The sequence below is a fragment of the Daucus carota genome, chromosome 6 (assembly GCF_001625215.2).
Source record: "Daucus carota subsp. sativus chromosome 6, DH1 v3.0, whole genome shotgun sequence".
Taxonomy (NCBI): Eukaryota; Viridiplantae; Streptophyta; class Magnoliopsida; order Apiales; family Apiaceae; genus Daucus; species Daucus carota.
In genome coordinates, this window is record NC_030386.2 from 23047331 (window position 1) to 23119419 (window position 72089).

General features: G+C 34.0%; 8 protein-coding genes and 1 long non-coding RNA gene across 14 annotated transcripts in view; 4 read left to right on the plus strand and 5 right to left on the minus strand.

The window, feature by feature from the left end:
- Positions 1-3697: 3697 nt before the first annotated feature.
- LOC108192851 (dicarboxylate transporter 2.1, chloroplastic) lies at positions 3698-8093 on the plus strand. Its single transcript, XM_017359354.2, has 4 exons — positions 3698-4691; positions 5591-5904; positions 7001-7449; positions 7778-8093. The coding sequence occupies exons 1-4, from the start codon at positions 3903-3905 to the stop codon at positions 7891-7893; spliced, it is 1668 nt and encodes a 555-aa protein (XP_017214843.1). The 5' UTR covers positions 3698-3902; the 3' UTR covers positions 7894-8093.
- Positions 8094-9440: 1347 nt separating this feature from the next.
- On the minus strand, positions 9441-19015 carry LOC108225712 (probable DNA helicase MCM9). Of its 2 annotated transcripts, XM_017400641.2 has the most exons (20): positions 18722-19015; positions 18314-18416; positions 17791-17890; positions 17551-17689; positions 16406-16472; positions 15914-16088; positions 15689-15788; positions 14150-14247; positions 14004-14069; positions 13759-13851; positions 13214-13330; positions 12678-12750; positions 12011-12077; positions 11635-11716; positions 11279-11400; positions 11140-11204; positions 10845-10954; positions 10683-10730; positions 10425-10577; positions 9441-9777 (listed from the first exon to the last, which is right to left on the minus strand). In XM_017400641.2, exons 1-20 carry the CDS (start codon positions 18832-18834, stop codon positions 9716-9718), a joined length of 1953 nt encoding a protein of 650 aa, XP_017256130.1. In that variant the 5' UTR covers positions 18835-19015; the 3' UTR covers positions 9441-9715. The 2 variants fall into 2 exon arrangements, with proteins under 2 accessions (XP_017256130.1, XP_017256131.1); XM_017400642.2 differs by lacking the exon at positions 9441-9777 and having other exon boundaries at positions 10437-10577; positions 10845-10961.
- A 722-nt stretch (positions 19016-19737) lies between these two features.
- Positions 19738-23343, minus strand: LOC108227860 (14-3-3-like protein B). The gene is made up of 4 exons (XM_017403225.2): positions 22743-23343; positions 21266-21388; positions 20186-20302; positions 19738-20085 (listed from the first exon to the last, which is right to left on the minus strand). Exons 1-4 carry the CDS (start codon positions 23217-23219, stop codon positions 20017-20019), a joined length of 786 nt encoding a protein of 261 aa, XP_017258714.1. The 5' UTR covers positions 23220-23343; the 3' UTR covers positions 19738-20016.
- Positions 23344-24876: 1533 nt separating this feature from the next.
- On the minus strand, positions 24877-30085 carry LOC135147115 (uncharacterized). 5 transcript variants are annotated; one of them, XR_010284607.1, is made up of 9 exons: positions 29699-30085; positions 29388-29620; positions 29236-29294; positions 29109-29152; positions 28491-28703; positions 28109-28283; positions 27619-27922; positions 26123-26245; positions 24877-25183 (listed from the first exon to the last, which is right to left on the minus strand). It is a non-coding gene; the product is annotated as an uncharacterized LOC135147115 (long non-coding RNA). The 5 variants fall into 5 exon arrangements; XR_010284609.1 differs by having other exon boundaries at positions 24878-25183; positions 29388-29564; XR_010284608.1 differs by having other exon boundaries at positions 24878-25183; positions 29388-29606.
- Positions 30086-30502: 417 nt separating this feature from the next.
- On the plus strand, positions 30503-30967 carry LOC135147251 (uncharacterized). Its single transcript, XM_064080141.1, has one exon. The coding sequence runs from the start codon at positions 30503-30505 to the stop codon at positions 30965-30967; it is 465 nt and encodes a 154-aa protein (XP_063936211.1).
- A 3629-nt stretch (positions 30968-34596) lies between these two features.
- On the minus strand, positions 34597-35775 carry LOC108224384 (protein EXORDIUM-like 2). The gene has a single exon (XM_017398974.2). The coding sequence runs from the start codon at positions 35742-35744 to the stop codon at positions 34809-34811; it is 936 nt and encodes a 311-aa protein (XP_017254463.1). The 5' UTR covers positions 35745-35775; the 3' UTR covers positions 34597-34808.
- Positions 35776-51001: 15226 nt separating this feature from the next.
- Positions 51002-52199, minus strand: LOC108224615 (protein EXORDIUM-like 2). Its single transcript, XM_017399289.2, has one exon. The coding sequence runs from the start codon at positions 52133-52135 to the stop codon at positions 51218-51220; it is 918 nt and encodes a 305-aa protein (XP_017254778.1). The 5' UTR covers positions 52136-52199; the 3' UTR covers positions 51002-51217.
- An 11946-nt stretch (positions 52200-64145) lies between these two features.
- Positions 64146-66218, plus strand: LOC108225436 (UDP-glycosyltransferase 85A8). The gene is made up of 2 exons (XM_017400292.2): positions 64146-64700; positions 65096-66218. The coding sequence occupies exons 1-2, from the start codon at positions 64193-64195 to the stop codon at positions 66013-66015; spliced, it is 1428 nt and encodes a 475-aa protein (XP_017255781.1). The 5' UTR covers positions 64146-64192; the 3' UTR covers positions 66016-66218.
- A 5056-nt stretch (positions 66219-71274) lies between these two features.
- Positions 71275-72089, plus strand: part of LOC108224565 (UDP-glycosyltransferase 85A8) — a 2680-nt gene continuing 1865 nt past the window's right edge. The window contains exon 1 of the mRNA XM_017399228.2: positions 71275-71901. Coding sequence (XP_017254717.1) covers positions 71388-71901 — 514 coding nt within the window. The 5' untranslated portion in view covers positions 71275-71387. The remainder of the gene's footprint in view (positions 71902-72089) is intronic.

Genomic DNA, 72089 nt, shown 5'->3' on the forward strand with positions numbered 1-72089 from the left:
AAGATGTACTTCAGTCGGAATCATGCCAAATCCCTGTCAATCGGGTTAAATGAATGGAAAAACCACACTGATGATCCTAACCAAATTACACAAATTGAACACGAAATTTAAAATTTTATATTAAATTCTATATATACATTTTTAATTATCGATGATTAACTAGTTCAAACATATTAACTGGTATTATATTATCTTGTTTATTAAATTTAATATTTGTAACAATTTATTTATTATAAATATTATTATTGTTAAAATATATTATCCTACATTATAAATTATAATTTTTTATATTATTAATTAAATCGTGTACTTAGGTCGTGTCTTTGAATAAGTTCAAATAAAATAGTGAATTATTATGTATCATTGTATAATATATTTTTCATGTCATCCACTTAAAATGTTTTTGTTTTAAACTTACTCAAAATGCTTTTGATTGTCGTGTATAATTTTTTTTTTCATTTTTGATAAAATTGCACTTGCCCGCAACGAGATACCACAATACTCCGAGAAGTTTTTTTCATTCAAAACATTTATCATGTAACCGAAAGACATGAAAATGCCTCCGAAAGTTTTTAATATCCAAAAAGAAAAACGTCTCAACTTGTAAGATCACGCTACCTGAAACAAAAACAATTCATTAATAACGATATTTATTTTTTTGTCATAAAACGGTTTGGAAGAAATTCCGTAAAAACAGAGTTTCCTCATCTAACCGAAAGTATGTAAATATTCCAGATGCTTAGATAACATATATAGCCTTTCAAGTCAAAAGAGAGAATTTTAATTAATTTCGAGGTCAATTACTAACAGATAATTTTAATTATTTTTTACGATTTTTACTTTTTGCTGATTGATATGCATGAAGGCAAGAATCTTTATCATCGTTGTGTGTGTTAAAAAATAATTTTAAAATATAACACATAGATATTGACATTTTTTGCATGTGAAGTTCTGCTGCTGAACCCTAACTAATATTAGAAATATGATAAAGGTTCTATGGGTTTTCAATGGTTTCCTCTTGAACATGACCCTAAAAAGTTAATATAAATATAATCATAAGAACAAGTTATTTATGTTACAGTAGTGTTAAGTTATAGCAATGTTAAGTGTACAAAACTACAAATAAGCCAAGAACTGATTTAAAACCAAAAATTATTTGATATTCTTTTTTACCGACTTGATATTTCAAAAAAAAAAAAAAAAAAAAACCAATTTTATAAAAATTACTCATAAGACACGAGTCACCCATGAATCACTTTTGTTGTTCCTATTATATTTTTAATAATTTACGGGTCATTAATAAATCAGCTGGCTTTCAAAAAAGAAGTTTGAACATTGACCCGATACAATAATGGGCTTCCACTTACCAGTACAAAAAAAGCCCCAGTGCCTAAACCTTGAGTTTTAAAAAGCAACTAACCAGAGGTTCTCTACTCAACAAATAATAACGTATCATATGTAGCACTAGGGGTGGCAATGGTTTCGTTTCGTATACTTTCGTTTCGTGTATTTTCGTGTTTCGTGTACTCGAAGGTGAAACCCGTATCCACCCGTTATTAGTTTCGTGTACCTAATTTGAAACCCGTATCCGTTTCGAATCGTTTCGTGTATATTTCGTGTACTTTTCGTGTATATTATATATAAAAATATTAATATATTTTTTAATCAAAAAATGGATTTAATATTTATTTTCCTTTATAAATTTATTAAATGTGAATGATATATATTATACTTGTATACAATTCTTTATAAATTTGTTAATGTATATATCCACACATACATATAAATATATACTTTATACTCAATTATATATTTAATATATCATTACATATATATAATAAATATAATCTACAAATATTTCGTGTACTTTCGTGTATTTCGTGTATCCCAAATGAAAACCCATATCCGACACGAAATCTATCGTGTAATTTCGTGTTTGTGTACTTTCGTGTTTCGTGTATCGAAAATCAAAATCCGTATCCATTTTTTTCGTGTAGTTTCGTTTCGTGTTAGCGTGTTACGTGTCAAATTGCCAGGCCTATGTAGCACAGTCTAACGGTGTAAATGAGTCGAGTCAAGCCGAACTCTAGAGTGCTCGTGTATCGTTTGTTAAAAAATTAAAGAATTCGAATTCGAGCTCGATCTTGGATCGAGCCAAATATATTGTTTGAGGATCGACCCATTAAGGAATGACTATGTTCATGAATGGCTCGCGAACCGCTCACGAGCTTTTATTCACGAACTGCTCATTAACTTACGCCCACGAACATGTCTCACGAATTTTTGCTCACCAACCACTCATTAATTTTGTTCACGAGTTTGTTTAACAAACTTTGCCAACAAACTAGCTTATGCTCATAGATTTATTTACGAGCTTGTTTGTTATTTAACTTAATTAAAAAAATAAATTAAAATTCTAACAATATTTTATTTTATTCTCTAAGGAATCATTTTCCATAATAAACCATGGTCACTAGCTAGTTCACGAACTACGCTCACGAGCCAAGTTCACGAACTCATAATTCGAATTTGTTCACGAACTATCCAGTCGAACTCTACTGTGCTCAAGTTCAGCTCGTCTATGAAACGAACCTTAAAATTGTGCTAAAGATCAACTCGTGTATGAATCGAACCGAGTTCGAATTGAGCTTTTTTCGAACCGAACACCAAACGATTATCGAGCGTATCAACTCATTTACCGCCCTCAGCACATATTGATTTTATAGGCTCGTATAAACTAAAGTAGTTTACTTATAGGCCCGTGATAACTCGTATAATAAAAATATCACAATTATATACCGTATGTGGAAGCACCTTAAACAAATATCAGTCGGAATCATGCCAAATCGCTGTAAATCGGGTTAAATGAACGGAAAAACCACACTGATGATCCTAACCAAATTACACAAATTGAACACGAAATTTAAAATTTTATATTAAATTATATATATACATTTTAAATATTGATGATTAATTAGTTCAAACATATTAACTGGGATTATATTATCATGTTTATAAAATTTAATATTCATAACAAATTATTTATTATAAATATTATTATTATTAAAATATATTATCCTACATTATAAATTATAACTTTTTATATTGTTAATTATATCATGTACTTACGATCGTGTCTTTGAATAAGTTCAAATAAAATAGTGAATTATTATGTATCTTTGTATAATATATTTTTCATGTGATCCACTTAAAATGTTTTTGTTTTAAACTTACTCAAAATGCTTTTGATTGTTGTGTATAAAATTTCCTTTTTTTTTCTTTTTTGACAGAATTGCACGCAACGACATGTCACAATACTCCGAGTTTCCTTCATCCAGAAAACTTATTATCTAACCGAAATACTTGAAAATGCCACCGGAAATTTAAACAATAATACTTAATGTCCGAAAATAGAAACATCACAACTTGTAAGATCACGCTACTCGAAATAAAAAAATCCATTAATAACAAGAAAAATAATTTATTTTTTTTCTTTGTCATAAAACGATTGTATTATATCAAGATTGGAAGTTACAAAATCCGTAAGAATAGAGTTTCCTCATTTAAGAAGGTATATAATTTAACCGAAAGTATGTAAATACTCCGGATACTTATATAACATAGCCTTTCGAATTAGAATGAGAGAATATTAATTAATTTCAGGTCAATTAATAACAGAGAATTTTAATTATTTTTTATGGTTTTTACTTTTTGCTGATTGATAATGATATGCATGAAGGCAAGAATCTTTATCATCAGGACTCACTCACTGGCACTACAAAACAAACAATTAGCATGTGTCCAAAACAAACAAAACACCTCCCTCCATTGTAGTTTCCGCTTCTTCTTCTCCTCTAAATCACCCACACAAAACCATCATTTTCTCATCCCCCTCCACAACAATGGAAAGCTTAGCACTTTTCACTTCAACAATCCCATCCTTCTCCACCTCTCGCTTCTCTCATCACCTCAAATCTCCCCCACTCTCTTCTCTCCACCTCAAACCCATCTCTCCCCTCAGATCACCAATTCATCAAAACCCATCTTTTCTCTTCAATCCTCACTCAAAACCCATCAAAACCCACAAGCCAATTCAACCCATTTCATCATCTTCAACACCAATCCCAATCCCAGTCACAGACTCAAAACCCCAAGGTGCAAAGCTCATTCCTTTGTTTTTCTCAGTTGCAGTTGGCCTAATTATCAGATTCTTGGTTCCAAGGCCCATTGATGTGACCCCACAAGCTTGGCAATTGCTTTCAATCTTTATTTCTACAATTGCTGGTCTTGTGTTGAGTCCTTTACCTGTTGGTGCTTGGGCTTTTTTGGGTCTTACAACTGCAATTATTACAAAGACTCTAACTTTTTCAACTGCATTTGGGGCTTTTACTAATGAAGTTATTTGGTTGATTGTCATTTCTTTCTTTTTTGCCCGGGGCTTTGTTAAGACTGGATTAGGTGATAGAATTGCTACTTATTTTGTGAAATGGTTAGGGAAAAGTACATTGGGTTTGTCTTATGGATTGACTTTGAGTGAAGCTTTGATTGCTCCAGCAATGCCTAGTACTACTGCAAGAGCTGGAGGGGTTTTCTTGCCTATTATTAAGTCGTTGTCGTTGTCCGCCGGGAGTAAGCCTAATGATCCTTCCTCGAAAAAGCTTGGGGCTTTTCTTGTGCAATCTCAGTTTCAGGTAAAAGAAGCATTCAACTAGTTGCAGGAATTTACTTTTTTGTGATTGGTTTCTATAGTTTGTACATATTTTTTGGTATAAATGTATATTGTGACCTTTGTTTTTTGCTTTTTTAAAATATTAGGATGTCATGTACCTCAGTGTAATGTGTGTTGCATATTCATCACCCCAAAAGACCATACCCCTTTTGTTTCATGAAGGGCCATCATTAGTCTCCTCTCCCCTTCTAAATTTTTCTACCTATCACCCCATTTGTATCCCTTTTGCTCAGAATAAATAGCCACAAATTCCTACTCCCATACTATTGATGGAGAGTAAGAAAATTCTGGTGATTTACCTATAGCAATTTTGTCCAGCACAGAATAGAATCATAAGTGACGGACTGTATAAAAACCGAAAAATATGTTGGTGATAATAAGTTTTGCTTCTGAGAATGTTCAGCTGAATTGACAATGACATCATAATTTAATAATGCTAATATTATCCAAACAAAATTACAAACATTTTGGTGAGCCCTCAATGTACAGAAGTGACGATCAAAATTTGACAATTTGTCATGAAATAAACCATATCAAATGGTTAATTGTAGTTCTTTAATCGTGTATCTTCTGGTTGGATGGACTTAAAATTAAGTTTAAAGGGAGATGTGCTCACATCTTTTAGTCATTTATTTTTAATTGTAACATGTATTGTTGTATTATATATTGTAGTTTCCTATATTATTTGACCATCCTTATGAAGCTATTATTACTCTTGTTTTTTAACTGAGCAGTTGGCTCTTTAGGATGAAAGCAATATAAGATGATGCACAGTTATAGACTAACCTTTTATTTGATCATAATCCCTTTATCAGCTAATATCTTTATGACTTATGGGTTGCTCTTTCTGATGGATGACAGTCCGCTGGTAACTCTAGTGCACTTTTCCTGACTGCTGCAGCTCAAAACCTGTTGTGTCTCAAGCTAGCTGAGGAACTAGGGGTCATAATTTCAAATCCATGGGTTTCTTGGTTCAAGGCTGCCTCTTTACCTGCATTTGTATCTCTTCTAGCCACGCCATTCATATTGTACAAACTTTATCCTCCTGAAACGAAAGATACACCCGAGGCCCCGGCTATGGCTGCTGCGAAGCTTGAGCTCATGGGTCCGGTCACCAAAAATGAATGGACGATGATTGGTACAATGCTTCTCGCGGTCTCTCTGTGGATTTGTGGGTATGTAATATATCCTCTAAAATTTAAATCAATCTAGTCTGATAAGTCTTGTAACAATTAGCTCTGGGTAATCGTTATGTTGGCATAAATACCTCTTGTTGCATAAATTAGCCGTGCATCGAAGCTTTATACAACCACTTGTGTCCTGCTGGCATACATCTGACTTGAAGTACTATGTGATGGTGCGAAATTTGGACAAGACCATGTTCAAAAACATGTGCATCTTCTATGCTTCTACATTGATATTAATGATCCTCCACATTGAGCTCTAAGTAAAGCCGCCTTCTATATTGTGCAAGCTCTTGAACATAGGTTGAGTTCATATATTATCTAGATGTTAAGGGCCTTTTGCAAGATTAAAAATCAGAGTTAATGAGGAAATATAAATCAAGCTGAAATGTCCTCAACGTATGGCGGGAGGAAAAGGAAGTAGCTTTACGGCCTTATCTTTACATTTCAAGCCCCCATATAATATTGCCAAGTTACTTAGTGTCTGTTAACTGCCTTCTGTAATGTGCTTAACAAAGCAGAGGAGCAGTTCTTTAATAGTGTGATCCGGGAAGCATAGTGAAGTAACTCGTTTAGCATTTTGCGCTTTTGGGTCTAGTGGTTAGGTTTAAATAATTATCTTTCTGTATAACTATTTTATGTCCAAACAGCTTAGTCCTTCCAAAATTGTTGTGGAATAATTACCAATAATATACACAAGGCCTTCACTCTAATACAATTCATCTACAAAAAAGAAATGATTTTGTGTGATTATATCCATGCTTATCATATCACACATAGATTTTAGTTATCAAATGTAGTGTTAAAACATTTAGCCAATAGCAAAATTGTCTATTGCATTAAGTTGGCCACTAGCTCGCAAACATTTTAATTGTGTGTGATAGGCTATAGTACTTTACCGCATTGAACTTCAGTTGAATTAATGTTAGAAAATCATAGATTTGTATATTAACATCTCTCTCTGTGTGTTTTAATTCTCGATTTATGTACCTTACTGCTCTTGGGTTTGAAGTTGAGTTGGTTTAATTTAATGTTATGGGTATGTAGTATAATGCACTGCTTTGATTGTTGTTAATTGTTATTGCAGAGATGCTCTTGGTATACCGAGCGTTGTTGCTGCTATGCTTGGCTTGTCAATACTACTGTTGTTGGGTGTGCTTGATTGGGATGACTGTTTAAGTGAAAAATCAGCCTGGGATACTTTAGCTTGGTTTGCAGTTCTTGTGGGTATGGCAGGCCAACTAACAAGCCTTGGTATTGTATCTTGGATGTCTAACAGTGTGGCCAAAGCTCTACAGTCTCTCTCTTTGAGCTGGCCAGCTGCATTCGGTGTTCTTCAGGCATCTTATTTCCTTATTCACTACTTATTTGCAAGTCAAACTGGTCATGTTGGAGCTCTTTACTCTGCATTTTTTGCCATGCACTTGGCATCCGGGGTGCCGGGTGTGCTAGCTGCACTTGCTTTAGCTTATAACACTAACCTATTTGGTGCTATAACACATTATAGCAGTGGGCAGGCTGCTGTGTACTTTGGAGGTATGTTTACTCCCTTGCCATTATTTTTACAACAATGATTGAGTGAATTATATGACATCATTCCTCATCACATATAGTCTTCATTTATCCTCTTCTATCTATCAATATTCAATAACAATATTTGCACTTCGTTTGTCACATGGTTAGAACATAGAATAAGTGACTAAGTTTGAAAGTAAAATTATCTCCTGTTTAACCTTCAGTTCAATCTTAGAGGCAAGTAGTCATGCACTTTTTTTCACAAGGCATAAGATTTTAATCAATATATTGATAAATACGTGCATCTTGTATTAGTACTGACAAGTCTTTCATTTATTCTTATCATCAGCTGGATATGTAGACCTTCCGGATGTATTTAAAATGGGATTCGTAATGGCGCTTGTTAATGCTGTGATATGGGGAGTTGTTGGGACAGTGTGGTGGAAGTTCTTGGGCCTATACTGATTTTTCTGTTCTGTACAAGTTGTAAGTAGATTTTGTCTTTATGTAGTTATGCTCTTCGCATGGTAGAATGGTTGAGCATGCCAGCATCTTGTTTCTATAAAAACCCTGACATTTTTGCTTGCCATTCAGTTGAAGCAATTTTCAGCATTACAGTGTAAAATCGCCTCATTAGTATTTAAATTGAATATGGTTATAACCAATTTTGTGCTCAAAATCATTGAATAAATTTGAATTCTGAATTTTGATTTGAATAGTTGGTATTTAAAAATGTATTTCTTCCTCACGATGCGAGGAGTTTAACGTTACTACCAGGATGTCATGGAGGTTAATGCAGTATATCAAGAACATCAAGGGACCGTATTGACACAACAAGACATCAAAGATTTTGATTGTCTGTATTGGAAGTTGTAACTTGTAAGTTTGACGAACTAATGTTTTGTCTGCTGATTCTTTTATAGATCGTTTATAGATCTTATATACAACTTTTGTGAAATTTTATTAATTACCAGGGAGTTGTTGAGCGATGGTTCATGAACTCTAGGAATTTGTGGAAGTTGGAAGGAACCATCTGTGATGGACAACCGAATCTTAAATTATGAACCTTTTTGTTTTTGACAAATGCCTTCTATAGTAGGAGTACAATGAATATTCCTGTCTGGATATTTTGAACAGACTCTGATTTTAGCTAAGACCCTGTTTTTGTTGCAAAAATATATCCTAGTCCGCATCTTTAGGTTTGGTTGGTGTTAACAAATTTGGAAGAAATGGTATAAAATTTTGAACCAAATTATAATTGATTGTTCAAAAATTTCATTGCTTCTCTTCATTTCTTGCATCTTAAATTAGAATGTACATTCCTTCTTCATTCAATATGTTCTCAAATCTCCTCATAATAATTTTGCCGTTATTCATTTTTTTTCCTTCCCTCGTATTAATAGTTTCTTTTATGAGCTCAATTACATTTTGTTGCGTTCTCCCGGACCAAAAAGACTAAGATTTATAATTCTTCAGGCCTACATTAGAATAATAAGATGTAACTTGTGAATTCATACCCAAGTGTCATCGGAGACACAAGTCTACAATCTTTTGTGCCTGCCGAAGGAGAATGAACAAATTTGCTATCCCAAAAGAGCTTCTAAGCTCAAATACAAGGAATGTGATATGAAATACAGCTTCAATGATATCTTAGCGATTCACTAATCAACAATATCTTAGCTAGTGAATCGTTGGCCCATCCTCAAATTCACCAGTCATCCTATATTTTTAGGTAATCATTAGTCCTATTTCATTGTTTAGAATAAAAAATTCATTTTCCTTCTTTTCTACACTCTTGGACCTCACTATTTTATATTTACTACATTTTTCTATCCACTATTTTCTCTTTCCTAATTTAAATATATTATTATAATAAAAATGAATATAAGGAATTTTGTTGTGATTGACATACAATTTAATGATCCTATATCAGTGGGATCTTTTATTTTATAATATATGAAAAAAAAATGCACTATGACACTGTTGGAAAGGTAGCTAAAGAAAATTTGGAACAATCCTGCCAAAAACAACTCTTTTCATTCAGTAGTGTTATATTACATGGAAGTTCTCAAAATATACCAGAGCCAACTTGAATATCTATTACCCTGTCACAGACTAATTAAGCAACATTAAAAAAAATCTGATTAACCTGGTAGCTCAATTTACAGCCTTGACAAGATATAGCGGCCGAGTCAAAAATTCAAATATTTAGTAATATAAACATATTACTTGGTGATGTTCCTGCAAAGAGTCTCTGGTACCTATCCTTCTTGCAGCAAGTATTATGTCAGTCTGACTCTTCTTCCCCGCAAGCCAGCTTTTTAAGGATCGTCCTTTCTTGCTTGACATCTATGTGAATTTCGTCAAGGATTAGTAACATCCAATTCAAAGGCTACTTATATTTTGCACTTCATATGTGCAAAATAAGTGTTTGCATTAAAATACTACTGACCTATATATAACATAGTGCTAGACAAACTTAAAACCAAATTGTATATGGACCGCTGGCCACCCTTACGTTCACTGAAACTATATGGATGTATATATGACCTGTAATGACCATTTGATGGACATTGGACCTTTTTAACGATTTGAAGGTAAAAGAATAGAATGCATGAAGAATTTGCCAGTTTTAGCAACAATATAGAACAAAAAAACACATTATAACGATGTGACGCAACAAATAAAACAAAAAAAAAATTGCATCTTGTCTTGTTTTATATGGCATACAAATGCTCACAAATCCCTTTTCTTAATGGTGTTTCTGGGTAACACATTCAGGGAATGTTTTGCAACTAAACATAATTTTTTTCAGTGTAACACATAAGAAATGGGTTACCAAAAAAGCCCCCACTGAATTTTAGTGGACCAACTTTTGTACGTTTGCCACTTTAGGCCCTTGCACCTTATTGCGTGCTATTTTGGTCATTTAACCTCATGTGACATGCATGCATGTATTCAAATTTCAAGCAGAGGAAGATGGGCAAAAAGGATACATTCCTGATCAGGGTTTTCAGTAAAATTAGAGTGCAGCGCATTTCCAACACTATCAACTATAGCAGAGGTAGTCATGGACGATTCAATGCACAAGATGGCTGTAATGGCATCCTGCTGAATGACTTCATTCCTGAACATCAGCCTTGCATGTGCTGAAGCATTAATGTGCTTGCGAATTAATAATTAGTCATATTGAAAATGCAAAGATTTTACTGATGGAATGATATTGTAGATAGTGTTGATTATAATCTACTAACCTTGAGCCAGTCTTATCAAACTTTCAAGCATCCGCACAGTTGTCCTTGCTGCGTTGAAGATATTATATTGTAAATTTCGGACAAACAAGCATTGGAAGTACAAGATCTAGACAAACTATTTGCAGCTGCATCATCAGAAACAAGATGTTCAAATGGTTAAACCTGCATTTTGAGCTGCTGATTTTCTTTGGAGCTGATAATAGCTCGAGATTACTTTTTCGGCCTCCTTTGTAAGAACTGGCTTGAAAGAAGCTTTTACATAGTGAAGATACCTGCCAGCTGAAGAAATAAATACTTGCTTGAAAAATGTTTTTAACTACAAAAAAGCTAATGCAGCTTATGCAAGCAGAGTTAAACTCCATGATTACTTGCATCATAGCAGCAGTTTGTTAGGACATCAAAAATTGTCAAATTCATCTATTTGAGATGATATTAAAAAAAAAAATGAGAATCTCACCTTCTAAGCATCGTAAGCGTCCAAATACCTTGGAGATTTTCGTCAGAACCTTTTTCTGCAACAGCCTGCATATTGGTTACAATAAATCATCATTTAGGACTTCAAAGCTGATAGAATCAAGTTTAAAAATAATTGGCACCTCTGCAAGAATGTGAGATGAAACAATTGCATCCCATTCTGGATTCTTCGTGTCTAGTAGGACTAGAACTATATCAAATCTGCTAATCAAGGGTCCAGATAGTGTGGTGTTGACAGAGAGTGCTGAGTTGCGTTGATGAAGAAGATGTGTTAGCCAGAAAATTGCTTAAAGTATTCCTGGATATATAAATAAGTATCTCCCACTGACTACAATATAAAGTTATTGAGTTAATTAGCTAATACATTAAAGGTTGCTGTTACCTACATAACTTAAGTAATTTCAACATATTCATATCAAGGATATCAACTTTTAAAGGTTCATAAAATAAAACATAAAAACAATTCTGTAAATATTACATAGTTCAGGATCATAATGTCCCTTGGGATTTGTTGCACCAAATACAATTGTCCGTGTACTGAGAGTAGTTACAAGACCAGCCTGAAATTGAGAATGTCATTCATATAAATAAGGAATACATTTTCTACATCTTAAAGAAACTTAGGAACTAAATAAACAAGCACTTAAACAAAGACTTTATCCTTTCTTAATACTGAGATAACACCGTATATCAGTAAATTATTGCCTGTACTTGTATACGACCGTACATTTGAAATATCAGCATATTTTCTAAAACTAAATGCACCCTGAAAGAAAATCTTATTCCATACATTGAAGCAAACTTTATCCAGTTTACAAAAATGTTACATCAATATAGGAAATACTTAAGCGCACCTTTGCAACACTAATGGTCTGCTGCTCCATTGCCTCGTGTATAGTTGCCCTGTCATGTTCCCTCATACTGCCAAAAGGAGAATTGTATTAGTTTGACTTTAAATTTTCCTCTTTTAGAGACTAATGAACGGTGGGCAGCGGCAAAGGAGCATGGAATTGGAATCTTCTCTCTTCACGTCTCCATTGCCAGCCCATTATCTTTCGCACTCCACTCAAATCACAGTCCAAAGGGAGTCGAACAATACCAGATTGTTAATCATTAAAAACATTACCGGAACACTGACACCTGTTGGGCCAACTAGATTGTTCGAATTAGAATATTATATAGTGACAACTAAAATTTGGCATAAGCTCACCAGATTTTATATTTGGTTATTAGTTTGATATAACATTGTCTTCACAGTAACTACTTGAAGTGGTTAGGAACCCTAATACATGATGTGCTTTATTTCTAGTGCATCTATCAACCCCAATTTCATATACATAATATTAATTGTATACATCTCATTGAAACATAACAGACAGATATCCTAAGCAGAAGGGGTGTATAGCTAATCAACTATTAACCCGCCCCCACTCTAGCAATTGCAAGCACTCCCAAAACTGTACTTAATGATTAGTCAGAAGGAAAGGTAAAGGGTGGTTAAGATTTTGAATACAGTGGTACCTATCAAATTCATCTATGCAGCAAAGTCCACCATCAGCTAACACCAGGGCCCCAGCTTCGAGCATCCATTCTCCTAATAACAATAATAATATTTAGGGGAAGTACATAAACATGGCTCTATGGATGACCATAATTAGTGGAAGGAAAAGAAAACCCTATAGTATCTAAAGATCATAGGAACCTTAAATTCATTTATTTTCTATTTTGTGTCCACCAAAAAGTGATGCTGCATGTAATATATTTGAGATACCTAATCTTCGACAATGATAGAAATAATTTTGTCCACTAGCCATTACCAAGCATAAACCTATTAGAGGAGCATAGATCCATAGAGACCCACAGTTTCATTCATAAAATTGCAACACAAGTAGCAACTCTGAGGAGAAACTTGTCTTTACATTATAGCACCTTATAAAGTTATATAAATATATAATCTGGCTCAATTTCACAGCATAATCAAGTCGAAATAGAATCAACTTGCACCTCTTATCTTGCTCAAAGTTGTAGCATAAAGATCAGGTCAAAATATTATGTACCTGCATCTTTAACAGCTGTAACAGTCAATCCAGCACTAGTGCTCCCCAAGCCAGTCGTAATAACAGATCTATTGCTCAATTTAGCTGCAAATTTCAAGAACTGGGACTTCCCTGTACCTGAAATCAGCATTAATATTTATATCCATTTCCTAAAATATTTGACTGGACACACGGTCACTGTTAGACCTCTGTAAGAAAATCAGAGTATAATCTTTCTACAATTTATTGTTTCAATGTAATATGTAAATATTAATCATAAGCCTAAAACTACAGCAGACTAGATTGATGTCATTAAACTTGGGGAATAGTTGGAGTCAAAGGTATTTGACTCTAGACATTACATAGGTGATATAACTACCGATAGAAATCAATAAATACAGCTGTTACTAGAAAATCTTACCTTAATCTTTTCTTAGTGATTGCCATATAAAAAGCAAAGAAAAATTAATATTGTTTTCATCTCTACGGCCTTAACACTTACAGTTGTGACCTATACCATAGGTAGCAAAAGAAGAATGTTATATAAACTAAGACCCAAGAACTACCTGGATCACCAACTAGTAGCAAATGAGACTCTCCTCGGACTTTTGTACCGGATGCATCAACATGCTGCACGCCTCCAATAAGTGTCAGTGCAACTAGATTGATAGAAATTTTGTATATTTAGCATACCAGATGTAATAAACATAAAGAAAGATAAAACACAACTTTGAAGCAACAAAAATCTCAAATAGTCCCATCAAAACATTTCAAAATTAACATAAAAGAGAATTAATGTTAACCAAGTTACCTGCAAGTTTTACTGTAAAGAGTCCAAAAATTTGTGGGCATATAGCTTTCAAAATTGCATTTCTTCCTGGCAAGGTAAATTCACAATATTAACGATGGAAGTAAATATAAAGAAGTTTTACACATCAAATAGAATATTTTTTTTACCTTTTAGAGGGGTATCTCGAAACTCCGACCAGAACTTCTTAAATTCCATAATAGTATCATCTGGGATATTTACATCGGACTTCAGCTCATTTGTTCTTCTGAAATGAGAATATAGCAGGAGTAAAGTCATGATCATAATCAATTGCTCATATGACACATGGCAGGTAAAACCATTCTCCCCAATTAGGAGTCAAGATCTGCTTGGATCTCATTAGTTGAACACTTTCAAATTGAGTTCAATAAGAACAATCACCATATACATAAGCCTCTTTAATGTATTGATGTTCTCAATTTTACATAGCCTTTGTACTTTTATACATGAATTTTTAGATTTGTCAATACAACTATTATCAACAAAGATTCTAGAAAGACAAGAAATTATCTTCCTCTGCTTGCTAATCTCAACCAAAACAGGACTTATCTGTCTCCACTGAAACCTATTAGAGCTCCTATTGACCTGCCTACACATCTCTTCTCACTCTTGACCCAATTACTTCTATCCTAGCAATTGCACTTCAGAAAAAAAAAACTGTACTCTTAGGTACCATGTCTTGCTGGTCAACTAAAAGCACAGATTCTTTTCTTATAACATGCAATTGCTGGAATCCTTTCCAAACCCCTTGTTTCATCTTTAAGGTCTTAATAGTCATATAGTTTGAACATATTTGATATAACACATTTGATATTACACACATAGATGTCATCAGTAATATGAAAATAGCTTTGATTTTAGGCACCTCTCAGACAGGACTCATACTATCCAGACACTTATTTATCAACACTACTCAATAAAGGAATCAATTTTCTCCTTCACACATCAGTTTCGGAACATGGAGCAGTCTACCCAGAGATTGCTGAAACCTAAGCTCTGATAGCTATGTTACCCGGACTCTTCATTTTGTCTCGAGTACCCGTGTCGGACACTCGACACTCGGACATGGGTATGGACACTCCGACACTTATTTTAAGCCAAAAACATGTAGAATTTTCAAATTATTGCCGAGTCCGACACTCCGACACGTATCCATGTTGGACACTTTTAGCCGAGTCCCGGTAACTTAGTCTGATAGTACTTTTTGCACCTTAACTCTGACATCATTATGTTGTCTGATTTGGATCAAGCCCACACATATTTTTTTTTGGCACCTTTCAGAAGGCCTCATAGCAATGAGTACAATAGACACTTTCTGACTAGTATATGACCCTTCCACAACCGATGTGGGGTAAAAAACAACATGCTACAAGCCTAAAGCGTTGTTGAAGTGAACTAAAAGTTCTATTAGGACTTGTTAACTTTGTATTGACTTGTTCTGGAATTTTATTGTTATTAGTTTCATCAATCTCTCATGTTTTAGTATCTACAAGACTACAAATATATATGTGCATGAGTCTATATATTGAGATGTAATGTATTTTAAGCTTCAAGTTTGCACGCGGTGCTTATTCTCAGGATGCCTTTGCACATTTGATTACTTGGACTGGTGGAATTATAGAGCAATTTTAAAATTAAATCAAAACAAAAGGAAAAAACCAAATTACCTCATATGATTTGCAACTAGTATAGGATCAAGGTCACAGCGGACGTCCTTCATATCCGAGGACCATCTTGCTGTAAGAATTCCTGTGACGATCACATCATCTGACAATATACAAGTATCAATAAGAAACAGGTAGATATTCCAGCACATCTACTCAACATTGATGTAAATTAATATAGTGCATATTTCATTGGTAAAACAAGTATGAGCTTTAGAGATGTTCTACCTCCAGCTTTAACAATGTCTACAAGATCATCTTTCAGAATAACAGGAATTGAACGAGGGATAGCACCAACATCCAAGACTTGCGTACTTTCTTGAATTTTTATCTCCTGGTAATCATGACATACTATGTTTTCTTCCAGAAGCTTGAAACTGGTGCTCTCACAATACTTCTGCTTCTGTTAATACAGACATTGAGTTTGTTTGTTATGGCAGATAATTAAGTACCATATACTGCATGAAGATACTTTCAAAACAATTAAAGAAACACATATTCGAGAGAGAAAAATAATTAACTATATACATTACACCTTATAAATAGAAAATTAGAAAGAAACTCTCCTCCAATCCTACATTAAATTTTTAAGGTGCTGTAAAACTATATTGCAATTTTTTCTGGAATCAGTACAGGATTAAACGAAACATTAAATATTAAAAGGTCGGAAAAATACTAGAGCTTCAGTCAAAAGTTACTCTATGCAGTGAGAAAGTAAACCTCTGAGGGACAAAACGTTGGCTTGGGTACAGAATTCCCAGTTTCCAGCTCTGGAGAAACTTTGAACCTGCATACAGACACAATTTCCCCACGGATGTGGGGAGCTAAAGTCAGCTTTGATTCTGAAAGCCTTAATTCCTGTCAGCAAGTAGTAGCAACAGTATCACGCCAGCAACCAAATGTATTTCTAAACCAAGTGCACACATGTAAAAACAACACCATAGAAAAAACACTTGATACGAATATCATAAATAATCAAAATTTCTAATAACATGATGGTTCCGCAGTTAACTTACTATAATCATCAGCAACTGATAATCTGAAGTTGGACTTGAAAAACTAGAGTACAATGGGAACATTTACTACAGGAAATTATGCTAGAGAAACAAAGATCAAACAAGACTACGATAAGCGCATCAACACTAATTACATGTACACTGAGCACCAAATCAATTGAAGAAAATTTATTCGTTGTCTTGGCAGACCATATCAATGTATGTATCATCAGTAAAATATTAACTCTGACAAATATATGAGTCATGACATCCAGTACATGTTAGATATCACTCCTTCAATGTAACTTTCTCTTTACTATGCAACATCCATCACGAAAATTTGAGCACAGATTGAAAAGATGTCACTTTTACCTGACACCATTTTTAATTTGTAGCCCAATTTGGAAAGAGTACTGTAGATATAGAGATATTAAAGATAGAAAACCACATAAATTGTTAACTCACGAAGTTGTTGGGTCAATATGTCAAGTGCTGACTCAAGATTCTGTAAATCATTGAACGTATAACAGCGTGTGATGGAGTCTTCAGAATTTTTATAAGTTTAATGCACTTAAATGGTTCTGCTAAGACTTATCACACACACACTGCTGCACTGATGCTTTATATATTTCACAAGACAATTCCCAATACACTTGTCACTAATTTTATCAGTTACATTTTCATGACAATCTAATACTGTCATATAATCCCACATGTAGCAAAATATCATCACAGATTAGCATCATGTAGATTGTTTTATTTGATAACAGTCTTTTTCATGATTTAATACTACATACAAGAGAGTTGTACCAAGATCTGGCTAAAACAGTAATTCACAAGTACAAGCAAGCATAAGGGCACAAAATCCACCTGTGTTTGCATCTTCTACACTCAAACGTCCTATCACCTTCCACCATCTTTATTGCTCCAGACCTAATAACAGTCCCTTTAAGAGTGAGAAGGATCCCTCGATGTTTCACTCTCACTCGACCAATGCTTGGAAATGTTTCTGACCACAAAATGGTCACCAGTTCAAATTAAAAAAACAAGAAGAAGAAAGAAAGAAAGTCAAAGGAGCAGTAGGGCATAAGAAAGAAAGAGAAATCGAACCAGGAAATTCCAGAGGAGAACCGCAAATATTGATCCGAACATGCACATAGTCTTTCACACTTGCATTCCTCAAACTTTTTAATTCCTTGCGCAATATTTCCTTGTACATGTCAATATCGAGAGAGATCAATTTAGTCCTTTTAAAAGCATAACTACAAAGATATCAAAAATATCCGCAAGACGATTATTAAAATTTTTAGCGCTTCCATCTTGGTATTGCAATAATAGAGGAAGATTTTGTCAGGTTGCAAGCTTGGTGCATTGAATAAAACCTAGATGAGTATAAATATAATACAAATCGTAATCCACTGATAAATTAAAATGAAAAGTAGATACTCAAAAATCCTTGCTAAACATTCAGTAAACATAATAGAGTACAATAAGTGTAGAGCCTTGCTAAAAATTGACTGTGAAGCTTAAGCATTAAGTAGTAATAACTGAAATCTAAAAATGCTGAATATACACACACACATAACATAACAAATAGAGAAATGCAGAAATGTATAACGGACAGATACAAAACCTGAGCTTCCTTCGCTCCTTTATCGAATTTTGGCAGATACAAAGCCGGCTGATTAAAAACCGAATTAGCGAGCTTAGGATTGGAATCCAGTAACTCAGCAAATCTGAATATTCGAATTGAAGTTGCTTCATAAAGTCAGAATATAGACAATGGGATGTATGAGGTGGGGGGGGGGGGGGGAGAGAGAGAGAGAGCGAGAGGGAGAGGGAGAGGGGGAGGGGGAGGGGGAGGGGGAGGGAGAGAGGGAGAGGGAGAGGGAGAGGGAGAGGGAGAGGAGAGAGAGAGAGAGAGATGAGAGAGGAGAGAGAGAGAGAGGAGAGAGAGAGAGAGAGAGAGAGAGACGAGAGAGAGGAGAGAGAGAGGAGAGAGAGAGAGAGAGAGAGAGGAGAGAGAGAGAGAGAGACGTACTCGAGAAGGAGAGGATAATGAAGACGAGTATCAGGGGAAAGGAGGATAGAAGAGAGTTGATCGGAACAGTGATCGACCAGAAACCCTCTAATATTCTCCTGCTCATCTTCCATTCTACTTCTGAATCAATTGCCCTGGGACGCCAGAATGTTACTCCCTTGTTGCTGTTGGGTTCTCAATCAATACAGGGTATTATGTTGATTTGGGCGGGAATAATGGTTCTACTTTTATAGTTATAAACTACTTTCTCTTAATATTAATGATTTATAATTTTAAATGTTCTATCCTTTGTTGGTAGTAATTGTATGCAAAATTTTTGATTTTTTAGATTTGCATTGCTTTTCATGTTTACTGTTTATTTTTAATCAAAAACAGAGCAAAAATAATATTTAGATCTAATATTAGTACCACTCGCATCTACGTCGCGTTTTGGCTTTTTTAAGATGGAACACATATTTGATAGTACCATTTACAATGAAACTAGACCTTCAACAGTCTGCCCTGAACTGTTATGTATTGATATAAAAATAAAAAGTAAAATTTATTGTGATCGAAAAAATTATAATTCATTATGTATTCAGTAGTTAAATTCATATAGTGGGTGTGGCACGAGCTTATAAGCCCAGCCTCTGAATTATAAGTTTAAAGCACTTATTTATACCGTTTGTGTAAGAAGTCAAGAAGTACTTAAAAAAAGCTACGAGTACCAATTTTTGTCTCACGGCTTCTACTTATTTCCCAAACACTTTTATCACTTATAAGTCTTAACTTGTTCTAACTTCTACTTCACTTTTTTACTTTAAGCAATAAGCACTTATTTGTATTAAAAAAGATATGATATACTTGAAAGCTTTAGTAAAAATCAAAATAAGCTTAAAAACTAACCAATTTAAACAATGATGCTAAACTGCAGTATGGAATATGCTCCGAGCGAAAGGTGGATTCTGTAGAATTGTTTACAAGTCTACTTGCCAAATTTTGTGACAACATGAACATTCATGCCAAAATAGAGAGAATTTGATAATCCAAAAGCAAGAAAGTCTTTGCTCATTGCAGAATTATTATAAGCAAGCAATTTAAGGTTGTCAACATGATAAAACCACCAAAACAACAATCACAGGTGGCGAATAATCTTTGAAGATTAAAATAAAAACCTAGTAGAAATTGCTTTCATCTAAAAGGGTTCATAAATCCCTGGGAGAGCCCAATAACAAATTGGTGAAAGGGATCAAGCAACTTCTTCAATTAAAAACAGCAAAAGATGAAGCATGATAACTTTGCTAATACAATACGCTTCACTGCGCCTGAGCCTGTGGCTCATCCTCGTTCTTGGCGGATTCTTTGATCTCTTCTCCGGCATCATCCTATACACATACAACAATGTTACTTGATTAACACCGCTGAAGATTTAGTCAGGTTATTCACAACATGAACATTCAATTTAAGTTGAAGACGCAGTGATACCTGCATATCTGAAGTCCACAAAGTCAGATTGTCTCGAAGAAGTTGCATTATCAGAGTGCTATCCTTGTAAGAATCCTCTCCCAGTGTATCTAGTTCTGCGATGGCTTCATCAAAAGCCTAGCATAAAAACAAATATCAGTACACTTCTTATATTTAATTGTGCCCACCATTCCTAAATTAGATTTTACAAGGTTGCTTGCCAGTTGCCACTGAAGATGTCCTATATCTGAATATATCGAAAAGCCATAAAATCATTAAAGAAAACATCTTTTACAAAAACCACCATGGGATGGACAAGTACAGCAGTCATAAATAGTTGGCTGCAATTTGGAACATATAAATGCACATAATCTCAATACTCGCTCCCTCTCCGAAGTCCTATGGGGTAAGACCCAAGAGTGTTGCCTTTTTAATTGGTTATATTATCCATCTTTCAACTGTGGTACAGCCTTCAAGTATTATAATGTACAAGAATACGAAAGAACAGCTGCTCAAATCGTAAGCTCAATCTGAATAGATATATATTGACATGCTTGACATTGAAGATGTATACTAGTAATTTCCAGGTTAAATATTAGTTAAACACGTAAATGAGCTTAAAATATACAACTAAAAACACAATGACGATGTGTTGTTTCCAAAGAAGTCAACCAATGAATGATATGGAAGTTGTCTCACATTATGATATCATTTGAGTGGTTCATATTGTAGCAGCCTAAAAACACTAAAACAGAAATTAGATATACTGAATAATAATAATGTTATAAGGAGATCATCTGTGCTACAGTCTACGGACTATCATATTTTTAAGATTTTTAAAACTCAATGGATGTATTTTAAAACAAATCTAGTACACAACAGTTAATACTCTACAAAAAGAAGCTGCACACATTTTTCAATCATACATAATTCTCATTTTTCTCTCAATAAACATTTAGGAACAATTCACAGCTTTATAAATATATGTGTTTTACCCTGTCCCCACCAAATAACAGTAAGTTGACAGCCATACAAAGTTAAAAATTCAGAAAGAGAAATAATAACGAAGATGCTAGAAGCCTAGAACATTTGTAGTGTCACCTGTTTTGCAAGGTTGCATGCTCGGTCAGGTGAATTCAGAATTTCATAGTAGAAAACAGAGAAGTTAAGAGCCAGTCCAAGTCTAATTGGATGTGTAGAAGCCAACTCAGAGTTTGCTATATCCTGCAAAGCAAAGATAGATAATAGGACATATTAACAAAAAATTTAACAGACAACTCTTAAAGTTACAAGCAACAACAATATCTGTAAAAAGAAGGTATAGCATATGGTCTGATTGTGTGGCAAACATACAAAATGACGTAGGAAAAAGATAATGAACAATATGCAAGGTTTAGCTAGCATTAACCCCTCTCCTCTTAATAACAAGAGATCGAGAGTTCAAGCCTGAGTCGAGACATGTGTGCATAACGTATTCAATTTCCATGATTGGCTCTCCTCTTGATAACAAGAGGTTGAGAGTTCAAGTATGAGTGGAGGCGTGTGCACAAGGCATTCGAATTTCAGTGATTGTCCAAAATCAAAAAAAACAGAAAACGAACAAAAAAAAAGAAAAAGCAAAGAATAAATAAGAAAGCAAATGGACAGGCTATTATAAATTTATTGTAAAAACCATTGAATTTGGGATTTTTAAACTGCAGCAAAGAAATTATCAGCCCAATCATTTGGGAGAAGAATAACTAACAAGCAAAGTGTACTGATATGCAACAGCTGAGGAATACATAACTATGCATTAATACTGAAACCTAGGATGCGTTTGGTTCATGGTTAATTAGCCCAGTTAACGGGAATCGGAACCTCAAACCCATGTGTTGGTGTTTGGATTAGCAATTTTGTGACTTGGAATGGGATACTCAATCCCACTTGCAGGGTAAATCATTCCTTACACTCCTCTTGGATACCCATTCCCATACCCCTCATTCTCATTACCGATTCCCATTTCCACATTTCAATAAGCAAGCTACATTTCCTAGATCAAGGTACACCGTTCTTATCTTCTTACTTTACTTGAGACTATCTACATTTAATTGCAACACTGGAATAAACACATAACAAAAGGAGTTCAATGTTTCACATGTAAATCAAGTTACCATCTAGATTATTAATCATCAACATATTTGCCAGAAACAGTGGCTCTCCAAATAACAATCACCATGTTCATCACAAATAAACTACAAAACACATAAACACAAATGGTTCGCACAGCTCTTTGTTCACAAAGTCCTTTACACGGTTAGCATTGAACAAACGTAATGACAGACTACTACTTCTCCATTAAAAATTACACAACCAAACATCATCTAATGTAATATATACACAACAAAACACAGAAAGAATCATGTATGTACATTATTATAAAATAACAAACACAATAACATAATATAAACCAAACCTGCAATTGATAAAAATATCATACCAAATTATTGATCCATTGATATAAGCAAACAACACAGACAAATTATGCGACATTCAATAAAAACATATCACAATTCCGTAAACACAAGACACAAAGATATACCTGAGCAGCCTTATACGCACTAAGCGTATTCTCCGCAGCCTCCTTCCTCTCATCAGCAACCTTAAACTCCGCCATATACCTATGATAATCCCCCTTCATCTTCAAATAAAACACCTTGGAGTCCCCGGCACTGGCAGCCGGAATCAACTTAGCATCCAAAAGCTTCAAAATTCCATCACAGATCTTGGAAAGCTCGGCCTCGATCTTCGCCCGATACTCCTTGATCGTCGCCACATGATCGGCATTGCCACGAGACTCCTCCTTCTGCTCGATCGACGAAATGATGCGCCACGAAGCACGGCGAGCGCCGATGACGTTCTTATAGGCGACGGAGAGGAGGTTGCGCTCCTCGACGGAGAGCTCGTCGGAGTCGGTGACGGTGTCGGAGACTTTCTCCATGAATTCGACCATTTCTTCGTAGCGCTCGGCTTGTTCGGCGAGCTTGGCCATGTAGACGTTCTCTTCGCGTGTGGCCATTGAGATTAGGGTTTGTTTGGTTTAGATCTGATCTGCTTTTTCGATTTGGGGGTGGAGAAGAAACTACAGTTTTTGTAAATGGAAAGAGTAAATGGTATCCCACAAATATATATCCAAGGTCCACGCTTCTATTTCCAACTTTTATTTTACTTCATTTATTTGTATACTCAAATTTATAGTTTTATTATTATATCTTCACTTTTTGATTTATTCTAATCTAGGAAAATAAAATACTCCCTCCCTCTATTTGGATTTAATAAATTTAATAGTCGCGTATTTTTAAGAGTTTTGACTGCAGACATAAATTTATTTTTTTTTTATTTTTTTTCTTTTGTGAACAAAAGCATATCACTAATATTTTTATTCACAAAAAAAATTTAAAAATAATTTTAGATGTGCGGTCAAAACTCCTAAAAATGCGTGAAAAAAGTTAAAAAATTAATATATTTAAACAAAAGGAGTATAGTTGATTTAATAAGATGATGTGAACTTAGTTTAAATAAAACAAAAAAAGATGATAGGAACAACAAATTTTCTTCATTAATTAATCTTTCAAGAGCACGACATTTCAACAATGTGACCAATTCTTAAACCATCTAATGGACTGTATGATAACATCGATTTTCACTAAAAATATTAATTTATAAATTAGTTTTTGTTTGAGTAATGCTATGCATGTCAAATGGTATCATGAACTTTATGCCCTTTTTTTATTTCACTCATAGTTTATGCTTCTTAATTCCAGAAACATCATGTCAACCAGTGTTAATCAGACCTAATTCCAGAAAATGGTCTTATCGATTAAAAAAATAGTAAGTGGAGAAATACAGCCCAGCTCCAACGGGCTAGGCTATTGTATTGGGCCTTTTCTTCTCAAAGTTAACACCGACAAAAGTACTAAAATTAGATCCGATAATTTGCTACCCGAAAACACCACGCCAATACAATATAAAATTAATATTTAGGTTTCAATTTTGGTACAGAAGCATGAAAGTACACGTTAACTTTTGGTAGTACATGATATCAAATCTTACCTAATAAGTGATATCCTGCACGAATATTATCCAACACTTCTTTCATTTGGCGATTTTGTTACCTTTTCCCAGTTGTATTACAAGTATGCAACTAGCGTAGAAGCCCGTGTAAGGCACGGGCATATAATTTCATGTTATTGTTTTTTTTATAATGCGGCGCAATAACGAAAATACACCGACAGAGTGGAGTATGCTCGAGTAGAAATTTTATTATTTTTGACCCTATATCGTTTGTTTTTTTATCCGGTGATGCACAAGTCTAGTGCTACTTCTATGTATGACATACACAAGTCAGCAAAAGATAATTAACATAGCATCAGACCGGTATAAAAATATAGATCAAGAACTTAACGGGGAGTATAAAGCTAAAACAATATCCCTTAAAGAAATTCAGATTAGAATATACACACTACTGTATAAGACTTAATAAAGCCTTATATTCGTTTGTATTTTTGTGCATAGTAAAGCATCAAATATTTTTTTACATTAAAGATATTTTTCATTCACAAAAGTTGAATATAAAATCTATTATCTAAATTTCCAGGGACATCTTTCATATTCTTTGAGATTACAATCTTGTACCAGATTGTACACCTTATAAAAAAAGGTTAAGCATAAATATTATTATAAATAATCCCAGTCAACATTTGTGTAAATGAATATTATAAATAACTTATTGATAGTTTTTATTCTTTTACAAAGTTAAACTTAAAACCATCACTAACAAATAGTATCACCTAAACTTTACATTAGAAGGATACAACTTGGCTTCTGCCCAAACTAAATCACGCATCATCTACCCAACAACTGTATGAAACTATAAACACGAAAAGCCCTTAATCTGATTCGAAAAAATTTCTGAATCCGTCAGAAGAATTTGAGAACCTTCAGTTCTCCACTCCTTATATCCCTTAATCTCCTTCTCAGTATCTATATCATTTAGAAAAAAAAAGGCAACACATTAATTTTGAGCATGGTATATATCACGATGTCTGTTACATAACTACAGCATGACATTTGAGCATATACATTCATATACAAACAAATACATAACACATCTATTTTTTAAGCGCCTGGGTTAGAGTTGGATACCACGATGGGATATAAAAAGATAGTTAATTACAATATAAAAAGAAAAGTGTGAACGAAGTTCTATAGAGATGTAAGAAAAATGACAGGGAGTCAACCGGATCACGCATGTGAGATTTAGAGTATAAGTGTAGTTAACTTTGCCTAATTTTTTGATCAAGTGGAAGAAATAGTCATATGATATGTCCATGAGGCTTATCATACATTTAAATGGAGACGCAAGAAAATAGGTAAACTACTTTTACAGAAGCTTAGACAAAGCTCACATGTCATAAGAACAACTCTTAAATTTATATATGTTTCGAAAACATTTTGTGAACCACACTTATATTCAAGTACCCAATTGATACGGTAAAACCTCTACTCAAGTTAATAGGCTCATAACCAAAAAATTTAGTTGACATATCAACATTATTAATTTATCAAGATTAAAGGAACTGAATAGATTATAATTTTACTAAGATTATAACTCTATCGAGCACTAATTTATCGGGTAAGTGGTAATGAGATATAGGGAAAACCAGTAAAATTTTATAGTTTGCGCCTCATGTTTGTCATGGCCAAAAAACTAATGAAGCACGGTATGGATCAGGGTATAACGCAAAGATCACACTGGTGAAAGTTCATAGCAAATGTTGTTCCATTATGATACAAAAGAAAAATCTTGGTGACGAGCTTCTAGCTCAAGTTTTTTTTTTTTTTTATCTTACTTAAGAGGTCAGGACTATATTGTAACTCTTTTTGCCAAAAATTAGAAGAGAAAAGGAAGTACATCCTTACATATTGGACATGGTACAGTATCCTTCTTTCGCTTGTAAAAAAGTCTACAACCATCTGTTTTAGAAACAATTTTCGAGTGAGCTTCTTTGGAGATGTCATATCCAAATTCATTGACCCACTTGCCTGTCAGGAAGTTATTTATCAATGAAACAAGAATATTCAGTGAAATTCGTCTTCATATTCTTCCCAATAACAAAATAGAATTCAAATTCATTCATTTTCCATATGAATGCAAGTTATATCTATCAATAACAAATTGCATCCCATCCGAATCCATATTACCCGTTCTAATTTTCAACTTTTCAGCCCTAAAGCTATGTCTAGAGTAATAAAAGGCAAGTTACCTGAAGAAAGTTGTTTTACGAATTGCGCTAATGCCACCTTTATAAAATGTTTCACACATAAATAGAATAAAATCAAAAAACTAAAACATTACATAAGATAATATCGTTGTTCAGCAATAATCATAGCCTCACAAGTCACAACTATCTGCACCAATCTTAGCTTCGTACAACCATAAAGATCAAGTGAGCCACTTCTAAAAGGAAACATATACAACCCAAAACTTAATAAGCAGAGAAATAAAGGAGCAGTATTAGCACTGAATAATGAAGTTAATAAAAATGAACAATCTTTAAAGCAACGATTGCTGAAATTGTGAACCAATCTAGTCCGGAAGAAAGTCGACAATTAAGAAAATTGAATGTATTTGGAAGTGTACCAGTCACGCATAAGATTAGTTGATAATTAAATTTGGAAGGCATAATACCACCTAGGGACATCGATGAACACCTTGGTAAATCAGTAAACACCAAAGCATATATTAATTAGAGACACCAAAGTTATTCGAAGACATTTATATTAGCTCAAGAAAGGGAGCTGCCGACAGAGGAGGAGGGTGATGCCTACAAAACATGCAAGCACAGAAGCAAAGCGGAGATATACGCCGACTTGGTTTATTTCTTTTCTATAAATATTAATAAGAACTTAAAAATTAAAGTAAATACTAATCTTTTTCGTCTTACAGTTCCATGCAATTTTTAGTTCGGCGATGTCAAAAGTTAGGAACTTGACGATCCATCCATGTAAACCAGTGGACCAGATAAACCCACTTTGATATCTGCACGGCTTAGTTCAATTGCTGTCAAATTTAATACCTAAAACAGTTCTGATGATTTTGTCAACTACTGCAAGCTTGTCAACTATAGATTAAAAGCTAGACGCTATTACCATATACAAGATATTAAGGCAAATCTTCTAGTTATTTATCCTAAATATATGCAACATAGCCTGTAATTGTTCGTCTAGGTCATTTGTTAACACCTTCTCTTTCAACCTAGAGCTTTTCATTATTAGTTGGAAGCTTTCCTTACTTTGGAAATTACCTTTATTAAATCCTTAATATGCACTGAATAAATACAAACATATTGCAATGGGCAATAGAGAACTTTAGAATATAAACTGAATTTGTAAAAAGTCATAGAAGGATGGTTAACCTTAGGGTGCAGAGTGATCCTTCCGCCATTAGAATCTGTCAAATGATATGCTTGGATGTAGCAAGGGTAACTGCTACCAGTCAAAGTAACTACACTTGGAGAAACTTTAAGAAGAGCATAATCATTTCTTCCAAGTCAACAGTAGAGCTAATTCAGTTGGGTTAGGGCTTCATAATTTCAAAATGGCCTTAAGGACCAACATTTACAGTTTCCGATCCTGAGCTCTGATGCTTCATAATATTGAAAGGTTAACTTGTGGTGGCTAAATGGATAGTCTCCCCTGGCTTCGGTAAACCCTGCCCATCTAAAAAGACGACATAACATTAGCATCTAATTGTTGTAAGATTCTTTCAGATATTGCTTCTATGGTACCAGTGAACATTGTGCAATGTTTGTCTTGCAATATGCAATTCATAACTCTAGTAATGGTGCAGATGCGCAACTACAAAAGTGAGATAAAATATGCATGAAATACAAAGAAATAAATTACTTGCTCTCTGAATGGCTTCCGACATATTTGACTCGCAGCAAGATCAACATAGTTTGGTGTTTGTTAACTGAATCAGATGTATTCTTCCCGATCTTTGGTCATCAATTGCCCTGCCCTAGCATGACGTGATCCCAAATGCTGAGCACATAAAAGAACCGCCTGAACAGCTTGAGGACTGTTACCAATAAATAAGAACATAAGATTGGCACATATAACTTGCAGAAAACTTTTATCAAATGTCAGGAACTTTCATCAAACACATGGAGGTCAATTTTAAAGGACGAAACAGCCATGTAAACACCAGGAAATTGTGCCACATATATCATAACACGTTAAATAACAAAACACATCAAAAGCACAGCAAAATAGAGGATCAAAATACCTGCCTCTATAGGATTTGTCTCACCCCTTCAGGTTGTTTCTTCTATTCGTAATAGAATACGGAAACTGACTCTACTTCGCAAAAACCAAAGAACATGGCAGAACCCAAATTGAACAACAGCTGAACAAAACTTATTTATGTCGGAACCTAATCACTTGATCTCTCCATGACGCTCCCTTTTGGGTTTGGCTGTGCGATGATGAACAAAAGATTCTGCATAGATAAAACATGGTGAAATGATTGCACGATTGCAATTTGATATCGCGTAAGGGTTTTTACATAATTTTTCATCCAATTTCTTAACATATTAAGCCCTTGGTTATGCTTTAATATATATAAGTAGATTTAAAAAAACCCCAAACAATTCATCAAACTTTATGTCACATAAACACAATTATCAAAAGAAATCCACACTCAAGCAGAACATGGAGAATAATAGGAAAACAGGATCAAATATAATATACTTTCCTATCTCACCTCATAGTAACTAATAATATTTATATAGTCCATTATTTATGCTGACATATAGATAAACTTCCACTGAACTCGACACAATATAATTCACCTATGAAAGGTTTATACTATATTGATCAGTCAAGAGGATTGTTTAATCAATACCTCATTTGCTTACGAGTGAATCTGAAGTACTGAAGGCTAAAATTCTGTATCATGCAGAGCAGAGCATTTTTATCAGCACAATATCAAAAACTGCAATAATATTATATGTGATATCAAAAAAGCTAACCTCGCTTAAAATTTTAATTATCAATTCGAAGCACAGGCCGTTCTGGCACCCTCAGCCACCTGTTAAGTTAGACTGAAATGATTAGAATAATCAATATCAAAACAAAAACACATATACTTATTGCAATACCCCAAAAACAACAAAAATCAAACCTGGTTTTACTTTGGTGTATTGCAGACTAATGACGGAAGAATTTGATAAACCCCATGTTCAGGGTTTATCAAACCCCTTGAGAAATTGATAAACCTTGAACCTGAATATGTCTTGAATCCTTCACCCCCTCAAACTCAAGATTTGTAATCAAACAAACAATATATTCCTGTTTGTCTCTGATTCAATTCAATTATCAGTGTGTATATCGATTCTTTTCCCTATCAATGATTTACTGGGGGTTACAGAGCATGGCATTTTTGTAATAATGAAATAGGTAAGGGCAAACAAATCATGATATGAGAAACCATACCTGGTTCCCGGCGAGTAGCATTCTGCAGCCGCTTCAGCGTCCCCCGCAACTCGGCAACTTCTTGGTCAGCCTCAGCCACAGCCTCGATTTGCAACTCTTTTTCGGGAAACCACCGAAAAGACGGGTGTGCCGCGTACACCCAATTGATATACACACAGAGATTCCCTTTTTCCTAAAACCCAATCCATGAGAGGCAAACCAGTACAAAACACAATCGTAGTGTTACTCGTCGAATTCTAAAAAATTTATAATTATACGAAAGTGATTTATAAAAAAGCTAAAGCTGTAACATGATAACGAGAGAATACTGAAGCAAATTGAAGAGCAAACAAACAATAAACATGAAAAGAAACTGGCAGAGCACACAGCAAGAAAACGAAGAGTATTCACGAGCATAACAAGCCGAGGGCATTGTAGAAATTCTGTATAAAATAGGGGTATATATGTAATTTCACGGGCATTTTTTTTTGCTCTTTTTGCCCCTAGTCCCCTTTTAATATATAGAAGTAGATATCAAAGTATTACAGTGAGTGATTTTTTCCAACAGAATGTCAAAGTTTGGGATGAAAACAAAGTAAGACTTCATTTTAATAGTGATGATGCAGATGCCATAATAAATACCGGTATTCCGCAAGGGTGTACTTGAGACAGGATTGCCTGGGTCCATACTTCTAATTGACGGTACACGGTGAAATCAGGTTACTTTGAATGGTGTAAAAGTCACACTATAAATGAAAGAATTTATCCATCGAATGGCTGGAGTAAAATCTGGAGACTGCAGATCCTCATAAAATCAAGATTTTCATGTGGAGGTTCTGTCGTAATTCGCTGCCAGTTAGAAATCTGCTAAGAGGTAGAGGTGTTCTAGTCTCGGTTGGTTGTTCTCTGTGTGTGGGAGATATAGAGCATGTGAATCATCTCTTCCTCGATTGCCAGTTTGCTCAGGATTGTTGGAGTGAAGTCAATCTCAACTACAATGACAGAGAGGAAGAATATGCTCATGAGTGGTTTCTCAATATGTTGTCAAAAGCACCAAATGATGTTCTGATAAGAATCGCCACTGTGTTATGGGATATCTGGTTTGTGAGAAATAAGAGAGTCTTTAAAAATAGGTTAATGTCAGCAGCCTTTGGGATTCAATGGAGCAGGAAACAAGTGGAAGAGTGGCAAATAGCAAATAAAAAGTATGGTTCAGTGCAGGTGTATGGAGAGCAGGAAATTCAACTGATCACAAATGGAGACCTCCACAGGAGGATCACCTCAAATTAAACGTAGATGCATCAGTTGTAGCGGGACAGAACTCTTTTGCTGTAGGTATGGTCCTCAGAAACAGCCAAGGCCATTTTATTGCAGGCAAAACTATGCAATTTTCAGGGGCTGTTACAGTCCTGGAAGCTGAGTTAACAGGTATATGGGAAGCCATGGTGTTGTCTCGAGATGTTGCAGAGAGCCCTTGTGGAAAGTGACTCGTTATTAAGTATTCAAGCTATCAACAATGGCCATGATAATATTCTCGAGAGTGGTGACCTAGTGCAACAATATGAGGAAGAGATCGGAAGTTCTGCTAGGATCTCAGTTAGTCATGTTAAAAAACAGGCGAACAAGGTAGCGTATAATCTGGCTAGAATTCCTCGTGAGCTTAACTGTTTTATTTTATTCTCGTCTCCTCCATCTTGTTTGTTGGAGACATTATTGTCGGAGGGAGTTTTAATAAAATTCTCATTCTCAAAAAAAAGTATGCAATATCCTGCAGCCCGGTGTCCAGGGGTAGTTTGACACACGATGGTAACTTGCTAGTACTCTCAAATCTCAAAATCTCAATAGGACCCGACTTTTATTAATTTAAATATTTAATAAAGATGATATAAGAAAATCTTTTTTTGTTTTTTTTTGCATGGAAGAATTTTTTTTTTTTTTTTTTTGTTAATGCATTTCACTGCACAAATCACAATACAAAGGAGCCGTTTGGCTAAGTTTAAAATAAGTGATTTTTGCTTAAATTAAATAAGTGAAGTAAACGTAAGAAGTAAGTTAAGACTTATAAGTGAATGAAACGTTTGAGAAATAAGTAGAAGTCGTGAAACAAAAGTTAGCATCCCTACTATTTATAAAGCTAGGCTTTAATCATTCAGTTTCTCCACCTTCTCCCTAAAGTTCGCGAGATCTTGGCCTTTTTAAAATTTTCATGATAATCTGAATCATATGTTTTTTCGCTACTCAAAGTCAAGTTGTTAAACATTCGCCGTTAGATAAATTTGAAAACTGCTTCATGCTTAAAATAAAAAAATAAAATACAAGTGAGAATAAAATTAAAAAATATATTAGTTAAACTGGAAAACAAGTAAAAGTATTGAAACAAACACCAGCATTCTCACTTTTTTTTTATGTGCTTTCAGCTTTTTATTCAAACTAGCTTTTTAACCCGTGTAAAGCACGGGATGTTTTAAATTATTTTTTTGACATATGTTCATCTTTTTTAAATTGAGATTATTTGTATTATAAAAATAATTTAAATTGTATATATATTTATATATTAAGTCAGTATTATGATATTTATTAAAATATGAAGACAAAAAATATACACTATTTAAAATTTTATTATATAATTAAATTACCACCCTCCTAAAATTATTGAGAATTTGATACAAAAAATTAGATTCTTGCTGAATTAGAGTTTTTGTCATATAGTTATATATTATATTTATAATTATTCAAATATATATATATATATATATATATATAATTTTTTGAAATCATAATAATTAAATATTCTAAAAACCGGTCGGTTGACTGATTAATCGATAATCAGAATTTTAATCCGGTTTGACAAAATTCAGTTAAATCGATGATTATTTGGTCAAAACTGGATTAATTAGACGAAAATCAGGTAGAATATTAAATATTTATAGTGAGTAATGACATATTAGTCTCTTTGAATTAAATCACTCATTATTGTTGTATTAGATATATAATAGAATTTGGCGAAATTCGGTTAAAATCGATGGCTAATTGGTTGAAAATAAGGCTGAATATTCGAATTTACAAAATTTGTGGGGGGTAATCTAAAATTTTAAAAATCATTATATATTATTTTTACATATATAAATAAATTTAATTCTGAATAATGATCTTATTAATCATTTTGATTAATCGCCGATTTTCTGATTCCCGCTTTTTATAGCACTGGATATTTATTTATTTATTATCAAATCATAAATATAAATATATTATACATATATGTATTGGATTTTTAAATATGAAGTAATTTAATGTATATTAATGATTAGACATTAATGTCTAATAAAATACATTAATGTTAAAAGTCAATAATGACCTCTCTATATGTGAAATATGTATTTTGAGTAAAGGACAGTTAAGTCATTTTGAATTAAATTGATCAAGGTTGCTCTATTAGATATATAATAGATAATAGATGGGTTAACAAAAATAAAAACCGGTTTTTATCGGAAAAATCCAGTAATCATCTTCAGGGTTGTTTCATACCTTTTGAGAGCCCAGGGCAAAAAGAGAAATATGAACCCTATTTTTTGTTAAGAATTAGAGATATATTGACAATATTACATCAAAAACCAGAGAGATATTAAAAATATGTACTCCTTATGGTCCATAATATAGGTCGTTTGACTTTTTACACGTAATTTTAGATGCTTTGACCACATAGCAAATGTTAATATTTTTGTAATTTTTTTCTGAATATTATATTTTTATTCAGAAAAAAATTACAAAAATATTAAAATTTACTATGTGGTCAAAGCACCTAAAATTACGTATAAAAAATCAAACGACCTATAATTATATTATAGACCAGAAGGAGTATCATACTAGTGTTAGTATGTGTATTGGATGTAAAAAACAAAAAATGAACTGATACTTGATGATATTTACATATGCACCCGTCATCAGGAGATCAAACGTACAGAGGGAGGTTAAAATAATAAAAAAATTTAAGTTACTCATGTATACTAGTAACAAATGTATGAAAGTATCTAATTTTTGGGCCTATGCGTGGTTGGCGGTCGATCTGGATGCCCACCCTCTAGACCGGGTCTCATATCTTGCCCAAACATGTACATCCTAGATGTTAACATAATTCTGACAATGAAAGTTTTTTTACTCTTTGCTGCACATTTCTTAATTCTTATGACGTGGTCTTAATTTCTGTCACTTGTAATGCATCATGCATTCCCCAGGATCGAACTTCTTGAACAATGAAGGAAAAACATCAGTGTTATGTGTATCTTATATCTCTATGGCTTAAATATATTTTATTTATATTTTTTAAATATTTATTTTAATCATACGAACTAAAAAATTAGAATTGCATATCAAACTACATTAATTTGAAAACGGAGAGAATAGTTGATTTAGAATTGCGTATCAAAACATCAAACTACATTTATTTGGAAACGGAGAGAATAGTTAATAGGGAGAGCTCATTTTATTGAGCTTTTTTCCCTTCATGGTAATCGTTGTTCTAGGGAGCTTAGTTTTTCATTTTAGAATTCAATTAACATTAAACATATTTTTGAACGAGACAATCTGATTAAAACGGAGTTTAAAATTTAAAGTATTACAGAACATTTATTTTATCATTAAATTATAATTATCTACACTTTTTAATAGGAGTACTGAGTACAGGACCATCTCCTCAGTCGGTAATAAAATAAGATAAAGTATAAGTGCCGATAAGAAAGAATCCACTGCAGCAGGCATCAGTATCACTAGCTTCTTTTCTCCTCCTTTTGAATTCATCGCTCAAGTAATGGAACACATCTTTTTAACTTAACTAATTTTTACTTTTATATATCTTTTATAGGCATTTCAAGGGCCTTTTATTATTTATTTTAAACTTTCGTATTAATTTTTGTTCCAAGGGCTTCAATAATAGAGACACGAATATATTCTCCGCAAAGCACTAGAGACTACGGATTGTACGTGAAGGTACACTACCACACATTTGCACGACAAAACCTCATTCTTATCTACACACACAATGACACAATAATACGCATACAAACAAAATATACACATTATGCACACAAGGCACGTGACCTTCTTATTCCTATCCTCCTACGACGTCGTTTCGTCATCAGACAAGGGTCGCGCATTTCGAGGCCTTTGGGTCCCACATGGCCGGAAGCAGGAACTTCCGTCCCTTCTCCCCATGCGCATTATAGCTCGCCCCACTGCTCTTATCCACCAACACGTTTCCCGGGTTACCCGGATAAGCGCCTGACCCGAACACACCCGTACAGGCCGAGACAGCCTCCAAAGGCGCCGTTACCGGACCCTGAAAATACCCGTTGTTAAACGGGTTCGTCACGGTTCCCGCCAAAACCGTGCCGAGATTGATAATCATTCCGTCGACTCCGACGTCGCCGTTGGGCGAAACTAACGGCGGAGTTTGGGGCCCATACATAGGCTGATGAAAAGGCCATGCACACTGACCCGGGCACAAGCTCTCCGAGTTGCCCACCCATGCGTAAGCGAACCGGGTCGACTTTAAACCCGACCCGGTTTTCACCCGGGTCGACCCGTGGGTACCGCACCGGTTCATGCAAAACCCGTCCACAGCCACATCCTTCGCCGTCAAAACAACGTTAATAGAGTTCAGCTTATTAGCTTTAGAAGCCAGAAGTATGAGATGCGAAGTCTTCAAAGACTTCCCCAGAGAGTATTTCTCGTCGAGAGTTTGTATTCCGACGACGACGGTGGATGCGCCGCCGTGGTAATTCTCGGTGGTTCTCCACCACGAGGCGGCGGAGGGGGAGGGAGTGGAGTGGCCGGAGTTGAGAGAGCTGAGATAGTCGACGATGATGGAGCGTTGAGCTGGAGTAAAGGTGCCGTACCAAATGAGATTGATTGTTATGTTTCCTTTGAGAAGAGCGCCATTGTGGTATTTCATTTTGAGGGGCTGTTCTTGTACTAGAGCTGTGAGCTTCCTTGAGGAAGCTGAGGTGGGGTCGGGTGAAAAGGTGATGAAGAGGATGATGAGTAGGAGTGGAGAGAAGGCTGAAGAAGCCATTTGTGTTTGGTACAAGGAAGAGAGTGAAGTGTGGTCGCTTTTATAGAGTGAAGTAGTGAACTATATGGGACGTTTAACTCTTTTTTTTTTTCAGAAATGTGGGACGTTTATTCTATATATTGTAATAATATTATTTTTTAGAATTATGTATTGTACTAAAATTTTGCTCAAGACTAAGTTGATTTTTATTTTGAAAAGTATTAATTTATAAATTAAAATTATTAACAATCAAGTAAATAATAAACATAAATAAAATTATCCACATAAAAAATTTGTAAGTCACAACATCCAATCACTTTAACACTGTAATTCTTCACTTATATCAATTTTTTCGTTTTAAGTAATAAGTAATTTTTTATTTTTTTTTTTAAAATGGCCACAGAATATGAAGCCCCCCGCATATATATTATATTGGATTTCTTTTCCTAATAAGTTGGATACTCCGATCCAATAATCGAAATCTGAGTTGGATATGGATTGATCAAAAAATATCCCAGACTTACAATTCAATCCGATCTAAATCATTCAATTAAAATAAATAAATTTATTTAAATACGATCCAAATCCAACACCTTCACAAATCTAAGTTTGGATGAGTCAAGAAGTGTTGATTACTACTCTGTCACAGTCATTTCTATACAGTTTCCTCTTTGGGATGTCCCATCATTTCTATACGTTACTAAAATAGCAACTTTTAATAATGTAAAACACTGTTACACCAATTATTTTCCTCCACTATCTTCATTTTATAATAATATAAACACTATTACATCCACTACTCTCCTCCATTATCACAAATCTATAACTGAATATAAATTGTTCCCGCCACTTTAGAGCATCTCCAATATTCTCTTTGTTGACTCCTAAGAGCATCTGCAAAAGGCTCTTCATTTAGAGCATCTCCAACGGTACTCCTAAATCATTTCTTAAAAAATAATATAAAATGTGGCTCTTAGTAAGTTAATACATTGGAAAACGTGAGAACTCCAATACTACTCTTTATGTTAGCTCCTAACTCATATTTTATATTTATTTTATATAAATGGGAGAAAAAAGTTAACTAAAAGAGAGAGAAAATTGGAATGAAAATAATATTATATTGACTTAAGAGCTACTAAATGATCTTTAAAAGAAATGAGAGAGAGTAGGCTCCTAAATTTTTAAAGAGTATCTAGGAGCCCATTGGAGCACTAGATTTTGATTTGCTCCTAAAATTTGGACTTAGGAGTTTGTTTAGAGAGTCCATTGGAGTTGCTCTAAGAACCTCTTCATTTAGGCTCCTAACTTAAGATTTGAGGAGGGAGAAGAAAAATGTTGTTCCAAGAGACTCTTAAGTGGCTCTTAAATCACTAAGAGCCTCTTGTTTCTCTCTCCTCTCTCCTCAAAGTTAAGAGCCACCATATTGCTCCTAACTTATTTTTTCGCAATAAAAAAATCCTTTCTTCAAATTCACCTCTATCTTTTTTGTTATAGTGAAGCTCAATATATGAATAAAATATGAAATAGAGAAGAAATGTAGAGAGTATTGTTGGAGTTTACACGTTTAATTTTGTCCTAAATTGCCAAGAGCCACCTTTTTTATATTATATTTATGAGCCAACAAGGAGGCTCTTGGAGATGCTCTAAATATAATATAAAAATGTGGCTCTTAGTGATTTAGGACAAAGTTAAGAGTGTAAACTCCAACAATACTCTCTACATCTCTTCTCTATTTCATATTTTATTCATATATTGGGCTCCACTATAACAAAAGAAATGGAAAGATGGAGGTGAATTGGAGGGAATGATTTTTTTATTGTGAAAAAATAAGTTAGGAGCAATGTGGTGGCTCTTAACTTTGAGGAGAGAGGAGAGAGAAATAAGAGGCTCTTAGTGATTTAAGAGTCTCTTGGAGCAACATTTTTCCTCTTCCTCCTCAAATCTCAAGTTAGGAGCCTAAATGAAGAGTCTCTTGGAGATGCTCTTACCCACTTTTCATCTAACTTTACTCATTTTTTACACTTTTTCTTGGTCTCCGTGTCCACACCATATACAAAATCCAAACCACGGTCTGGTTTAAACCATAAAATCCGCATAAACCAATCCGATATTAATCCGATCCAAACTGAAACCGAGATTAGGTTTACGGTTTCGGTTCGACTAATTTAAAAAACCGTGGTTTGTGGGCTGGTTTCGGTTTTATATTAAACCGAACCGCATATTATGCAATATAAATATTTAATATTATATATATACGAAATATTAATTTTATATAAATATATTAATTTTTTAGTTTATACTCTGGGTTGTTGTTTAGTTACTTACCTTATCGATACCAACTACAAGTCATATCGTCATATCAATTCAGTAATCCACGACTTCAATTCAGGTTTATACATTTTATTAGACTAAAGTTTGTATTATAATTTAACTATGTGAAATTATGTAAATGGAGACAAAATGATCCTTTATTTTCTAGTATTATTCATGATTAATCCTCATCTTCGATTATAAGCCTTAGTCACAAACCGATCAATCCGCTTAATCGAACCGTCAAAAACCGCACCGCTTGGTCCGGGTTAAATATTTTGCCGGTCACGGGTTGGTTTGAGATTTTAAAAAACCGCTAATATATGGTTTGGTTCCGGTTCTACCTCCGATCCGAACCAAACCGGACCGCGATCACCCCTAAATGTATATAACCTATTGGGACGGAGGGAGTAATTTATTGAGTCTACAGCTGAAGCGTGTACAGGAAGAGGCCTGAGGAGTCAGCATCTTATAGGGACACGTGAAAGGAGCTAGTTCGATGGGGTTGGTGTTGGCCAGGCTGGGAAGCTGATTTTTGGCTTTTAGGTGTGCATGGGGAAGGTTTATGGGCTTTAATATTTGTGGACGGTGACGTGGATCTTCTTTAGTGAGATATGTTTATGTGTAAGGGGAAAAAAGAAGGGATGTTGTTCGCTAAATTTTAAGATTTTTTTTTATATATATAAGAAATGGTTATTATTTTTATGCTCGAAATCCTGTTCGTCAAAATTTCAACAAATCTGAAAAGAACTTGAAATTGATATTTTCAACACAAATTCGACCCAATTTAATATATAAATTTTATTTAAATGTAATAGTTTATAAAATAATGAACAAAAACTTGATTAAACTCGTAAACCATATGAGCCTAGTTATTTAAAATTCGATCTGAGCTTAGCAGAATATATAATTAACTCATCGAGTTTGGATCGTTTATTATCTATAAAATTCTAATACTTTAGAACACAAACTCGATTTTCCCGATTATTATGAATTAAATACAGGTATTTTCGAAGTCGAACTCGCCTATCCGATAATCACCCCATGGCATGTTTTCTAGTCTAAAACCAGATATTTAAAAAAAAAAAACGTCCTTCAAATATACTCTATGGGATAGGACAAGACAAATAATTCTATGCAGCAACAGATACGCATACGCCTGAGATTCAAGTGAGTCCCGTCAAATTACTGCTGGATAAAAACGTGGGGTAAAAGTATAGAAGGTCAAGTAAATTACCCATCCACAAGATTCAAGAAACCAAAAGACGACGAGTGCGATTCAAAGTGCGTAGCAGAAGCCAGAAGATAGACAGTGCTGCAGAGACTGTGGAAGAGTAAAAGTTAACCACGCCCAATTAATTTTTATCCTGTTTATCCGTATACTCCCTCCGTCCCACCAGATTCTTTACAGTTTCCTTATTTGGCTGTCCCACCCATTTCTTTACATTACAAAACTTTCGTAAAATAGTTAAAGGGTCCCACCACTTTCCCACTTTTTCTTCCTTTTCACACTACTTTTACTCCACTATCTCTCTTTTATATAGTATTAAAAATCAGTGGGTCCCGCCCGCCACTTCACCCACTTTTCTTTCTCTTTTCTACTACTTTATACATATTTCTTAACCTCCGTGCCCAAACCCAATGTAAAGAATTGGGTGGGACGGAGGGAGTATTTCTCTGCTCATTTTTTATTACGTCATTCTTTTCCTGGTTAATTATCACTTGCCCTGCTGTATTTTCTGATTGGTTACAAGTCAAAACCTAACTAAAAAAATTAGAGAAATTATTGATACAAGTTTAGAGAGATTGTAAATTGTAATACTACAAATTTTCCCTCTTTATTTTCGTTGCTTTCTTGTTACTCACTAGTCGCTTCTTCCATTAAATTTCAACCGATTTATGGCGTGCCAGTTAAAGATGAAATAAATTAATTTTCTGTCAAACCATTTTTAGTGAACTGATTGAGAGAGGAGTCTTTCAAATCAGAGAGATGCCCAGCTTTAGTCATCTATTTTTGCTGTTATAGATGACACAGCTACAGAGTGGGCTGCAATTCTGCAAATGCAATATGCAATGCTAAATTATGCAAAGCCATCATATATCATACATGAGAGATATTTACACATCATCTTCAAATCTTTAATATAGTAAAATAAAAGAATGAGATTTTTGGGTTTACACACCCAAAAGGTAGTGGCCGTGGATTCAACGTAAAAAAAAAAAAATTGTAAAATAATATAATGATGTGAAATGAGTTTCATTCATTTGCTTTCAAGATTGAAAAGATAATTTCCTCAAAAAAAAAAAAAAGGATTGAAAAGATAAAATTAAACTACCTTCTTTTTAATACATACTCTCTCTGTCACTCTGGTAATTTACTTTGGGACGAGAGTTTGGCACGCATTATAATATTCTTAGAAAACATAGTTCTGTGACTTATTTTTTAGTTTTTTTAAATAAACATTTGATTTTTAAATTTTTATACACAAAAAAAAGCTCAAAAAAAAAATTACGGAACTATATGTTTGATAAGAGCCTTAAAATGTGTGTTGAGCAGGGAAAAAAATTGTAAAAAAATGAGAGACGGAAGAAGTAATAAAACTACTTTTGATAGGCTTTCTAAAAATCCAAAATAATTGAATTAGATAGACAAACTTCCCAAAACCAGTGTTACAGAAATCGGGAATCGGACCTAATCGGTTGAGCTACCGATTCAAGGATTAATCGGAAACCGGGGATTAATCGGAAGGATTAATCGGAATTAAAATCGGGTTTATTTTAATTTTTAAATTTTATTTAATATTTGGTTATTATTATATTAGCTATTTAGTAACTAATATATTTACTATATTTATAAACTCTATAATTATTCATATTTAAAATAATATATTATTTTAATTTTAATAATTTATCACATATACTTCGATTATGAAATATATATAAGGATTAATCGGATTTCAAAAATCGGATCGGTGACCGACCTTGCAGGGGATTAATCGGGGATTTATCGTTTAAATCGGGGATTTTTAGAACACTGCCCAAAACCATCTAATCCCAACCGTGTATAGTTTTATCGTCTACACACCAAGGTAAAGGTATTTTATCTTCTTCGACAGCAAAAACCAAAATTACCAACAAGAATGGTTCAGACATTGATTTATTAGGAGTTAATTACAGTTTGTAACCCTTAGTATTGCTCCAAACGCACTTAAGATCCTGAACTATCAAACGTGACATAATGCACCCTGAACTTTACCTTCCTGTGCAAGTTGTAACCCATAGTCATTATTCCGTCCAAATATGCCGTTAACTTTAACTGTTTGAGAGGTAACAGTGTGTATATTAGTTTCTAACAGCTACTTTACCTCTTGTGACCTCTCAAAAATTATGTATTATATTTTGAAATTATTTCTGAACACACACAACAATGCAAAAAAATTTAAAATAAGTTTTAAAATATGTATCTAGATTTAGAATCTGAAAATTTATTATTATTTTTACATAAATGATGTAACTTATTTTAAAATTTTAAAATAAATGTATATTTAAAAAATTATTTTAATATTATTTACATCGAAATGTGTGTTCAAAAATAATTTCAAAATATAATACATAAACTTTGAGGAGTCACAGGGGCTAAAGTAGCTGTTAGAAACTAATATACACACTGTTAACTCTCAAACAGTTAAAGTTAACGGCATATTTGGACGGAATAGTGACTGTGGGTTACAACTTGCACGGGAATGTAAAGTTCAGGGTGCATTATGTCACGTTTGATAGTTCAGGATCTTAAGTGCGTTTGGAGCAATCCTAGGAGTTACAAACTGTAATTAACTCATTTATTAAAGATAAGAAGACTTAAATTAGGCCCTTTATTTCGTCAAAAAAAAAAAAATTAGGCCCTTTTCAACAAGGATGAGTTCAAATTGAGTTTGGTCACGCGGAACTAACACACCCTATACATTGTTGTATAATTGGTTCCCAATCATTCGGTAGGGAATGGGTTGGTGTGGAGGTTTATTGAAGCGAATAGGTACCAAGAATAATTATAAGGTTATGGTCAACTAAAAACCACGGCATGAACTTGTCCATTTCCACACGAATGATCACACACTGTATCAATAATGGTGAAAGCGAGGTGAGGCTACCCCTGGATGGCACCACTCATTTGTTTTATTTCGATGCCTCTTTAATGTAAGAAATAAAAATAGACTTTTGAGGCGTATAGTTTTAGCATCGGTGCCCTACTCTTTTATATTTCGAATCCCACATAAATTTTATTCCCAACTCGTTCAAGCTATGTACAATGTACGCTAGCTGGAGCCTGGACCATTTTATATAAGAGTGTGATTTTAATAATAATCATATGCAGAGGAAGTCCCATTCAGCAATATAGCTAGTAGCTACTAGTAGCTGCTAACCTGCTACAGTGCTACTCCGTATATACTGAGTATGATTTGGTGACTTGTTAGTTGTTACACGCCTTCCACTCACACATAATTTACTCGCCCATAATTAATACTGATAGCATTGTTTTCATGTTTTTGATTAAAATTTTTTAAGTTATTGTTACATTTATTACTCAATCCGTCTTAAAAAACTTTATACTACTCCTTCGTCTCAACTATTTTCTTACACTTTTATTTTAGAGATATTCCATTCAATTTTTTACATTTCAAAACTCAGCAAAAATATATTGAAAAGAGAGACTCAACTATTTTGGGATAGTTTTTTTTTTAAAAAGGTCATCTAATTTGAGATGGAGGAAGTATTTAAGTAAATTTTAGGACCCTTAATCTGCTTGGCATGGAATTTCGAATAATCTTGCAATCATTTACAACTATTCATTCGAATTATGATCCATAAATATCAACCGATTTTGTGTAGTTCCGTTGCAGTTATTTACAACTATTCATTCGAACTACAATCCATAAATATCAACTGGTCTTGACTCTTGTGTACTTCCGTCGCAAAATGCATAAAAATAATTCATAGTGATGATAAACGCAAGGCTAGGAACCAGCAGATGCATCTGTCTCTCTCGACAAGAAAAATCAAAGTGTACACAGCCAATAATAGAGTCCCAAGAGTCTCTGTACTTGTCATTTGTTTGATATCAACAGCTGATGCCTGCCCATCTCCGTGACTAGGTTTTCTGCTCTACCCACTCATTGTTGGAAGTTTGTCATTTTGAGCACCAATTTGAGTGAGGCTCGGCTAAGTGCTCGTGGCGGGTTATGCTTGGATTATGTTCTCCTCCGAGAGAGCTTTCCAATGCATGTTTATTCACTAAAAACGACTAAGGAATGGATGAGTTGTGATGATCCAAAGTTGCTTCCTTGGTAGTGGAAAATTGGAAAAGAAAGCTAGTATCCCACATAGAAAAGAATATGGGCCTTTAATGGGTTTATATAGTAGAACACTCTTGTAGTGTTTAACTTGTGTTAGTGTGTTATGCTCCACCACCTACGTGCGCGCAGGGGGGGGTGCAAATTGTGGGATTTCGAGGGGAGTTTCGTGGCTTCGCAAGCCTCGGGCTTTTCCGCGTGTGCGACCTGCGGACACGAATGCAGCAAAATCTGGGCCCGAAGAATTACGGACTAGTTTTGCTGAATTTAATTTTCCACTGGGCTTGGGCTCAATTAAATTGACAGAAATTAATTCCGATTTGATTTCGGATTAATTGTTTGGTTTTAAATTAATTCGATTTGATTTCGGATTTAATTTATAACCGTGTGAATTAATTAACGCGTTTTAATTAATTATAAAGCGTAGCGCACAAGTCTTGCATTGCCTATATATATTCATAATAGTTTAGGGTTTGCATTCACGGTACACACACAGCCTCTCGCGTCCACAAAACCCTAGCCGCGTCGGTGATAGTTTCAGTCCTTGTTCTGGTTCGTCGAAGGTGCTTCTCGCATCGTCAATCCGTTTTATCCTGGGAGGCGATCGTTCATCACATACGGTGAGGGCGAAATACGCTTTAAGGAGACAGTTGCGGACTGGACTCGGATTCTCTTACATATATCCTTCGTTTCTATTCTGTCTCCTACGTTTTGCACAGACAAACACTGTTTGATTTTTTGCACAGATTGTATAACACTCATATCTCAGAATCTTTTTACGAGTATGCTACATTGCTACTTCTACGCCATATTTCAATACTATAATTTTTATTTACATGCTCAACTCTGATTGTACTCTCCCTAACAATTCCATATGCCACACATATGACTCCGAAAGGCGAAAATAACACTTCTTTAAAAATTTGGGAACCATTCGAGTTGCGTAATATTGGACTTGTGAAATTACTTAAAGGTAGATTCACCGGAAACCCGATTGTTTTCTTGGACTGGGTCAAGTTCACACATATAAATAATGTTTGCTTCCATTATTTAATTCCGAAAACAAGTAGTACTACCTACTGGCTACTGGATCATAAACTTGTTTTCCGCGCCTAGTCAAAAAGCAAGCTGATATAGCAGGAATGATAGCCATAGCCAATCAGGAAGAGGTGTCGTTGTTTCATATAGGCTATAGCTGCTAGAAACTTGACCTGTGATCAACTGTCGTCATTGCTTGGCCTGCCTTCATTATTTCATTCACATTTCTGAGAGCAACTCCGATGTTATCAACTCTCTCCAATTCAGTAATCCGTGAGAGCAAGTACATATCCCCTCGTAAAAATTTAAGAGGGTAGTGTTATATAAAATCAGTTTTTTATATGTTAAGTGTGTAATTTTATGTATTTATTTATTTATTGTGATGTAATTTTTATATATGTAATTAAGGTGTCACACTTTTATTAAGAAGTAAGAGATATCATAATAAGCTAAATTTATAAAATTTGGTAGTAGATGGTATGTGTCAATACACACATCTAGAAAAATTGATATTATATAGGGGCCGTTTGGGTGAACTTAAAATAAGTGCTTCTTGCTTAAAATAAATAGGTGGAGTAGAAGTTAGAAGCAAGATAAGACTTATAAGTGATTAAAGTGTTTGGGAAATAAGTAGAAGCCCTGAAACAAAAGTTAGCATTCCTAACTTTTTATAAGTGCTTATTGACATATTACACAAACGATACAAATAAGTTCTCATAACTTATAATCAATAAGCTGGACTTATAAGTGTTTGCCAAACGCTCACATAGTCTTATAATGAATTATTACAATATTTTGATATAGAAGTTTCAATAATAATTTTTTAATTATTTTTATAATTGACATAATATACGTAACCCAAAATTTGTTCCCAAAACGTTTCATCAAATGACACGGATGACATGTGTCTAGTTTTAATTTAGTGATTGATGTGCGTACAAAGGATTCCATTAGTATTAGTCTGAAAGTAATCAATCATATATTGCCATGGGGAAAAAAAATTCGTGAACATTTTTTGGGTTACCTAATTCTTCCATCAATGTACAAAAGTAGAGATGAGTATTAGAACAGGAAATTAAAATATTTTATTTATTCTATAAATCATTTAAGATACTGGTATCTTGAAAATGGAACACATTAAATATTGAATGTGCTATTATCTCAAAACATGGCCACATAGCTAACCAATTATTTATTCCGAATTCCAAATATCTCAAATTTATATATATGACTCTGCTCCAGGTATATACTCCCTCCGTCCCCTTTTACTTGTCTCTTTTGAAAAAATAACGCATCTTAAGAAAACGTTAGTTGGATATCTTGTTTTCATACATATCCCTAATAAATGTAATGAATTAGATAGAGTTGTGTGTATATATATGCTAGTCAAACATTGGAAGTTGTTACTTTTTGAAAAAACACACAAAAAGTTGCTTTGAAAAGAGAAGTGGACAAGTAATTTGGGACAAATTTTTTTTTCAAAGAAGACATGTAAAAGGGGACGGAGGGAGTATCAATATTTAATTTTTTTACTTTTCTTTGATAAATTATATTTTTTACTTATTAGCTTAATCTTCCTGCCCACTTTTATTATATAAACCCCTGAAGAGAGCAAATTTTAGGCCAACTTTTGTCATAAAACCATTCCAACACTGAGCAAAATTGCAGCTTACCACATACATTAAATTCTATCATTCAAGTTATTTTTACAAACTCGATTATATATGTATAACTTAAAAACGAACGAGTAATATTTTCTCATAATCTACTTCTATATATTAAATGGCAACCAAGGGCAAAAAGAGCAAATAATATAGCTGTGAAATATCCACTATACCCCTATGTTAATTGTAATTACAAAATTACCAAAATATGATCCATTTATTATACTTGAAATATTAAGTATTAGTAATTAATACATTTACATAATAAATATCCATTTAATTACAGTTGTCACTTATTTATGACCGCTCATTAAAAAAAAAGAAATATGTGAATTGAACTTGATATATTTAAACTCACTCTCATGTAAACTCTACGATCATAACTATTAAATTAAGATCTCTTGATTCTCATTTATCAAAAAAAATATAATTTTTTTACATGTGCGGATATATCAAATTAATTTCGATTTAACTTAGTGTTGGTTCTAATATTATAATTAATTAGTTTTTATATTTTTAATAGAGTGATTATGTTGACTAATCTTGTTTTTAATCTCATACACACACGTGTGTGTGTGTGTGTGTGTGTGTATAATATTACAATCATATTTATTAATTTAGAGTTTTACATTAATTATGCACAGTACATTTCGTAACAAATAGTAGATTTGTTACGTCTTGTGTTAAAGAGCCGGAGTACAAAATTTTTTGCTTTTGGTATATATCTTGTGATCTAAAGAATATGATTGGTGACGGTGTTCAATAAAACCTCAACACTCAAGTGGCAGGTCAATTAACAGCTAACTGATGTTCTAAAATTTGAATTTCAATTTGACTTGATAAGCCTATTGAGTAACGAGTACTCATATTAGTTGAAAATTACTTATTTAAAAAATGGATATATTTATAAAATGATTTTAGATATTAAATCATGTTTTTTAATTCCCAGGTTGCTTAGCCAGGAACTTGAACAGATGTTTAACAACTATTTCTGGAGGTCTGGAGGGGCGAATTCGCAGAAGAGATTGAATTGGCTCGCTTGGAATAAAATGAGTGTGTCTAAAAGTAAAGGTGGAATGGGCTTCAAAAACCTATATGGCTTTAATATTGCGCTATTGGGAAAACACATTTGGAACTTTATGCAAAAGCCAAATACTCTTGTCTCTCGAGTGTTCAAGGCAAAGTATTTTCCGAATTCTCATGTGTTGAAAGCAGGTAAAGGTCATAATTCTAGTTTCATCTGGACAGGCATATTCACAGCTAAAGAAGAACTCAAAGATGGCTTCAGATGGATCCTTGGTAATGGGAATGATATTGTAGCTACCAAAGACCCTTGGTTGCGTAAGAAAAATAAGTTTGTGGTTGAACAGGATCCTCTTTATGATCATAGGAATGAAGTTGTGTCAGACTTTTTTCTTCCTCATCAAAAGAGATGGAATATACTATCACAAAACACAGTTGCTCCATTAAAGCAATCAGAGAACTAAGCTCAAAGAAGAAGACATTATATTGATGCTATGTAAAAGTAGAGCTTGAGAGTTTGAATACACCACCATCCTACTTATATATACATCAGTCTGATTCTAGAACTATCTACACGATTCTATATACAGTGATGTAGCTCGTGCTATTTGTAACAGAATGCCAGCTAAGATGTAACTGTCTTTGCCACCACTTGCTCTTGTTTTGTTCCTGTGTGCAGCTGCCCAGTTGAACTTGCTGTGTTGCTGCACTCTTGACCACTATCTGTAACATATACCTCTAGTTAGAGAAAGCTTTCTTCATCATGACGCAGAAGCAATTCTGGCAGTTCCTATCCCTCAACGCGACATAAATGATAGAGTAGCATGGACGGGCTCTACTAATGGGACTTATAGTGCGAAAGCAGGCTATCGATACTGGTACGACATGAAGTTTGGCGTTTCAGATATTCCTCAGAGTGTTGGATGGAAGAAGGTATGGCATTTGAGAGTTCCACACAAGGTTAAGGTGTTTATCTGGCGTTTCTGTCGTAATGTAGTGCCTGTTCGAAAGCGCTTAAGTTCAAAAAGAATCAGAATTCCAATAACTTGTCCGATGTGTTTGCTGGACATTGAGCATATGTCACATTTGTTTTTTGATTGTCCTTTTGCTGTAGAGTGTTGGGATTATGCGCAACTGAGGTATGACTGGAGTGAGGTAGAGGAAGCTCATGAGTGGTTGTTGAAGAAAATTAGTACTGGAACTTCTGATGAGGTAACTAAAATTTGCATCGTGTTGTGGACTATTTAGCACTGGAGGAATAAAAAAGTTTGGAGTGATCAAGCAGTTCCGCCTAAATTTGCTATGGACCACAGTTTTAAAATGCACTCAGAATGGGTTGAAGCTAGAAACCGAGACCAGATTCAGCCATCGTCAAGTAAAAAAGAAGATACAAGGGTAAATAAATGGCAAAAACCTGCTCCTGGAGTAGTGAAAGTTAATGTTGATGCCTCGATATATCCTGGTGCTTCGACTTTCAGTATAGGGATGGTTATGCGGGATTACCATGGAGCGTTTCTAAGCGGCAAGAACATATGTTTGCCAGGAGTAGAATCAGTATTTGAGGCTGAAACTATGGGGATCAGGGAGGCTCTGTCGTGGATTCAAGGTCACCAGCTTAATGAGGTAGAAGTGCTGCTGGAGTCAGATTCTTTGCTATCAGTAAGTGCTATAAAGGGTGATAAAAGGAACCATCTGGAGGTGGGAGAAATTCTAGCAGAGTGCAAGCAGATGCTGAGGAATTCACCTAATATTTCTATCCAGTTTATTCGGAGAAATGCTAACAGGGTAGCACATGAAATGGCTAGAATCCCTTGTTTAGCTAATATCCAAAATATTTACACGTCTCCTCCTACGTGTTTGTTGGAGGCTCTTTCATTTGATCTTTTGAATTAATGCAATCTCTGGGTTTGATTTCAAAAAAAAATCATGTATATATATATAGATATATATATATATATATATATGTATATATATATGTATATATGTATATATATATGTATATATATATATATATGTGTATATATATATATATATATATATATATATATATATATATATTATAATTTATAGTTTATGTTATAATATTATATAAAAATTTACAAATGTTAGATAATTATGTTATCATGTGAGATTTTTTCCGTTTTTAACTTGTTCTTTATTTTTCAATTTAATGTATAATCCAAATTGCCCTGATTTATTTATTTTTTTGGTAAACATGGGCTACCCCTTGTAAAATTTTATACCAAGAAAAGAGAATTTACAACGAGAGGACTCCTCTCAAATTAAAATCTCGAAAAACACATCTCAAAGAGGGAGTGCCAATAGAAACTCAAATAACAAAATTTCTAACGGAGAAAAGAAGTTTTTGACTCGAGTTATGTTGAGCTTTATCTCAGTTAAACTCAAAATCGAGTTACCGATCAAATTAATCGAATTTTAGTTAACATATTCCAACAATTAACTATTAAACAAATAATCATATATATATATATATATATATATATATATATATATATATATATATATACACACACACATATATATATATAAAATAAAAAAAAGTCCATTAGATATCGATAAACTCCGATCATAAGGTAACAACAGGGTATTCAACAGTTTATCGACGTGTTAGGTATCTACTCATTATAATAATAGCATGGACTTGGATGGTATTAAATATATATGAATAATAATCGTATCCTGATCTGAATTAGAGATTTCGGAATTGGAGTTAGGTATTTTAGAAAAGTATTCTGATTTAGATATATTTAAGATGACTATATATAAATGATCATATTTTCTCTATCATTTGTGTTCAAGATGTAGACTTGAGTATTACTTAAGTGCGGATGCTTGAGTATGTTAAGCTTGATTGATTGTATTATTGATACGAATTTGAATCTCGTATTTATAATCCCTAATACCACCGACTGATATCACTAACTGATAATTAATTGATAATTAGTAAAACACGCTGATGAGTAAGATATATAAATATATAGTGATTTACTTGAAAAAGAGGGGGTAGGAAAGAAAAAGGGAGGGAAAAATAATAAGTATCAACAAGTATTATGTTTATCTTAACTATATGGTTGCCTCTTGGAAAAAAAAACAAACTATATGGTCACCTCTTATTATGAGTATTCGAACTTATCTCTTTTTAATGATCGTAGCACATGAACATATTAAATTAATTTTCATTATCCTGCTATTTCATGGGTTTGCTTATATGATTCACTCAAACGCGCTTATAATTTTTATTGTTTATAAACACATTTTATTATGTTTAATCGAAAAACACGCTGAAAAATTGCAATATAAACCTCTTTCATATGCAATTTTTACAGTGTCAAGCTATATGGAAATTTGTCAGTTATGTTGAATCAGTTATCATGGATATTATTAGTTTATTGTAAAAAATATATCTAAAAATTCAATAAAATTAATATTTTATTAAAAAAATTCAAAATTTGAACTATTAATCAAAATATACTATGTAGAAAATAATTTATGAATGACGGGCCCGTGCCTCGCACGGGCTTTTACGCCAGTTAGTATATAATTATAAACACCCTCTGCCTCGACAAGAACACGTCACCCTAACAACCTTGTTCTGATTGAACCGGATAATGTACGGAAGATTTAAAGAGCTAGAACCTTTACAAAGAAAAAAAATCGAAAATGATTTTGTATAAATGTTCGAATAAAACTTCCACCCCACGTACCTATCTAGACAAAGATAATAGGAAGTATTGTTATGTTATAGAACAACGAAAGTACATGTTGTTTAAGAAAATATTGAATTTAATTTCAATTACAAGAAAAGAGTTAGTAAATATAAATTCATTTTATTAGATCGAAAAAAGGCTAATAATTTATATTTGATGAAGCAGGGGAATATAATTTATAATCTATAATTAGCAAAGAGTAGCTTTACAATTTCTACTATTTTCAAAGGAGCGAAATTTGCAAATCACACTAAAAGACAATACTTAAAAAACCCGCAACACTAGTTATTTCCCCAAGGGAAACATGCTTACTTATCCACACACTGTATAAGAATCTACTATTACAGCATATACGTACGGATGATGTCCACATCTGACCAAAATCAAACCATAGTTCTACAGGTAGATGTTTTTGGGTCCCACATTGCCGGAACCAAAAATCTCCTCCCGTTCACCCCATGCACATTATAGCTCGCCCCGCTACTCTTATCCACCAGCACTTTTCCCGGGTAACCCGGGTACGCACCCGACCCGAACACCCCCGTACACGCAGACACCGCTTCCAACGGAGCCGTGGCCGGACCCTGAAAATACCCGTTATTATACGGGTTCGTCACGGTTCCCGCCAAAACCGTCGCCAAATTAATAATCATTCCGTCAACTCCGACGTCGCCGTTTGGTGCAACTAACGGCGGAGTTTGAGGCCCATATATCGGTTGGTGAAACGGCCATGCACACTGACCCGGGCACTGGGTCTCCGAGTTACCCACCCAAGCGTAAGCAAGTCGGGTCGACCCGGTTTTCATTCGGGTCGAACCGTGGGTACCGCACCGGCTCATGCAGAACCCCTCAACGGCCACGTCTTTCGCCGTCAAGACCACGTTGACAGAGCGTAACGTATTGGCTTTAGAAGCTAATAGTATGAGATGTTGCGTTTTCAAGGACTTCCCGAGAGAGTATTTCTCGTCGAGAGTTTGCGTTCCGACAACGACGGTGGAGGCGCCGCCGTGGTAATTCTCGGTGGTTCTCCACCATGAGGCGGCGGAGGGTGGAGGAGAACGGTGGACGGAGCTGAGAGAGGTGAGATAGTCGACGATGATGGAGCGTTGAGTAGGAGTGAAGGTGCCGTACCACACGAGATTAATTGCTATTTTTCCTTTGAGAAGTGCGCCGTTATGGTATTTGAGAGTGAGTGGTTGTTCTTGGACTAGAGCTGTGAGTTTTCGAGAAGAAGCTGAGGTGGGTTTAGCAGTGGCGACGAGGAAAATGAGGAGGATGGCAAAAGTGTAAATAGAGGCCATGTTGAGGGTAGTGGAGGAGAAATATTTGATGTTTTTGGGTGTGAATGAGTGAGATATGGAGGGTGTATTTATAGAAGGGGGAGTTTTGTTTGTTATTGATGACTTAATAGGCATGAGATGGAGTCCAGAGGATGCCAGGTTGGAACGAGGCTTTTGGCTGATGATGTGGATGGTCTGCATGGTTTGGAACAACGTCGGCGTGTTCGCTGATTATAGGCGCAACTACAAATGATTCTGGCTTGGAGTTGGAGGACATACATGTAATAAAACAAACAGCTGCAATGAAAGTACAGTATTCGTATGGATTGCAGGTACAGCATTTGTTTGCAGCATCATTAAGTTCGTGTTCACTTTCGGAATATCATTTTTTTAAATAGCATTATTAACAGATAAGCATTTAAAATCAGAAAGCAAGTGTGCTATGGTCAGTCGGTCACCCAAGTCATGTATCACTCCTGAGTCCTGACTTTCAACCTGTTTTTTCAATAATCAAATGTTTTGCAAGATGTCTTTGTGACTTGCAAAACATTTGTTTAAGTGAATTGTGTTGACCCAGCTGAGAAGGGGAGACCCCAGTTTACTGGGTGTAGTTAAATACTCGGTGACTGGATGATTTTCTTCATCAAATGGCCACTTCTGCCGAGTTCTATTTTGGCTGCTGCATTCAAAGACCGCCAATATTCTGAATTTTGGTAAAACTACCACCCTATAAGATTTTTGAATCGCAACAATTATTTGATCAATTTCTAGTTTTAGGAAAAATCTTAAGAAGCCCCAGAAGTCGTAATCTCGATAATTTGACAATCACCTTATTTATGTAGAGATTGAGGTCTAGCGTTTTACACGTTTCTGGCCCCCAGCACGCCTTTCCGCTGTCGATTAAGGGTATTCGATAAAATATTATTAGGTTGTGTTTACTTGGATCGAGAAAAGAATAAAAAAATAATGATTAAATATGAATAATGGAATAAGTTTAAATTTTTTATAATATACACTTTGGAAGGAAATATGTCCACTTCTCTTTCAAATATGTAGGTTAGATTTTAGTTAAAATTAATGATTGAAAAAATAAAAATTATAGATTTTTCCCCTCATAACCTCCTATTTAAAATACGGTCTTTCTAATGTGTGCCCAAGGGCACACATTAAACACTAAATTCTGTAAAAATGGCTTGTTTTGATTGGTGGAGTTGATGTGAATGCAGGGAGGCCATTATCATTTATTGTTCATCCACCAATCAAAATGAGTTATTTTTATTGGAGTTAGAGACTATTGTGTGCCCTTGGGCACACCATAGAAAATCCGTTTAAAATATATTTCACCCCCCTGTGTTCCATCTAAATGAACATGATCATAAATTTTTTTGCAAATTTTAAATGAAGAATCAGGAAGTATGTGATCTGACGTGGAAATGATCTCGCTTTTGACCACGAAACTGGTACTTCCTCCACTAGTGAACACTTCTCTGCTTCTCTTACGAGAGTCCATTGTTTGTAATAGGAACAAGTTTAGTCCCGCACCTGTTACTTTCTTATCTTTTAAATGTTACCCGTAAAAACCCAACATCCTATGTATGTTGTTAATTAGATCTTAAAAATATTAATCTAAGTTAATCACGTCTTACGTGACTTGTCACTTCAGTTTCCATCGATGTGATAGTGCTATTAACATCATAAACCTCTGGTTATGGCTTCAAACAATAATGCAATCTGAAATTATATGAGCAGTTCCGGTCCCTGTCATGAAAGCATGCATGTATTTCCAACTCTGATTTAAAAAGTGACTTAAATCCATAGTTCTATTTGTGGGTCTTCAGCAATAAATTATTGTTTACATTTTAATTCATGTCTCATAAAATTGAACTACTCTTGCGTATACGAAGCTCCCTTAAAAAAAATGGTTCTATACATCCTCGCTCATGTGAGCATATCAGTAGACAGTAGTGCAGTTATACAAGTACAGTTCATTTCTCCCTTATTTGTCAAAGGGTAAGTAAGCTCTAAATAATTAGGGGTCAGTGGGTCACCACCATCAGAGATGTTAAGCAATAGTAATTTGTTACAAGTGAACTGCTAATAATTGTTGGTCTCTGCTGAACTTTTCTTGTTTGTAGATAACATAGTTTAACACTACTTCCACAAATTCCAGTCTTATAATGTGTTACAACTGCGGAAATTCATATGTTTGCTTTATTTAAATCTTCGCCTAATTAGTTTAATTAATACTTCCTCTATTAACTCCATATCTGTGACGAGGGAGTAGTCCTGTATGAACTTGAATTATACAGGTTCACTGGTTGAGCCGATCAGGTAGGTAGTGAAAATTAGACGGAGTGGTGAATCAAGTATAGCAACAGTAGCTGGCCTAACGTGCAGGGGTGAATTGTAGGACTAGTACTCCCTCCGTCCATTCGATTATATACAGTTTCCTTTTTGGGACGTCCCACCAATTGTATACATACCAAAAATAGTAAGTTTTTATAATATAAAAACTTAACTACACCCACTACCTTCTTCCACTACACCCACTTTATACATTAAATATTAGTAGGTCCCACAATTTTACTCTCACTACACTCATTTTACCCATTAAATATTAATGATTCCCACCACTTCACCCACTTTTCTTATTTTTCATTACTAAATTACACTTTTTTTTAACCTCCGTGCCCCTCCCCATATGTATACTACTCACCGGGACGGAGGAAGTAGGTTTTTAGAAACCTGTCTTGTCACTTTGCAGGGGGAGGACATATAAATTAGGTACGGATGTTCACTAATCATATCCTGATTCCTATGTAATTAATAATCCGTCTACCTTTCTTTTATTTTCCGATGTCTTGTCACTATCGTCAATCTCATTAAGATTATCCCACTAATATAATCAGAATAAATAATACTAAAAGATGGATCATGCAATGCATTGAATCGGAGGCTCACATGTCATAGGCTCATAGCCCATCCTGCAGCCAGCCCTGCCTCCTAGTCCGATCCATAATGCAGGTTATTAGGATAGAGTAGTTGTTAGCTGATGTGGTTAGAAACCTTTTTTAATTTTGTTGTGCACTTCACTTAATTTATTCTTATTGGTTATTTTTCCTGTTTCAGTTTATATGTTCATTTTTAAAAAAAAATTTGGTTGTCCATTTCGACTTTTAATGTAAAATTATATTTTCAAAATCATTTCTAATTCACATATCTCTTATTATATTTCTTAATTAATCTCATTCTACATATTATGGTCATTTAATATAGTTAATTTGTGAATATTCACTTTTTTGAATAATGTAATTTTTTGAAAATGGATATCTAATTTCAAACGGAGTCTTAACTCCATAATGGGGAGGCTGATGCATGAATTTGAGTTCTCCTCCTAACTTCCATTTTCTATATAACTTTTGTGAACAATTCAAAACATTGAAAAATGCTGAGTACTCCAAAAATTTCCCCCAAATCTATGTGGCAATGCGTGATTGGTTACACTCAAACTAATGAGACCTCCTGCATACATAAGGGTGTACACGGTTCGGGTTGGCCGGTTTACCGGAATTTAACAATTCAACCCAATTAAATCGGGTTATCAAAATTTCAAACCAACCCGAACCGTGTAAAACCTAAAACCAAACCAATTTGTAGTGTTTCGGTTTGGATTAGTTTAGATCGGTTAGTCGGTTTACTAATATATATATATATAAAAAAATTGAACAGATGCTCAACTCTCCTATGCATACTAGTATAATCATATCAGACTACTAGATAAAACTGAAACATGTACGGCTAATAATTTATATATTTCATAATAAATTTTCTGATATATACAGGTTAAGAAATTTTACTTTTGGATGTCCCCTTGGATGTTTTAGTATGTGTCTTAGGTTGTTCTGGTAGTAGTATGCAGAGTCTGTGTAATAAACTAATAGGTTATAGTAATGGCTCCTATGTTGTTTGGTCGTTGATGTAGTTACTTTCTTCTAAGAGATGGTTTTAATAAATAAATTTTGCTTATAAAAAAATATATTTGAGGTGCTGGGCTATGCATATATATAATATTTAAAATATTTTATTTTTTATTCGGGTTGGTTTGGTTCGGCCAAAAAAAACTCAAACCCGTAACCAACCCAATTAAATCGGGTTTATATTTTTTTAAACCAAATACATATCGGGTTCAAAAAATTCGGGTTGGTTCGGTCAAAAAGTGATCGGTTCGGATTGGTTTGATCGGTTTTACCAAATCATGTACACCCCTATGTATACATATAAATCATCCAACTTAAATCTGTCATAAATTCGTCACGCATTTGAGAAAAGAATTTTGAGACAAATTTTGGGATCCCTGACATCATCCGAACATTATTAGGCTGGCCAAATTAATTGTGCCGACTAGAGTTGACATTATTTATCTCAAATTAGGGGCCGTTTGGTTTGACTGATGGAAACGGAAAGGAATTCAGAAAGGGAAAGGAACAGAAAGGAAAGGATTGGTACTGAATTGTATTACCTGTTTGATTTTGATCCGGAAACGGAATGAAAAATTATATGATTATCTTTATATTTGATTTTTCAGAGATTAAATAATATCAAAAGACTCAAATATATTTATGTTTATAATAATATAATTTATTTATATTTTTCAAATTTTTATACAATTTATTATTTAAAAATGTCATTAATGTTTTAAATACCTTGACTTATAAATTATATCAAAATTATGTTTTATATATAAATACTAAATTAAAATTTATTTTTATTTTTTTAATATATTTTAAATATTAGTTATAATTTTAATGAATTAGGAAATAAATTATAAATGAAAATGAAAAAAATAATCAAAGGGAAAGGAAATACCTAGTGGGGGGTGGGGAATGGAGTTTGGAGGATATTGGGTAAACCCAAAACTGAAAAGAGGGAAAAAGAATGATACTTTTTACAAAACAAACACCAACTAAGGGAATCAGCCTTCATGTTTCCCTTTCCCTTTCTTAACTACCCCCAACCAAACGGCCCCTTAAAGTAATTAAATGATAGAGCTTAGCTAAAATGACATGATTTTAGGAAATAAAATATTCCATTATCTGATCGCTCTCAAATATCAATAATTATACAGTACTAATTGATGCTACTAACTCCAACCATGCGTATTAGTAGCACTAGGGGTGAACATGGGTTGGGTTGGGCGGGTTTTTAGAAAAAAAGACCCAACCCAATTAGTGCGGGTTAATAAAAACTTAACCCATTAACCGGAAAAAATTTATATAACCCAACCCAAATAATTCGGTTTGGGTCGGATTGGTTTGGGTTAAACTTGCGAAAATAATAATTAATAAAAATTTACTCATTCATCGGGATAGAAAAAAAAAATATACTCACTCGCACGTCGATAGCTAGTAACAGTCGGCATACATATATTTATAGTTACTCAGTTTCTATGAATCATTCACTAATATTAGTCGATGCGTAAGTTTTTAATTGAAGAGAGAAGCCTATTACATTAGTGAAACATTTGAACAATGTTGAAATAATAAGAAATTGTTGTATACACCCTCAGTTACGGATTCTTATTTATAAGTTGTACATCAGTTCATTAACAGATCATTAACCATGTTCAAATTCCAAAAGTCATCATTTACATTTTATAGTTATCGAGATATTTAAAATTATTCATATTATTATTGTAAATGTATAGACACACCCTAGATAAATCAAATTTAGGTTAAAGATTGATCGGGATAAACTTAAGAATGTAAGATAGATATGTAAATATTATACACACACACATATATATAATCGGGTTGGGTTGGGTTAGCTAGGGTTAAAATCTGTAAAACTCTGACCCAACCCAATTTTATCGGGTTTTTTAAAAATTAACCCATTTATTTTTCGGTTTTGAACGGGTCGGGTTAATCGACCTAAAAAAGGGTTGGTTTGGGTTGGGTTAACGGGTTGAACGGGTTTATGTTCACCCCTAAGTAGCACAGAGGGAATCAAGATAGGCTTCCCTAATACTATGACATATATGAGGATTGAAGAAGCCCGTGTCCGCAGATTGTGAGAGGAAACCAACACAATTATTAATCAATCAAGTGGGTGTGCTAATTAAGTTTGTTTTTATACACATCTGATCACAAGGAAAATGCTAGGGACTCCAAATATTTATCCCAAAATTTTTTCCCAAATGACGTGGCAAAATCTCATTGGTTGCATTCATTCCCATAATAATGAGCCCCCTGCAGATTCATCAATCACCCAATCAAATTTCGCCACTTGTTAGCCACGTCATTTGGTAACAAATTTTGGGAAAAAATTTGGGGTCTATAGCATTACCCCTGATCACAATACATTAGGTGTCGGGAACAAATTAAAAAATCCGTTAATTATGTAAAGTATTTATATTATTTAAGACATGTACTAATATTATTATAAATTATAATTTTATAATTTAATTTCTAAATTTTTGTTTCTATAAAAACTCAAGTATTGAATTTTTATTCTGGATTTTTTTAAAAGTTATATAAATATATTTTATAAAAATTTAAAGATATGTGTCAAATATCCTGTATCAAACTTACATAAATAACCGAGACAAAACGGAGGATATTCCCTCCGTCTCAATTTATAGGTCCTTTTGAAAAAAACAAGCATAATAAGAAAATAGTTGATTAGATATAATTTTATCTCATTTGTCATTGATTAGTACATTGACAGGGGAGAATAGAGTTGAGTTTCAAAAAAATCACAATACATAGAGAGATTTAGTGTATTGGGAAATGAAAAAAATATCGAGTTTCAAAAAAATCATAATTAATATAGAGATAAATTTGTATTGAGAGAAGGGAGGGACAAGCATTTTAAGACAAATTTTTTTTCCAAAAAGGATCTATAATTCGAGACGGAGGGAGTAGTATTTTTATTGTTACCCGCCTCGAATGTCTATACTACATTACCTTAAATTTGTCAAATATTAAAGTTGAGGAAGTTAAACATCGATGAAATGGAGGAAGTAATAACAGGATGTAAACGCGTGGCTGTCTCCAACAACTTAACAAGCAAGCACAATTGTCAATCAATACCCAAACCGGTAGGGGTGAACACGGGTCGGGTTGGCCGGGTTGGCGGTAAAAATTCAACCCAACTCAATATAGTCGGTTTATAAAAATTCGAACCCGTTAACCCTTAAAAATATTTCCAACCCAACCCTATTATTCATACGTCGGGTTGGGTTGGGTAGGGTCGGATTTATCGGGTTTTATCCGGTCAAACTAAAAACTCGAACAACACAAAATTATAAGGGTTGGTTGCGTTGTTTATGTCCCTCCGTTTCTAGTTACTCGTGTTTAAGTGTTTTCAGCTGCTTGTGCTTGAGTATTTCTAGTTGCCAGTTTCCTTTCAGTTCTTCATTTAGCTTTAGGAGTCATGTCTCAGGGTGTTTAAGCTTCTGTCCTAGTCTGTTCTGCATGCATGTGTTTCTCTTATGTCTTCCTACTATAAGGGGAGGTTTGTTTGCTTTAAATTTTAATATAATGCTGCTGTTCAAAAAAAAGAGAATACATACTACTTGGTTATTGAATGTGCTGGTATTACAGAAGTTAGTCCAGGTATCTAGCAAAGTAGTAGCACTGCTTCTTGTATTAAAAGTTTAACTTGTTACTCTGTCATTAGGTATGGCTCATATAACTCTAAAATTTTCAGCATGACTGATAATTGTGGATAATTAGGCTTTTTAGATATGTGATTTAGGTTAAAAGTTTATGAGTTGAGTTACGTTTGGACTGCTATAAATTTAATATTGAATTAGACTAATCTAAACGGGTTAGGTCGGGTTGGGTGGGGGTTAATAATTTATAAACCCTTACCCAACCCAATCTAATCGGGTTTATAAAATTCAAACCCAATTATTTTGCGGTTTCGAACGGTTCGGTTTGATCGGCCGAAATAAGGGACGGTTTGGGTCGGTTTGGCGGGTTAATCGGTTTTTTGTTCACGGTATACAAAGTGCAAAGATAAAGTGAGGAAATAGAGGCCCAAATCCTAATCTATAGCCCGCACTAAATATGTGTACTACTATAAAATTAATAAACTACACGGGCCCCCAGATAAACACCAAATTTATCCCGAGTCCAAGAAGCATATAACATGAAATTCGCCTTTCATTTGAATTTATTAAGGTCCGAATTCTTGGGCCTTTTTGTAACAAATCTCGCTCCTATAGTCTTATTACACATACAACGTTGCTCGATCCTCCAACTAAGCCCTCATTTGTCAACACCTGAATGACACCAATCTGAACCACGTCTCTTGTTCAGATCATTTGGTAAACTCACGTGTAGCTAGACGACACAAGAAAAATTCTGGACGACAACAAATATTGTCTGGACGACTGAGGCATAAAAAGGAAGCTGAATGGTCCAGGACATGGCTACTGATGCTTTGTACTGCCTGTTTTCCCCCTCCGAGTGCTTTATATTAAAAAGTAAAAACTATCTATTATTCGTTCTTACTTTTTTCTTTATTAAAAATTAAGAGATACGTATAACAAATTAATTTATGATCAGGATATTAGTTAAAATGATTAATTAAAAGAAAAACTAAAAATTTATTAGTATTTATTACCTGAAAATATGTGTAAAAATTAAAAATAATTATTATATTTGAATAGAGGAACAAACATACGATATTAGTAAATATAATCATTTTAATTGAATTAATCAGGTGTGCATCATTATAATATTAATATAGATGTAAAATAAACTAGCATTGTCATTCAGAAGCTCAAAAATTTATTTATCAAATGATATCATTCATCCAGCATCCAGATTATAAATCATCCAGAAAATTAATTGTTCAGATTTTATGTGTTCAGATTTAACAAATGACTCCTAAGACACTGTGTTGGACTTGTTCTCATGAGATAAACCATAGTAATACACGCTACTTTCTTTTCTGCGAGTAAAATGATGTACCGGTTTTGGAAAGAAGGGTTAAATTTATCAACTAGTAGTATTTGAAAATTCAGACTCACATAATATGCACTTTTCAAACGTGTATTCGAGACACTTTTTTATGATCTTGTTATTTATGTGAACTGGCTCTTAATAATTTAGCGTAGGGGTGATATTATCTAACACAACTCTAATCCGACTCGAACCCGACCCGAAGACCGCAACCCGATTTAATGAGACAGAACCTGAAACTGATCCGAAAATCACCCGACTGACCCGAAATGGACCTGAAATACCTGAAATTAGAATTTCAATTCTAAAAACTTCAATTTTCGGTTGTATTCAATTTCAAGTGATTTTACCTTGACCCGAAATCGACTTGCTTGCTGATATGATCACGACCTCTGACCCGAAATTGCTACTCCTAATTTAGTGCACAAGAAATTTTGACAAACATGTGTCACTTTGTTTGCTTGCTTTCTAACAAAATCTCTGAATCTACCAACACCCCACCTCTACTTCTAATCACAGATCTGCACTGTTGAATCAGGTTTCCGAGCTCGAGCAGGTTGGTGCTGTCTCTGTATATTGCATTGACACATAATTGTGAGTCACTCTACTTACCTGATCAGGATCAGTGAGTTGTCATGTAACCACGAAAGAGCAAGGACGAGGCCTTCTAAAGTTACAACTTACACGTTATATCCTGCTCACACTTCCGGATCGATTTAGACAAACGGGCTGCAATCATTTACGCTCAATAATTACATGGCTGAAGGACGATTGTATAATTTGTATTTGCAATAACTAGGACTGGCCAATTTGTTTCGCCAGGACCACTGCAAACATTATTTGAGCTCCATACGGAAAATACACCATGAGTGAGCAGCGTGAATTGTGATTGATTGATAGTAGATATTTTTGTATAAATTTATTTTGTATCAGTTTAGAAATTAACTTATTTTGGGCCGCTTTTATAACACCGCTGGAAAAAACCTCTGTACGGTTAAGTTTTGACAAGTTCAACAAAAAAATTAATATATTTTATTTTTTGAATGTAATAATAGTTGTACATTTTTTTCCCAATTAAGACAAATTGTAATTTAAAAGTACTCTGTAGATTATAAATTCCAATAAATATGTTCTCGATTATTTTCTCAAACAAATTCACATTTAATAAGAATTATATTTTATACAAGAAATTTATGTATTTAGGCATATATTGGGGTTGTTTGGGAAAGAAGTAGGGGCTTCTTTTGAGCATTGAGAAGTTACATCCTGCTTGGAAAAAAAAGCAACAGGCTTATTTTGGACTTCAAAAATGGAAATTGAGAAATTAGAAGTTCTAGTTTCTTTTCTTGTGCTTCTCACCTATTCACTAAAAAATTTATAAAGTTCAAAAGTAATCAAACACTTAACTTAAAATTTTCATTTCCGTTTCTCACTCCTATTTCATTTTTTTATTTTAAGCCAGAAGTTCTTCCCAAACAAATCTATTGTTTCCATCGTCAAGAGTTCGTTCGCCGACAAAATAAGTGAGTGTTTGTTAAAAAAAGTAACTTCTATTTTTAAATATATGAAAAAAAGTTCATGTGGTTGCTTTAAGTTGATTATTACTATCTAATAAAACAAAAATAGACCTGTAACTTGATTAGGAGTCTGGTAGAAAATTTCCCGTCAAATAAAAATTTGAATTGAATGAAAATAACATTCAATATATTTCTTTTTCTTTGAAACAGTCAAAGAAATGTATTAATGATCACAAAAAAACAAGCACCCCTGTGAATGATTAGTTCAAATTTCTGGAAAATAGCATTCTTTCTGATGCCGTGAATAATCAGTATTGCAACTTTCCCGGGGTTTATTATGATATACGACGCATTTGTTAATAATTTATTTTAATTATTATTTTCTTTATTTCAAAATATGTGTTTATATTTGAAAAACAATATAATTTAACAATAATTATTCACATAAATTTAGAACTGACTAGTTTTTAATTAAGGAATATTTAACTGAATAAAATTAAATTATGCAACTGTACTTAACTGAACCTTAAAATGCATGTGCAGCTTTAGTCCTCCAACCTAAAGAACCGGTGGACGGGGGAGTATGGGCCGGTTTGGCTCGATTTCGGAATAAAATCGGAACCGTAATTATATATTTTCGATTTTTAAAATCGAAAACCGCAACCGCTGGTTCAATTTCGGTTTAAAAACCTCAGTTCGGTTTCGGTTACAAAACCGACAAATAAAAAAATAAAAAATAATATATGAACGAGACAAATTCACGTGCTTAATCTAGACATAATATTTAATATGGAGTTCAACAAAAATAATATTATTTCATTCAATACACTCATGTCAATAATATAAAACTAGCTCTTAACCAGAATACCATATATTATAAACATCAAAATACCATGTCTTGCTATGTAGTTGGTCTGGCATATTGTTAGGCGTTCAAGTGGTGATCTTTTGTTACTAGTTTTGTGTTTGGGCAAGCAGTTGTTTTATTGTAATTTCTAGTCTTTGCAAGGTTTTGTAATCTTTTGTTACTTTTCACGTGGTTAATGAAATTGCTTCTATTGATAAAAAAGAAGAAGAAGAACTTCATGGCCTATACATCTTCATATTGAGGTGGTTTTTTGACGGATGGTTTAGGAAGATTGAGAAAATGTGGTACCAGCCAGAAAACAGAAAATACAGAATGGAAGTGTCATACTAGCAGTGAGCATCAAATATTCACTGAGCATGAAATATTAGCACAGACTGTTTCATTTAAATATTATAATAAATTTATTGATTTTAAACATGATATAGATTATATATTTATTATATATTACATATATTATTTATTATTTAAATAATCGGTTCGGTTTGGTATTTATCGGTTTGGTTGAAAGGTATAACCGGAACCAAAACATTTAGATCGGTTTGGTTTTTAATTTTTCAGTTTTGGTTTCGAATTGAGTATATTCGGATCGGTTTTCGTTCGGTTCCAGTTTCAAATCGATTTTTTGCTCAGCCCTAACTGAAGATGTGCTTAGACTCTCCAAGCAGTCGAGGTCCAACTGCTATAAATATCGACTACAAATAAACAAAAAGAAAAGAACTAAGAAATGGGTTCCAACAAGCCCCATGCTATGTGCATTCCTGTTCCAACTCAAGGCCACATTAGCCCCATGCTCAAACTAGCCAAGCTCCTCCACCACAAAGGCTTCCACATTTCATTTGTTAACACCGAATTCAACCACAGGCGCCTGCTCCATTCTCGAGGTCCGGCAGCTCTCGATGGCTTGCCAGACTTCCGCTACTATGCTATCCCTGATGGCATTCCGCCTTCAGATCCCAATGCTACTCAATCCCCACCACTCATATTTTCCTACACTCCTGTACATTGCTTGAAACCAATTACTAGTCTCGTTTCACAGTTCAATGAGGCTAATGTGGACTCGGATGTGCCCCCGGTGACATGCATCATTGCTGATGGTCTCATGACCTTTGCTCTTAAGGTTGCTGACCAGTTTCGGATAGCTAAAGTGTTGTTTTGGACAGCAAGTACTTGTGGACTTCTCGCGTACAGCCAATACGGCCAGCTTGTTGAAAGAGGCTATACACCACTAAAAGGTACTCCCTCCGTCCCCTGAGTTGTATAAGCAGGGGAGCGGCACACACTTTAATGCTCCTCTAAAGTTCAGAAAAGGAAAATCTTAAAAATAAGTTAGAGAACCATATTTTATAGAAGCATTCAAATGCGTGCCAAATAGTGAACGTATAAAATTAAATGGGACGGAGGGAGTAACATAGATCTTGCTTATATTGCATTTTTGTTTCATGTATGAACTGAAATGTGTTAATTTCTGGGAATTGTTTGTAGAAGACTGATAACTTGATTTGTTATCCAAATAAGTCCATCTGGAATCAGTTACTCAATTCCCTGTCCGATCCATATTTTGGCTGAATATCTCTTATTTAAGCTTAGATCTTGTATTTCCATGACTTATTCGGTTGATGAATTTCAGATGAGAGCTACGTGACAAATGGATATTTGGATGCAATAGTGGATGGGATTCCAGGAATGAAAGACATGAAACTGAGAGATTTCCCAAGCTTTGTAAGAACAACAGACATCAATGATATAATGTTTAACCACCTGAAAAACGAAGCTCAAGCCATTTCCAACTGTGATGCACTCATTATCCACACTTTTGATGCCCTCGAAAAAGACTCCGTGGATGCTCTTTTGCCCATTCAGCCGCACATTTACACGGTTGGTCCAATGCTTAACAACATGCAGGACGAGAAACTCAAGTTCATGGGCTCAAATTTATGGAAAGAAGAAATTAGCTGTTTTGACTGGCTGGATCAGAGAGAAGCTAACTCTGTTTTGTACGTGAATTTTGGTAGCATAACTGTCATGTCCGCGAAACATTTATCTGAATTTGCATGGGGACTAGCAAAGAGCAAGAAACATTTTCTGTGGATAATTAGGCCTGACGTAGTATCCGGTGACTCTGCCATGCTTGCGCCAGAGTTTCTGAGCGAGACAGAGAACAGAGGAGTCATTGCAAGCTGGTGTCCGCAAGAACAAGTACTGAACCATCCGGCAATTGCTGGATTTTTGACTCATAGCGGATGGAATTCGACTATCGAGAGCATTGCAGCTGGTGTGCCGATGATTTCTTGGCCATTTTTTGCTGAACAGCAGACGAATTGTCGGTATTGTTGCGTGGAATGGGGGATTGGGATGGAGATTAACAATGAAGTGAAGAGAGATGAAGTAGAGGTGCTTGTTAGAGAATTGATGGATGGCGAAAAGGGTAAAATGATGAAGGAGAATGTGATGGATTTTAAGAAGAAAGCACAAGAAGCCATGGGACCTAATGGATCGTCTCTGAAGAACTTCAACAGATTAATAAACGAGGTCCTGTTACCTCGCTAGGAGAGTTTTGGAGTAACTAAGCACCAAAAGTTGCTTATTGTGTTAGTACTTTAACTTTCTACGTGTATGTTAAGATAAAAAGAGTAAACGTAGTCCCTTTTTTTATTTTTTTAAAATACTAGTTGATAACCCGTGCCAAGCACGGGTTTAAATAAAATTTTAAAATTTGTAATTTATTAGAAGAATAATGTTTTTTAGTTACATTATCATATTTTTATTATACCTATTTAAATTATTGTTTTTAAATGATATTTAAATTATTGTTATTTAATATAAGACTTTCTATATATTAAAATTTGATCCAACTTTAAATTTATTTTCATAACAATATGGGTATCCGTTCTATGGAGTTCATAAAATAAGAGTATTGGCGTCCAAAATTATATAAAAATAATCTACTCGTCTCAGTTTTAATTCTAGTTGAAGTTTTTGTAGATCTAACAGCTGTTGTAGTTGTTTGACAAACTGATATTATAGTTTGACAAAATTAATTAACTTTCCAAAAGTAATTTGATATCAAATATTTTGACGTATGCATAGACTTTTAGTTCTTTTATTATGTGTTGCAATATGGATAATGACTTCATTTTGTTTGAGTTTCTATTTGTCAAGTCAGTGTTACCACCGCCTTATTTGTCTTTATCGCAATCTTCTGAAAAACACTGAATAATAATAATTATTATTATTAAAGAAAATATGACCAAGTTTTTTGGTACTTTGGTATCAATATTGAATCTTGTTTATTTTAATTCTGAAATATGATAGAAATTTTATAAATTTGTTTCGTAAATTAAATTGTATGAGTTTTAAAAATTAAAACGAATATTTGACGTATGTCTAGAGTTTCGGTTCTTTTATTATATGTTGCAATATGGAAAATGACTTCATTTTTTTTGAGTTTTCATTTGTCAAGTCAGTGTTACCACCGCCTTATTCGTCTTTATCGTAATTTTCTGAAAAACACTAAATGATAATAATAATAATTATTAAAAAATATATGATCAAGTTTTTTGGTACTTTGATATCAATATTGAATCTTGTTTATTTTAATTCTGAAATATGATACTCCCTGCGTTTCTTTTTTCTTTTCCTGTTTGTGATGTCGGTACTCTTCATAACATGAGACAAATTACTAATTTACATCTAATCTATAAAACTAAATATAGTCATGAGTGATCTTGTTGAATTCGTATTCACGAGTATTTTAATACGGTGAAGTTTTTATATTTAATGCTAATACGAAATTGAAGATATTAACGATCAAAAGTGTGTGTTGGCAAACGTGAAAAACACAAATAGAAAAAGTATTTAGAGACAGAGGGAGTAGAAGTTTTACAAATTTATTTTGTAAATTAAATTGTATGAGTTTTAAAAATTAAAACGAATAATTTCGTTGACATGATTATTCTATTGATAGGATATTATATTAATATCAATATGAACTCTTTATTTATTTGAACTCTGAAGCATGATAAGATTTATAGAGTTGTTCCGTATATTAAATTATTTGAGTTTTAAAAAATTAAAACAAATAATTTTGTTGGTAATATATTTTTATTAGTAAGATAATTGTTATAATACAAAATCTTGTAAAATATAGAATTTTTTTTATAATAGTAATAATTGTTAAATAAAAAATAATATGTTGATAGCCAAATTTTGATATGAATTTTATAGAACAGTTTCATAAGTTAAATTGTTAGCGATTTAACTGTGCGGATAGGATAAATGTTATATTACAAAATCCTAAACACCATGGAAGTCTTTTTATAGTAGGATAATAATATTAACCAATATTGAAATTTTTAAGAATAAAATCCGAATCAATATAAAATTCTGTTCATAATTGTATACTAATAATTATAAAATCCTAAAAATGTATAATAATAAGTATAAAATCCTAACAATATGAAAAATTTTTCATAATTCTATAATGGTTATTGTTATTAAATAAAAAATTTATATAACATTGTCTAAATCAATATTGAAGTTTTTAATAATAAAATTCTAATCAATACAGAAGTCTTTCACTGTGCTAATGAATATTGAGGTCTTTAATAATAAAATTTTATTCGATATAGAAGTCTTTTGATAATAATATAATAATGAATATAAAATCCTAATCAATATGAAAGTGACCGAATTTTGGTATTTTGGTACCGATGTTCCACCGAAACGTGGTTTCGCTTATTAATAAAGGGTATTGATATATTTTTCTGAAGAATATAAAAAATTAAAACTAATTTCATTTTTTTTACAAAACTATCTTTTCAATATATCTTACATCACGTATAAAAGTTGAGTCAAAATGATTACTATGTGCGAGTTTAATTTAATCTAACATTTTTGGACTATCGATTTGTATAGGAGATTAAAGGGAAAAATATGGGTGATTGCACTACAATTTCATATTTGCGGAAATTACTAAAACTAGACCTGTTTGTTGAATCTATAAGATATTTTATGTCGATAATATTGTCTGTCATTTAAAAAATAATATATTATTATTTCTAGTTACTACTCCAACTCTTCGGCTTTCAGTTAGCATCATAATTAACAATCTGCAATGGCATTGGTCACGAGATTAGGCTCTGAATATCCAGTTGTGATCTTGAGCAAAACCTCTTGTTCCATGACTCATTCCATCAAGACAGTTTTGGAGCAAACCTCAGGGTTTACGATATTGATGAAGACTCAAATGGCCAGCAAATGTAATGGAACTCAAGGCATTAGGACGCAAGCCAAGTGTACCGGCTGTTTTCATAGGGCAGGAACTCATAGGCGGTTCAAATGAAATATTTAGCCTCCACCTCAAGGGAAAGCTAGTTCCGTGGCTCTTAAATGCTAATGCAATATGGCTGTAAAGAAGATTCACACAATTAATAATGCTCAGACCATGAGTAGTCTTACTCTTACCTTTGTTTCTTCACATATGCACTTTCTGTAATTTAGCAAAAGTATTAAGAGAGTCACAATTAAAAATAATTTTTAAAAATTACGAGGACAGCAGGGATAGGGAAAAATCTACTATTTTTAAAATATGTCGGAGTTTAAATATATTTTTTCTTCTTATTCTGATAGTCAGTAAGATCTATGACATGTAGAACATGAGTCAGTTCCGACCTGATTCCGTCACTGCTCCACATTATATGTAACTCGTAAGTTATCATATAATTAATTTCGATCATATTTACTTGGTAAAAGATCAGTAATGGGGATCAAGAAGGTGAAGTTGATATGACCATGACCAGAAATTTAATATCTACAAACGAGCATAATTACCTCCTGGGCTGTAGTTTTTAGAGAATGTTGCAGGCACGAACTTACCTAGCCAAATCTGATACCTGATATGTACCATATCAGAATCCACTCATATCATTTCAAGTCGAAGTAAAATTGCGATTTAAAGTAATCTAGCTGACTAGCTGCACTATATATATAGTCCCCTACTCCCCTTGAGAGTTGAGATCTGAAGACCTCAAGTTTCTTCGCAACAAACTCTCAACTCAAGTCTTATTATAGCCTCCAGAACCAACATAAATATTTGAAAATCTTAGATATTGCACCCTTATTATGAAAATCTTAGAAATCTTAAGAAAAAAAAAGGAAAGAAAACGGAAAAAATCCTTAAAATTGAGTCTGCATCATAAATTGCACCCTGGCTGTTTCCTTCTGACTGTGCAGGGACAAGGATGTCTTCAAGAATTACCTGGTCGAGTTGCGAACCAATCTGTCTCTTCAGATCAGATCGACAAGAAGTATTTGCTGATGCTGCTATAGCAGATTTTAACAAACTTGAAAGAATGGCCCTTGGAAAAGTGCTCTTCCTGAATTGACTAGGTAGTAAACCAACTATTGCTTCGGCAATAACCCTTTATTTCTTTTTAAGTTCTAAGCTGGAAGCACTACCTTAGCTTTTACTAATTGAGGATCTCTCGTGTCAAGTCCTTGCAGAGAATTATGAACATAATCTATCAAGATTCTGCCAATCATATCATGTTTCAGACGCTTAGTTTGTACTGCAGAAACAAACCTTTGAAAGGACTTTCCCCATCAATCTCAGGGTATCTCTGTGTCCATTTTTGGAATGCACTCCGAAGGATAGTTGTGATCAAGCTTAGATAAGCCAGATGTGAGCTGCTCTGTTCTAGCATTATTTGCTATTGAGCTAATAATTCTACTTATCAGGTTGATCTCTTCTGATATGGGTCAGAGTGTTTCACAATTGTGAAGAACAGCTACCAAGTCTGATATTATCGGAAGTACCATATCCTCTAGATAAACATCAGTTCAGTGTGCCAGGTTCTTCTCCAAAAATCTTCAGTCGTTTCAAGAAAATGTGCAGCACGACATAAAATAGCAACATTTGATAGTGATATCTCAACGTTCACTCTGTAGCAGAACTTTGCAGCCAGCTCTACCGCCTCTGGTCCACCAAGGACACCAGAGAGACTGATTTGATTTTTTTTTTTGTATCCTTTGCTTCCACTAATAGCTTTGAAATTCTAAATTTGGACAAATGTCATGTTTTGATAACAGAAAAAACATCAAGGACTGAAAGTTTCACTATAACCAGACTCTACAATCAAATTCTCTCAACAGCTGCTACACTTGAGTATCTTCAACAAATCAATACGCGACTAAGACAAGTAGAAAACAATGAGAGGCAGATACCTCCTTACTCTGTGCAGTGCAAAACGCGTTGTTCCAACTTCAACAGTAAGATCGCAGGCAACATCAGATATTGGCCTGCAAGGTGGAAGAAACAATCAAATTGATATCACTGTGATAATAATCGTGCATAATTAAAGTACTTCTTTTAAGCTAAGCCAAACGACCCCATAATCAGATCAGGGCCTCTGGTTAGTAAAATTGCAGAGATCTATTGATGATTCGACTATTAGCTAACAGACAGTTTGCAGAATTTGTGGCAACCCTCAAAATAAGTACATTCGTTTGGCTTGCTCACCTCTTTTTTTTTGTTAGAGTTGAGGATGAATTGTTACAAGTTGACTTGCTTAAGAGGATCATGTCATTAATTCATCACCACTTTAACTATTAAAAACTGCATTATTATATACGAAAAATTATTTTTATCGTTTTAATATATCTGGTTGATAAAGATTATTCTAGTATATTGTATTTGTCCATGCTTAATCATTGCATAATCCTTGATTATAGCTGTCATTTTCACCCAGAGTTGCACACTTGATTAAAAAACAAGATAAGACCCCCACAAACTCAGCACACCTCTAATTCTATTCCATTATAAGAGTGGATATCATGTGCATCCATTGACTAATCCTCAAAGTCACCTTAAACTCTGTCTACATATCTTCTGTACCCAAGAACAAAGTGATCACATTTGAGTTATGGCTTCCCAAAAACAAGCAACTCGACCCCATGCTCTGTGCATTCCTCTTCCAGCTCAAGGTCATGTCAACCCCATGCTCAAACTAGCCAAGCTCCTCCATCAGAGAGGCTTCCATATATCTTTCGTCAACAATGAATTCAATCACAGGCGTCTGCTCAAGGCTCGAGGCCCTGCTGCACTTGATGGCTTGCCAGACTTTAGGTACTATGCCATCCCTGATGGCGTGCCCCCTACGGATCCGGATGCTACTCAGCACCCTGCTTTGTTGTTTACATACACTCCAGTACACTGCTTGGAACCACTTGAGAAACTTGTTTCAGAGTTTAATGATGAAGCCTCTGACGTGCCACCAGTCACTTGTATTATTGCTGATGGTCTCATGAGCTTCGTGCTTAAGGCTGCTCAACACCCTGAGATTCCTAAAGTGTTGTTTTGGACAACAAGTGCATGTGGACTCCTTGGATATATGCAGTATGGACAACTTATTGAAAGAGGCTATACACCACTTAAAGGTAAAAGATCCGTAACTCTATTACAAATTTGTTTCTTCTGTCTGCATGCATCGGCTTCTGGACCATGTTACTGCAAAATGTGTAAAACAGGTAAACAGATTAAGTTTGTTGAAATGGTAAGATCTATATAATGTTATTCTTTCGGTGGTCAAACTTCTGAAACAAAATACAGGTCTTATTATCTTAGA

What these genes read in the sequence shown, in the direction of transcription:
- LOC108192851 (XM_017359354.2), top strand. Translation starts at nt 3,903, where the DNA reads ATGGAAAGCTTAGCACTTTTCACTTCAACAATCCCATCCTTCTCCACC. An exon ending in TTGTGCAATCTCAGTTTCAG is followed by an intron (nt 4,692 to 5,590) that starts GTAAAAGAAGCA and finishes GATGGATGACAG; the next exon opens with TCCGCTGGTAACTCTAGTGC. An exon ending in GTCTCTCTGTGGATTTGTGG is followed by an intron (nt 5,905 to 7,000) that starts GTATGTAATATA and finishes TTGTTATTGCAG; the next exon opens with AGATGCTCTTGGTATACCGA.
- LOC108225712 (XM_017400641.2), bottom strand. Translation starts at nt 18,834, where the DNA reads ATGGAAGATGAGCAGGAGAATATTAGAGGGTTTCTGGTCGATCACTGT. An exon ending in AAGGAGCGAAGGAAGCTCAG is followed by an intron (nt 17,891 to 18,313) that starts GTTTTGTATCTG and finishes GACATGTACAAG; the next exon opens with GAAATATTGCGCAAGGAATT. An exon ending in TTCTCCTCTGGAATTTCCTG is followed by an intron (nt 17,690 to 17,790) that starts GTTCGATTTCTC and finishes TTTTGTGGTCAG; the next exon opens with AAACATTTCCAAGCATTGGT.
- LOC108227860 (XM_017403225.2), bottom strand. Translation starts at nt 23,219, where the DNA reads ATGGCCACACGCGAAGAGAACGTCTACATGGCCAAGCTCGCCGAACAA. An exon ending in CATGCAACCTTGCAAAACAG is followed by an intron (nt 20,303 to 21,265) that starts GTGACACTACAA and finishes TTTTTATGCTAG; the next exon opens with GCTTTTGATGAAGCCATCGC. An exon ending in TGTGGACTTCAGATATGCAG is followed by an intron (nt 20,086 to 20,185) that starts GTATCACTGCGT and finishes GTATGTGTATAG; the next exon opens with GATGATGCCGGAGAAGAGAT.
- LOC135147251 (XM_064080141.1), top strand. Translation starts at nt 30,503, where the DNA reads ATGTGGAGGTTCTGTCGTAATTCGCTGCCAGTTAGAAATCTGCTAAGA.
- LOC108224384 (XM_017398974.2), bottom strand. Translation starts at nt 35,744, where the DNA reads ATGGCTTCTTCAGCCTTCTCTCCACTCCTACTCATCATCCTCTTCATC.
- LOC108224615 (XM_017399289.2), bottom strand. Translation starts at nt 52,135, where the DNA reads ATGGCCTCTATTTACACTTTTGCCATCCTCCTCATTTTCCTCGTCGCC.
- LOC108225436 (XM_017400292.2), top strand. Translation starts at nt 64,193, where the DNA reads ATGGGTTCCAACAAGCCCCATGCTATGTGCATTCCTGTTCCAACTCAA. An exon ending in AGGCTATACACCACTAAAAG is followed by an intron (nt 64,701 to 65,095) that starts GTACTCCCTCCG and finishes GATGAATTTCAG; the next exon opens with ATGAGAGCTACGTGACAAAT.